Source organism: Cibotium barometz, chromosome 7 (genome assembly GCF_041138505.1).
Source record: "Cibotium barometz isolate CiBa-2024 chromosome 7, ASM4113850v1, whole genome shotgun sequence".
Taxonomy (NCBI): domain Eukaryota; kingdom Viridiplantae; phylum Streptophyta; class Polypodiopsida; order Cyatheales; family Cibotiaceae; genus Cibotium; species Cibotium barometz.
The window spans coordinates 4,469,072-4,541,160 of record NC_141052.1 but is presented as its reverse complement, the minus strand read 5'-3'; the positions used below and the strand labels follow the sequence as shown (position 1 = coordinate 4,541,160).

Below are 72,089 nucleotides of genomic sequence, written 5' to 3'. Positions count from 1 at the left end.
CCTCTAACTATGGTTACCCATGCCTACATCATGAAAGCTATGGAATTATAGGACTCGGTCATTAAGGGGGAAAAAATTCATGATAAAATTGTAAGACAAGCTGGGAAATGCTCTTGTGGACATGTATGCTAAGTGCAGTGTAATTTGGCAAAATCACATGTAGTTGAGGAGATCCCTTCTTGGAATGTTACCTCTTGGAATGCATTAATCACAAGATTAAAGAGTGAGAAAAGAGATAGGGGGCATGACTATAATGATCCACCCTAGCCCCCTTCATAGACTCTAAAGAGTTTGCACTTTGGTCCTTCTAAGGAGCTTGCATAGCAAAGTTCTTAGCCACCCTCCCTCACATCACCATAGCCACTAAGATTGATTAATAAAGAGACTCACTTGCTTGATGTATCCATTGCTAACACGGTTTGCAAAATGGTGCAAGCCAATTGTCGAGGTAACACAGGAGGAGATAATTTTGATAGATGCATATCAAGCCTGTTGTATATAAGTTATGGCACCAACACCTATAGTGTAGAACATAATGGATAATCCCATTATGGATATGCATTGAGAAACCATTAAAGTGTAGAGGGGTGAGGGAAGTAACGTGGTTGAGATAGAGAGGAAGAATCAGTTCAAAAAACTTGTACTGAGAAGGGGGAGAGGAACTTACATTGTTGCTCGGTCGGCAATGCCCCACTAACAATTCTTGTTTATTCCCATTGGGAAGCCCTTGCACCATAGAAAGAATGCAAGAATCAACCCAACATTGTGGGCTTTGCCCAACCACACTCGGGAGCATAAACGCTCAACCAAGAAACCAAATTACCATGGCATAGCACACAAATGCACAATCGGTGTGTGCCACTCACCTCGTGAAAGCTTGTTGCCTGGGATTCTAGTAGGAGATGATGTTGCTGCGCAACCGCACAACCCAAAAGCTCTAGTCCATCGCTACCCCCACTATTGTCATACTCCAAAGGAAGCTAGACCCTCATCACAACTTAATCTCTCACACTAACTCTCTCACACTAACTCTCTCACATGCAAACAAGAGCTTAAACAAGCAAGAAGAAATAGCATAAGATAGTAGATATAGAAGAAGAGCACTCTATTGAATTAGCATAAAAGAGTGAGTGGTGAGAGTTACAGTTTAGATTTTGTAGGTGACCGCTAGGATTCACACTAGGATTCACACTCTTGGGTGGTGAATTAGCATAAAAGAGTGAGTGGTGAGAGTTACAGTTTAGATTTTGTAGGTGACCGCTAGGATTCACACTCTTGGGTGGCCAAAGTTAGAAGTGTGGTCCTTGGGCTCATTGAGCCACTCTAAATAGTGTAAACACCTATTTTAAAACAATCACCTTGAACACTCCTGCAAGCAATGTACAATTGCTATACAGGAGAAAGAGACCTTAGAGGAGCTGGAAGTTCCAACATATCTTACGGAAAAGATTCTTATAATTCTGGTTAGATTGGAAATTTCAAATAAAATCACCACAAAGTCAATATTAGATAAAATGGGAAAATCCCTCAAAATGGGAATGTATTTAAAAAATTTGTTTTGGCCATAACTTGAACATGCAAACTCCAAATTTGTCGGACAAAGTAGATCTAGATTCTACTTTTCAAGCTCTTTCCAATGATATGTCACATGAATATGTTTTGATAAACTTTTGGATGAGTTTACCATACCCCCACTTTTTTCATGGGAATGGGATTTTTTCCACTTTATCTAATATTGACTTCACAGCTTAAGCACAACTTTATCCAACATGAGAACACAATCTCATGGCCCTCGAGCTATGGTATTTATTAGGTCAACCAACACTCATGGCATCCTGAAAGGATTACCTTTACACAAGACTTGAACATGCCATGTTTGGGATACTTTGAACATATAATGTATATTGAAACTAACCCCCTCACTTGTAAGTTTTTTGTGGTTGAGTATGTGTTGGAAGCAGATTTGATCTTGTGGTTGAGTATGTGTTGGAGAAGCAGACTTGATCTTGGGGCATAAATGGACTATTGCTGCCCAAGCACCACTGTGCTTTGCTAGCGATAGAGTCATCATGATGGTCAATGACAAAAAGTTAACAATGCCATACTACAATAAGGAAGAGGATCCAACTTTGATAGATTTCTATGATGCTGAACGCAAAAGGATATACAAGCCTCTTCCACAAAATCCCCTCTACACAATGACCTACCATCTGCGTCAACGACTGACTCCGTTAGGACATCTACTCCTTCAACCCCATCCTCACCAATGAAGTTCGATACCAAAACCTCGCAAATCAATGGCTATTCCTGAAAAGTTCCCACAACCCAACCATCTATCTCTAACAACGTACTCAAAGGGAAGACCCCTAGCACTCTCCACCTAGGATCCCGTGGTGCACCTTTAATAGGACAAGCGACGAGCACACATGTAAAATCTACAATACATGGTTTTCTAGTGAATTCTAGACATTCTGATGCCTGTGGCCGAAAGGAGTTGAAATTAATACGATGGCCAGACATCGACGCCATAGAGGTCTCTAGAAAGGGTTAACATGCCCCCCTTCTTGATGCAGATTCCGTCCTCAGAAGATGTTGATGAAGATGAATTGATGTCACATATAGGAAGGCATATTGTGATACCTACACAAAACACATAGAGATGTCTTGTAAAAAGAAACAACAAGTGGGAAGAAAAGGACGTGCATGCATAGAGTGTTTCTTTTTTGGTTATGAGACTGGTCTAATGTTAATCATGTGTCATAAAGAGGAAAGTTAAGGTTGATATATAACTGAGGTTGGTAATAAGTCTATCCATACTTGAACGGATCTTAGTCACATGCTTATGGTTATGGTTCAATCCCAAGGTACTTGAACTTTATGAAATTAGAAGGTATATGCTAAGCCTATTAGTAAGATGAAAGATGATTAGATTTTGTTAAGGTGTTTTTTTTAATCTAAATATATAAGGATTAGGCACCAACCCCCCATGGAGACCAAGGAAATGGCCCATAAACCTTCGCCAAGAGTATCAAAGGACCGTTAGGAATCTCTTGATTATGGTGCTGGCATAGCCTCAGTTTATTAGCTTATTTTTGACACAAGGTCCTGCCCCATGAGAACCAAGGCATCAGCCTCAAGGTACTGTGAGGAACCAAGAGTCCTACCAGGATCCTACATGGCGATAGTTATCATCTTGGTTACTCTTTTTTTTTGGGTCTTTCTTTCTTTCTTTTTTCTCGTTACTACTAACATGAATGATTAGAATATACCTAAAGATTTTACTAAAAGTTGAGTGGGAGTACATGGCATACTTCATTGGCACATTTCAAAGGTCAATCAAGAATAGATAGGTTTATTCTTTAATCTAAAAAATAATAGGCCTTAGGTTTCCTCTAAGTGACAAGCATAAGAGACTTTAGTCCAGTCATAATTCATTTAGTTAATGTGTGAATGCACAAAGGTGAAGTGAAGAGAAATTTGAAAGATTAAGTTAGTTTAGGATACACTTGAGCAATTCAAAAAGTCCAATCCATATCTATGTTACGAGTGTTATGGATTTGGTACATCATGATGGAATACTTTAGACCACAACTCGATAACCTACTCGATAACCTATAAAACAACTTTATCTAGCAAGCTCATTTAGATAACCATAGTTCATAAGCAAGCTCTGATTCAACATCACTAGGTGAGTCTTCCTCCTCACTTAGGCCTTCTTAGATATAACTTGATGTTGCATGAGTAGGCAATGCTGCATAGACACTACAAGTAAGGTGGTCAAGCATCTCACACCCTGAAAATCCATAATAAACTCCCTTATTAGTACACAAAATGGACATAATAATAGGTAGACAGTTTAATGGGTGTTCTTTATAGGCTAATATATGATTGTCCATGTTGTCGATTACCTCTTTAACATAAACTTGTGCAGTAGGTCTAAGGTTTTATTTTTGATGTTGTTGAAGTTTTGCCCATATTTCCCCTACCTCTTTGTTGGGCTTGGATCTTCTTTTGAGCAGCCCTTTCCATGGCAGTTTTCTTGTCGTTGAGAAGCACATAAGGATTCTTCAGTATAAGAGGTCTATTATAGTATTTTTAGACTTACTACCATTAAGGAAACTGATAGTTTCAACTCCATCAAGAGTTTCAACACATATAGTACCTTGTGGAGTAACTTCACAGACCCTAAATGGTCCCTTTCTAGTATATTTGAGTTATTTCTTTTCACTAGAGACCCCATACATAAGTATAAGATTTCCTACCTTGAGATTTTGTTCATCCACTTCTTTCTTTGGTCCTTTTCTCTTAGTATGTTTTGCGCTGCGATTTATCTTTCCTTTGTATGTTGTTCTAAAACAAATAACTAGTTAGCTAGTTCATTACATTAAAGCTTTTTAGTTACAGCTACCCTTAAGATAGGGATCATGAACTCCCAAGGCATTACTACCTTAAGTCCATACACCATCTTTGTATGATGTGTGTGATAGGCCCATAAGGCTACTGACTGTGAGATTAGACTCCTAGTCACTGAGCTGAGCCTCAATAGTCTTTTTCAATATCAAAATAAGAACTTTGTTAGTGCTCTCTGCTTGGCCATTTTCATGTGGGTATTATGGCATTCACTTGCGAGGTGCGATCATGAATGTGTTAGTGATATTTTTGATAACATTGTTGATGAAATGCTTACCTTGAATATTCACTAGCTCAAATGGATATCCAAAGTGGGTAATGATGTTCTCGTAGAGGAACTAAGTAGTCACCATGGCATCCCCTTTTTGTAAAGTTCTTGCTTCAGCCCATTTGGTTACATAATCTATGGCAACAATGATGAAGTGTACTTGTGTGCCACGTGCAATAGGACTAATAGGGCCAATGAAATCTAAGCCCCATTTTTCACAAAGCTGGTCGCCTTTGACACAATGCAGTGGTATCATGTCCTATTTCTTTGGCTTGGCACACAATGTTGGCACTCATCAAAATCTTTTACAAATAGTGCAAAGTCCTTAAAAAGCATTGGCCACTAGTATCTTGAGTGGAGTATTTTCTTGGCTGTGATTTCCATCGCAAAATGTCCACCTGCTACCCCTGGTGTGCTTGTTCCATGATTATGAGGTATTTGTCCTCCCATGGGTAACGTCTAATAATATCATCCTTACCTCTTCTATACAGAGTTTTGGTAATAAGTTGGTAAGGCTCACTCTCTTCTTGCAAATTTCTTGCTAAATCTTTCCTCGGTTCCTTTCCTTCAAACCATTAGCCAAAAAGAACAATTTTCTCGCTCCACCCTAAAATACCACTACCTTGAATAGTGTAGCATATGGTAACATCATCATCAACTCTGATTAGTGCTTCACCATTAGGTATGTGGGATGATCCACCATGACATGTTTCTTGCCAAGCCTCAAAACTACTATACAATTAAACTCCAGAAGAATCAACAAACCACCTTGTGATCCTTCCCGTGGAGCATGGTTTGTTCACTAGATACAACAAGGCTTGATGATCAACATAGAAAACAAGTTTGTTAGCAATAAGGTAATGCCAAAATTTCTTTACAGCATAAACCATTGCTAACCCTTCATGCTCAGTGGTGGTGTAATTGATTTTAGCCACATCTAGTTGTTGCTGACTTACAAAACTGATAGGATAGTCCAATTTATGTTCCCTTAGGTGTACTAAGACACATCTAATTGCAAAATTGGAGTCATCAGTGTGCACATGAAAGATGGCATCCCAGTTAGGTGCTTGAAAGATTGGAGCACTAGCTAAGGCTTGCTTGAGCATGTCATAAGCTTGTTGACTCTCCTCGGTCCATACAAATACAATCAATAGCTTCTACAAAGGATGAGCTATCTCTACAAAGGATGAGCTATCTCTTCTACAAAGGATGAGCTATCTCTTCATAGAAAAGAATAAAATGGCGGTATTAGCCGACATGGCCCATGAATCTCTAGACTCCCTTGTAGTTTGTTGGTGGGAGTAATTCCAAGATGATCCTGATTTTTCTCTCATTAGTGGGAATCCCATTTTTGGATACTATATTAATGAGATTGTGGGGCAGAGGGAGAGCTTGAGTTACTTGCAAGCAAACACACACACATAAGAGAGAGAGAAAGAGGGAGAGCTTGAGTTACTTGCAAGCAAACACACACACATAAGAGAGAGAAAGACACAAGAGAGAGATGGATGACTGAATTTTCTTCTATCTTCTTCTCTTCTTTACAGCCATCTAACTAAAAGATAAGAGTACATACTACAAGGAAAAGTACTCTCCTACAATAACATACAATGGTTGGTCCATAGTGTGAACTCGACTATATGAGTTAGTTCTATAACTATTCCATAACTCTAGTACTCCAAAGTGGTTGTCACATAGCCTATCATCCACCACTGGCCCCATATCAACCATAATCTCACCAACCATGCCAATAGCATGTGTGGAAGCTATCACCCAAGCGGGTCATCAATGTTTGTAGCACTAGTTGAGATTAGTATCTCAACACTCCCCCTCGAGCTCAACTCCACACACTCCACTCCAAGTAAGCTCCTAAACCTATGGATATTCTTTGTGCCCAATGCCTTCATGAAGATGTCAGCCCATCGGATCCTCTATGCTCACATATATCGAATCTACATCACCTGCTAGAACCTTCTCCCTCATAAAGTGATAATGCAGCTCAATGTGCTTCGCTCTAGCATGGTATAATGGGTTATTGGCCAACTATATGCTACTCATGTTGTCACAATAAATGTAAATTTCCCTATCCATGGGCTCACCTATATCACCAAGTAGCTTCTGAAACCAAGCTACCTCACAAGCTGTCATAGTAACACCCCTATACTCTACCTCTATATGGTAAAGCAATTGTTGGATGTTTATCATTTCTCCAACTCCTAGAAGCACTCGCAAATGAAAACATAAAGACACTGGTAGACCTCCTGTCTATGACACTACTAGCTCAACAGCATCTGTGTGCCCATGTCACTATAACTCTATACCAGCCTCATAGAAAAGTCCATAATCAATTGTGGACTTTATATATTTGAGAATTCATCTAGCCACATAAAAATGTGGCTTCCTAGGGTCCTGCATAATCCGACTCACAAGTCTAATAGCATAGCGGCCTAGTAATGGTCATGTAGCTCAAGCTACCTACTATGTGCCTATACATAGTGGGGTCCTCCAAAAGCTCACCTATATCTATGGAAAGCTTTGTGTTATGCTTCAATGGTATTAAAATAGACTTATAACCTGTTATACCATACTTGGACAGCATATCCAAGCCATACTACCTCTGTATAACAAATGCCATAAGGTGATCTCACCACCTCTATGCCCAAGAAATACTGCAGCTCACCCAAATCCTTCATCTCAAATTTCTACTTCAAAAACCTCCTAACATCATGTATGTTAGCATCACTATCACCATCAAATCATCCACATAAATGACTAATAGCATGATCCCTCTAGCTATCGTTTTCAAATAAAGTAAAAAATATGCATTGGATATCTAAAATCCAATGGTAACAAAATACTCCCCGATCTTGTTTGACCATGCTATGGGTGCCTACTTCAAGGCATACATGGATTTGCGTAACCTGCACACATTCTAATAGGAATCCATTCCTCCAATCAAATGGTACTCAATGTGCATGATCAAGGATGGAACAAGTTCACTCTTGGTTCATGGAAGCTAATGCATTTTCCCTCTTTTCTTTATGAGGCAAGGCCACTAGCTCGTTCTCCTAAAACGGACTTGTTTAGGCGCTATTCTATTACGAATCGTAAATAATAATTATGTTGGAAAGTCACCCAACTCATCGGGTCCACCCATCCATAGGATGGTGCCATCAGGGCATCCATCCACCCATGCACCTAATCATTTTTGTTATCTAATTAGGTCCGACCACACTGAAACATATAAAAACAAGTTCTTTAATTATTTCCCATTCACTGATTCATTAAGACAGTTCTTCCAAAGCAATTGAAAACAAATGGATCTTCAAACACAGTCATAACATTATCACTTGCTCATTACATTATTCTCGTGCTCCCAGCAGGCAACCCTCGCACCAACATGGGCGACATGGTTCCTACGATAGCAATTATTCCTGGAGGGGTCTAGAACTCCACACATCAAGTGGGTCCCCAGTTCCCTCATCCTCAGCGTGGCAGTGATGTTTAAAACTCAGAGCTTCCATTGAGTCCCACCTACCCCTTCAAGGGGTGTGCCGCTTAGCTGGCTTTTATTTGCACCACTTTCCCTTGCACCCAAAAGCAAGTAGCTCATCCACCTAGATGGGTCCAATTCCGAGCATCTAGTAGGTTGTTCCCCCAAAGCGGGAGGATAGCTTTAGGGTGGACTGGCGACAACCAATCAAACAAGAGAAAATACAATTCCATCATTTTCACAATAAACAAGAGAAAACAATCTTTTCAACTTGAGATTGTAATAAGATATTCTTTATTAAGGCATTTGCCGTTGTTTCATAGACGATACGTCCTTCTTGTTCTTTTTTAGGCAAGTTTTTATGTAGGACTTCCTAATCTTACTAGATCACATAATGCAATGGTTTATGCAAAACTTAAAGAGCATTTCTAACCTGGACGATATTGATGCGAGCGACAGTGCCTACATGACGACGCTACTTGGTTCGACAGAGACTGTAAGATTCCTCCCCAGCCCCTCAAGATGTCTTGTTTCTTCCCCTGTAATCAATCCCCTTTTCAGAATAATAAAAGATCTTGTTTCTACCTGTTTTGGACTAGAGAGAGAAAATGTTCTAGAGAGAGATGACTCAGTTTTTAGATATCTTTGGATGGAAAAATATCCTTTCTTATTAAACTAAATTCTCTGAAAACAAAAATTCAAAAAGAACTTTCCAATGTGCAATTGGAGTTAATTGAAAATAGGTCAAAAGGACCTTATCCTGAGGGTCCAGATTTTCTGAAAATTTTGGATTAAGGTTCCTATGGACCAATAAGATTAATCCAAATGTAGGGAGGAGATAAATTGAAGAATAAAAGAAAATCCCCTAAAAATGAGTAAATACTCACATAAGATGAAGAGTTGACTAAGGACAAGGTTTATTAGTTAAAAAAGAAGAGATATTTAGAGGAAATGATGCATTTTTGACACCTCAGTGTGGGAAATTCCCCTCATGAAGGAGGCACCTATTTCACATGTGTGGATGAGTTTTAAACTCACAAATAATGAGATATTTTCATCTCTCCTGTTTCAACTAGATCCAAAAAGTAAGCTAAACTAACCTAAAAATGGTAAAAAAGTGACCAAACTAATCTGGAAAATTCTAGAATCAGTTTGCTTGGTTAGAGGCTCACTTTTTCCTATGAATAGAAGCCTCCCCCTTTGTAAAATCTTAATGGTGTTTATGCACTGTTACTCTGCTTCTATCTTGAGCCATTTAACATTGAATTTCTTGATAATTCAATTGTTTTTTGGCCTAATCCTCTCCAAGTGAATTTGGTGGCCACTCTTGCTACAAACAAGAGTAGAACCCTCAATCCCTCAAGTGAAAGGAAAGCTTACAAGCTCCATGTAAGCTTAATTCTTACTTATTGTGAATTTTTAAATCTATGGTTTTCTCAATTTGATGCTATGCCTTAATGGAAAGGCCGCCCCCTTCTCTTCTTTACAATTCAGCCCTTCTCAATCCTAAAAAGTTTAATTAAAAGATTAATTAAACTCTTTTCATTGTTTACTCTCTTGATTTTTAGAAAATGGAGTAGATTAGAGATATTAGAATTCAAATTGGATTAATTCAAATCATAAATTGAATGATAAAATTGAGAAATGGTCAGCCATACAAAGGAGGTTATGGTAAAATTTTCTTAAATTTTATGGAACTAAAGTTTATCATTAGGTTATTCTAAAAGAGTAATTCCCTAAGTTTGTGCATTCTAAAAGATTTATTTTTATATCAAAAGTTCTATTTTCATTAAAATTGAATTTATGCATAGGAAGATGCATAAAAGATTTATTTTTATTTCAAAATTATCATTCTCATTAAAATTGAATTTATGCATAGAAAGATGCATAAAATATTTATTTTTATTTCAAAAGTGTCATTCTCATTGAAATTGAATTTATGCATAAGAAGATGCATAAAAGATTTATTTTTATTTCAAAAGTGTTATTTTTCTTAAAATTGAATTATGCATAAATACATGCGTAAAGAATCTTTATATCAAAAATTAGAATTCTCTTAAATTCTATGCTTAAATTCTGTGAATAGAAGTGATGAGAATATGAGGTGAATAGATGTGATGAGGTAAGATGTGAATCAGATTAAATGGATGGATGTGATGTGAATAGAGATGATGAGAATGTGATGTGAATTAGATAGATGCGAATGGATGGATGGATGTGATGTGAATAGAAGTGATGAGAATATGAGGTGAATAGATGTGATGAGATGTGATGGAAATTAGATAAATGAGACGAATTGATGGATGTGGTGTGAATAGAGGTGATGAGAATATGAGGTGAATAGATGTGATGAGATAAGATGTGAATCAGATAGATGATGATTGGATGGATGGATGTGATGTGAATTACATAGATGTGAATGAATGGATGGACGGGTGTGATGTGAATAGAGGTGATGAGAATATGAGGTGAATAGATGTGATGAGATAAGATGTGAATCAGATAGATGATGATTGGATGGATGGATGTGATGTGAATTAGATAGATGTGAATGAATGGATGGATGGGTGTGATGTGAATAGAGGTGATGAGATGAGAGGTAAATAGATGTGATGAGATGTGATGTGAATTAGATAATGTGAATGGATAGATGTGATGAGATGTGATGTGAATCAGATAGATGGGAATGAATGGATGGATGGATGTGATGTGAATAGAGGTGATGAGATGTGAGGTGAATAGATGTGATGTGAATCAGAGATAAATGTGAATGAATGGATGAGATGTCACGTCAAGGGAGTGAAATGCTATAACTGTCAAGGATTTGGACATCATAGTATGGATTGCCCAACACCTTTTGGATCAAGGTTTTCGGGGCAGGGAAATTAAGGATCAAGATTCCAGGCTCTAGCTCCTTCCTTCCAAAGTAATCAGATTTCTTTCCGCTGCCAAAATCAAGAAAATCCCAAAGGTAGACCCTCTAACCAACCCGTAGTCTCAATCCAAAGTAATGCAAGATCTCCACCTCAGAATAGGGGAAGGCAAACAGAGATATTTCCAAATCGACCATCCACTTCCAAGGCAGTAACGCTAGAAGTTATTGAAGAAGAAGAAGATGATGAAAGAGATCATACTCCACCTATGAGATGAGGACATCTCGCGTTTTTCAAGTGGGAGAGAATGTAAGATTCCTCCCCAACCCCTCAAGATGTCTTGTTTCTTCCCCTGTAATCAATCTCCTTTTCAGAATAATAAATTTCTACCTATTTTGGCCTAGAGAGAGAAAATATTCTAGAGAGAGATGACTCAGTTTTTAGATATCTTTGGATGGAAAAATATCCTTTCTTATTAAACTAAATTCTCCGGAAACAAAAATTCAAAAAGAACTTTCCAATGTGCAATTGGAGTTAAGTGAAAATAGGTCAAAAGGACCTTATCCTGAGGGTCCAGATTTTCTGAAAATTTTGGATTAAGGTTCCTATGGACCAATAAGATTAATCCAAATGTACGGAGGAGATAAATTGAAGAATAAAAGAAAATCCCCCAAAAATGAGTAAATACTCACATAAGATGAAGAGTTGACTAAGGACAAGGTTTATTAGTTAAAAAAGAAGAGGTATTTAGAGGAAATGATGCATTTTTGACACCTCAGTGTGGGGAATTCCCCTCATGAAGGAGGCACCTATTTCACATGTGTGGATGAGTTTTAAACTCACAAATAATGAGATATTTTCATCTCTCCTGTTTCAACTAGATCCAAAAAGTAAGCTAAACTAACCTAAAAATGGTAAAAAAGTGACCAAACTAATCTGGAAAATTCTAGAATTAGTTTGCTTGGTTAGAGGCTCACTTTTTCCTATGAATAGAAGCCTCCCCCTTTGTAAAATCTTAATGGTGTTTATGCACTGTTACTCTGCTTCTATCTTGAGCCATTTAACATTGAATTTCTTGATAATTCAATTGTTTTTTGGCCTAATCCTCTCCAAGTGAATTTGGTGGCCACTCTTGCTACAAAACAAGAGTAGAACCCTCAATCCCTCAGGCCAAAGGAAAGCTTACAAGCTCCATGTAAGCTTAATTCTTACTTATTGTGAATTTTTAAATCTATGGTTTTCTCAAATTTTATGCTTTGTAAATGTTGAATTAAAATCTGATGCTATGCCTTGATGGAAAGGCCACCCCCTTCTCTTCTTTACAATTCAGCCCTTCTCAATCCTAGAAAGTTTAATTAAAAGATTAATTAAACTCTTTTCATTGTTTACTCTCTTGATTTTTGGAAAATGGAGTAGATTAGAGATATTAGAATTCAAATTGGATTAATTCAAGTCATAAATTGAATGATAAAATTGATAAATGGTTAGCCATACAAAGGAGGTTATGGCTAAATTTTCTTAAATTTTGTGGAACTAAAGTTTATCATTAGGTTATTCTAAAAGAGTAATTCCCTCCGTTTGTGCATTCTAAAGTTTATCATTAGGTTATTCTAAAAGAGTAATTCCCTCCGTTTGTGCATTCTAAAAGATTTATTTTTACATCAAAATTTCTATTTTCATTAAAATTGAATTTATGCATAGGAAGATGCATAAAAGATTTATTTTTATTTCAAAAGTGTCATTCTCATTAAAATTGAATTTATGCATAGGAAGATGCATAAAAGATTTATTTTTATTTCAAAAGTGTCATTCTTATTAAAATTGAATTTATGCAGAGAAAGATACATAAAAGATTTACTTTTATTTCAAAAGTGTCATTCTCATTAAAATTAAATTTATGCATAGAAAGATGCATAAAGGATTTAATTTTATTTTAAAAGTGTTATTTTCCTTAAAATTGAATTATGCATAAATAGATACGTAAAGAATCTTTATATCAAAAATTAGAATCCTCTTAAATTCTATGTTTAAATTTTGTGAATAGAAGTGATGAGAATATGAGGCGAATAGATGTGATGAGATAAGATGTGAATCAGATGATGATTGAATGGATGGATGTGATGTGAATAGAGATGATGAGAATGTGATGTGAATTAGATAGATGCGAATGGATGGATGGATGTGATGTGAATAGAAGTGATGAGAATATGAGGTGAATAGATGTGATGAGATGTGATGGGAATTAGATAGATGAGAAGAATGGATGGATGGATGTGGTGTGAATAGAGGTGATGAGAATATGAGGTGAATAGATGTGATGAGATAAGATGTGAATCAGATAGATGATGATTGGATGGATGGATGTGATGTGAATTACATAGATGTGAATGAATGGATGGATGGGTGTGATGTGAATAGAGGTGATGAGAATATGAGGTGAATAGATGTGATGAGATAAGATGTGAATCAGATAGATGATGATTGGATGGATGGATGTGATGTGAATTAGATAGATGTGAATGAATGTATGGATGGGTGTGATGTGAATAGAGGTGATGAGATGATAGGTAAATAGATGTGATGAGATGTGATGTGAATTATATAGATGTGAATGGATGGATGGATGTGATGTGAATAGAGGTGATGAGATGTGAGGTGAATAGATGTGAGATGTGATGTGAATCAGATAGAAGGGAATTAATGAATGGATGGATGTGATGTGAATAGAGATGATGAGAATGTGAGGTGAATAGATGTGATGAGATGTGATGTGAATCAGATAGATAGGAATGAATGGATGGATGAATGTGATGTGAATAGAGGTGATGAGATGTGAGGTGAATAGATGTGATGTGAATCAGATAAATGTGAATGAATGGATGAGATGTGATGTCATGTGAAACAGAATGTAAATGAATGATATGCGATGTGAGTGAATGTGTATGTGAAGAATGGATGTGAATGAGTATGTGAAAGAATGGATGTGAATAAGTATGTGAAGAATGGATGTGAATGTGTATGAGAAGAATGGATGTGAATGAGTATGTGAAAGAATGGATGTGGATGTATGTGAAAGAATGGATATAAATGTGTATGTGAAACAATGTGATGTGATGTAAAGAGATGAGATGTGACATGAATATATGTGGATGTGAAGTGATAGATATGAATGTATGGATAGATGCGAGTAGTCGTACATGTGAACGATTGGATGGATGTGGATGAATGAGATGACATGTGTATGAATGAGATATGATGTGAATAGAAGTGATGTGATATAAGGGTCATGAGAATGAATGTGATGGATATGAATGAAAGTGAATGTGATAGATATGAATGTATGTGATGGATATGAATGAAAGTGAATGTGATAGATATGAATGTATGGATAGATGTGAGTAGTCATACATGTGAACGATTGGATGGATGTGGATGAATGAGATGACATGTGTATGAATGAGATATGATGTGGATAGAAGTGATGTGATATAAGGTTGATGAGAATGAATGTGATGGATATGAATGAAAGTGAATGTGATGGATATGAATGAATGAGATGTGATGTGAGTGAATGTGATGTGGTCTGAATGAATGAGATGTGAGTTAATGTGATGTGGTTTGAATGGATGAGATGTGAATGAATGTGAATGTGATGTGGTCTGAATGGATGAGATGTGAATGAATGTGATGTGATGAGATGTGGATATGGGTAGATTCGAGTGGATGAGATCTGATGAGGATATGGGTAGATGCAAGTGAATGAGATCTAATGAGGATATGGGTAGATGCGAGTGAATGAGATCTGATGAGGATAAATTGAGGAAAGATGTGATGAGATGAAAATGATGTGATTGGATGAGAATAGGAATACTTATGAAATGGTTATGGAATTAATTAATTGAGGAAAGATGTGATGAGATGAAAATGATGTGATTGGATGAGAATAGGAATACTTATGAAATGGTTGTGGAATTAATTAATGTGGTTTGATGTGAAGCAATGTGGAAAGACGTGGAGCAATGTGGAAAGACGAGAGTTCGTTATAGAAACTGTATTTCTGAACTGTTTTTAAATGACTGTTTTATGTCAAGAATGCTAGAGAAGCATTTTGACCGTCTTGTGAATGAGGTCCTGGAGACCTAATTTGATAAAGTTGCAACAGCTGACGGAGAGTCATTGGAGGATGTCTCACGTGGCAAGGTCCGCCGAGGTCTTGAGACCAACCTCGATTAAAATGATGAGCTTCCGGTATAGTGGATGAGGGACCAAGAAGCGGCCTATGAGTGAAGCGCTAGGTCACCTACCTCGGTTAAAATGGTGAGCTTCCGGTACAGTGGATGAGGGACCAAGAAGCGGCCTATGAGTGAAGCGCTAGGTCACCTACGAAGGATCCTAGAGGGTGCTGACCATATGGTGCTCGGGCTCTCGGTTGCCAACGATACCCGCACGTGCATCGTGGAAGATATTGGAACAAGGAGTAAGAGTTGTTTTCTGAATTCGGGCATGGATCTGGTTGATTGACCTTGCTGGTCCTCAACAGATGAGTCCATGGTTCTTTTATATGGATTTGTTGGTTGATCTTGCTGATCCTCAACAAAGATTCCATTTTGATATATGAATATTGACGAGTACTATGAGCTAGGAACCATCGAAAGACCCCTGAGTGGATAGGTGGTGACGTTCTAGTTGCCAATGATGCCATAGGTACACTGAGAAAGGAATGATTGGAAATTAGAATTCAACCGGAAATTTTTGGAGAATTATGATCACTGACTATGATTTCATTAAATGATTATTTTAAAGACAGCTGAATCTGTGAAAAAAGGCAATTTCATATTGGGTGTGTAAGTAGTGTGACTAGTTTTAAGTTTGCATGAATATCTGACTAGGGGGCCTGGGAACTCTTTGCCCTGGTACCCGGGACAAAACCTAACCAAATTTCTAATTGGATCCCATCACTAAAGTGGTTGGGCATTTGGCTAACCCATGGGATTGGATGGGGTTAGGCTAGACTGATGGATCCCTAAATTGAGACTCATTTCTGTTATGGTACGCTAGATGAAGTAAATCTCGGACAAACATTGTTCTATGGAAAAGAATCAACAGCTGTGCCTCTCAATGAGGAAAAAAATATTGGTCTCTATGATCCAAGTGCAATCTTTCCCTGATCTGACTATGGGACTTTTGGATTCAGTCAGATCAGTTCAGTTAGTTAAGGCTGTTGACTACATTAGAGAACAATTTATCTTGGAGGAATCGCCCGAGCTTTCCAAGCAAGGGAAGTTTTTTCGGGTTTTGATTTGGAAGAACCGATGGATTAGTCTCTTATCTGGATATCCGTGGGCGAGGCCCCGAGTGTGAGACCCTGCCCCGTGCAAGAAGTGCTACTTCCGTTGCTAGCACCCCTGAATTCATTGCGTGGTGGGGATAGGGATCTTACAGCTAGTATCAAAGCAAAATTAGCTAAAGTGGATCAACTGAGAAGCCAAGTTGCGTGGAGGAATCACTGCGAGATAAACCGTCTCGACCGAAATACCCAAACCTGGACGGATCTCAAGGCTTACCTCAGAAAGAGGTTTTGTCTCCCAGGCTTTCTTGAAACAAAGATGAATGAGTTCCTGGAACTAAAGCAGGAAAACCAGACAATTGAAGAGTACCATCAGGCTTTTGCCCTTCTCCTTAAATATTTCCCTCAATTGGATGAAGAGCAGCTGATGGCCAGGTTCATTCAGGAAATGAACGAGCCATTGGATACTTTAGTCAAGGCAGGGAAATCATGGGTCAATATTCTAGACTCCAGCCCCTTCCTTCCAGAGTAATCAGGGCTCTATCTGCCAAAATCAGGGAAATCCTAGAGGTTGACCCTCTATCCAACCTGCAGTATCAATCCAAAGTAATACAAGACCTCCACCTCAGAATAGGGGAAGTCAAAGAGAGTTGTTCCCAAATCGGCCGTCCACTTCCAAGGCAGTAACGCTGGAAGTGATTGAAGAAGAAGAAGAAGATGAAAAAGATCATACTCCACCTGCGAGATGAGGACATCTCGCATTTTTTAAGTGGGGTAGAATGTAAGATTCCTCCCCCAGTCCCTCATGATGTCCAGTATCTTCCCCTGTAATCAATTTCCTCTTCAGAAATATACAAGATCTTGTTTCTATCAGTTTTGGCCTAGAGAGAGAAAATCTTCTAGAGAGTGGTATTCAGATTTTAAATATTTTGGATAGAAAAATACCTCATCTTATTAAAATAAGCTCCCCTGAAACAGAAGTTCAAAAAGATTTTCATAAGGTGCATTAGAAATTAAGTATAATCTGTTCAAGAGGCATTATTCTGGAGATGAAGATTTTTTGAAATTTTAAATTAAGGTTCCTATGGACCAATAAGATTCATCCAAATGTAGGGAGGAGATAAATAGAAGAATAAAAGAAAAATCCCCCCAAAATGAGTAAATACTCACATAAGATGAAGAGTTGACTAAGGACAAGGTTAATAGTTAAAAAAGAGAGATATTTAGGTGAAATGATGCATTTTTGACACCTCTACATGGGGGAATTCCTCTTATGATGAAGAGGGCGCCTATTTCACATTCTTGAATGAGTTTTAAACTCCCAAATAATTAGATATTTTCATCTCTCCTGTTTCAACTAAATCCAAAAAGTGAGCAAAACTGACTTAAAAATGGTCAAAAATTGACCAAACTGATCTGGAAAATTCTAGAATCAGTTTGCTTGGTTAGAGGCTCACTTTTTCCTATAAATAGAATCCCTCCCCTTTGTTGAAACTCAATAGTGTTTTATGCACTATTACTCTGCTCCTCCCAAGCCAAGAACTGTGAATTTATTAATAATTCACTAGTTTTTGACATTTCCCTCTTCCAAAGATTGGTGGCCACTCTTGTTACAAACAAGAGTTGAACCCTCAAACCATCAAGCCAAAGGAAAGCTCCAAGAAATTATGTAAGTAGAGATTCTTGTAATTTTCTTTATTGATTCTATGTTTTTCTAATGTTTATGATTGTTTGAAGTCATAAATGGATGTTATGCCTTGATCGAAAGGCTTTTCCCCTCTCTCTTCTTAGAATCAACCCTTCTTTATCCTTTTTAAGTGAAAATTGTTGGAATTAAACTTTTTATAATGTTTTCTCTTTTATAAGTGAAATTTGATTAGTATAGATTACGGTAAATCAATTAGAGTTAATTTTTAAGACAAAATTAAGTAGGAAAATTTGAAAAATAGTCAGCCATACAAAGGAGGTTATGGCAAAATTTTTGGAAATAAGAATTATCTTTTATTATGCTAAAAGGGTAATTCATATCAATTCTATACTCTAAAAGTGTCATTTTTCTGCATAGAAGATGCATATTGATTATTTTTATTATTATGCAAAAAGGAATAATTTTCTTTTATTATGAAAGTGTTACTTTCATCAAAATAGATTTTCATGCATAAAGGAATAATTTTCTTTTATTATGAAAGTGTTACTTTCATCAAAATAGATTTTCATGCATAAAGAAATAATTTTCTTTTATTATGAAAGTGTTACTTTCATCAAAATAGATTTTTAGGCATAAAATATTATTTCTATCATATTTGATTTTTATGCATAAAAGATTATTTTTTTATTATAAAAGTGTTACTTTTATCATATTTGATTTTTATGCATAAAAGTATGCATAAAAGATTATTTTTTTTATTATAAAAGTGTTACTTTTATCATATTTGATTTTCATGCATAAAAGTATGCACAAAAGATTATTATTTTTTATTATAAAAGTGTTACTTTTATCATAGATGATTTTTATGCATAAATGGGTGCATAAAAGATATTTTTTTTATAAAGTGTGATTTTCATCATAAATGATTGTATGCATAAACATATGCATAAAAGATATTTTTTTATATTAAAAGTGTGATTTTCATCATAAATGATTTTATGCTTAAATTAGATGCATAAAAGAAATTCTTTTATATTAAAAGTGTGATTTTCATCATAAATGATTTTATGCATAAACAGGATGCATAAGAAAAATTCTTTTATTCTAAAAGTGTAATTCCTACTAAATTGATTTTATGCATAGAAAGATGCATAAGAAATCTATTTTTAGTTCAAAAGAGTTATTTTCATCCATTTTGATTTTATGCATAAGAAGAAGCATAAAAGATTGAATTTTGATTCAAAAGTGTCATTTTCATTTAAAATGAATTTATGCATAGGAAGATGCATAAAAGATTGATTTTTATTTCGAAAGTGCTATTCTCCTTAAAATGGAATTTATGAATAAATAGATGCGTAAAGAAATCTTATATCAAAAATACGAATTCTCTTGTATTCTATAAATAGATACGAGGATGTGAAACGAATCAGATAGATGATAATGAACGAGGAATAGATGGAGATATATGTATGTGAAAGAATGGACGTAGTTATATGTATGTGAAAGGAAAGATGGAGATATATGAATGTGAAAGGAATAGATGGAGATATATGTATGTGAAAGAATGGACGTAGTTATATGTATGTGAAAGGAAAGATGTATGTGGAATGTGGATATGGATGTATGAATGTGGAATGTGGATATGGATGTATGGATGTGAATGTGAATGGATGTATGTATGTGAATGTGGATGTGGATGTGAATGTGGATATGGATGTATATATGGAATGTGGATGTGGATGTATGAACGTGAATGTGGATGTGTGAATGTGGATATGGATATGGATATGGATGTATGTGAATGTGAATGTGGATATGGAATGTGGATGTGGATGTATGTGAATGTGAAATTGGCTTTTGCAAGTAAGTTTTTTATGGTGGATAAATTTGTAGATATATATTTGCTTAAGGGTCTTTTTATGTGGTTTCAAAGAGATCATAAGGTTTTCAATAAAAAGGGGTTATTTTATAGCTCCAAGGTTCACAAATACTGTAGCTTTTAAATATCAATCATAATAAGGATTTTTGCCATTTTGTTTTTTCCTTTCCCCTCTCTCCTTTTGCTTCCTTTTTTGTATTTGTGCATTCTATTGCTAACAAAAAAAAAGACATGGTTTTGTGTTCAGTATATTTTCGAAGTATAAAATTTGATATTCATTTTTTATTATAACATGCGCTGTATAGTTCATCAACTTTTGATCAACTTTGGCTTTGTTTTTAAGGCTATTTCATTTAATGTGATGGAAGATGTTCCATTAAATACCTTGGGTCTTCTTTTTAATATTTTCCTTTAAAGGATATTCAAAAAATTATCCTCCTACTTTGTGCAAAATCCCCTTTTGATATTGAGCCATGGATCACAAGATCCTTTGGATTGATTTTGAGGCGACTCCTATGTATTTTGAGTAAGAAAAACTATTCTAAGTCACCATCATGTTGCCGCCGTGATTTCCAACTTAGAAAAGAAAAACATAAAGGAAACAAAAGAAATGTTTTCCATGGTGCCTCTCTCTCTCTCTCTCTCTCTCTCTCTCTCTCTCTCTCTCTCTCTCTCTCTCTCTCTCTTACACACACATGCACAATAATTAATAATTATTGGAAATTCTCGACTTTAGCCTATAAAGTACTCCTCAAAGGTGGTAGTAAAGTGAAGCTCTTGTGCAAGTGCTTGTTGCTACAAAATCACAGAAGGTAATTGAAGTTCGTGTCATGTAGACAATCATGGAAGCTGAAGAAACGCATCTCAAAGTCAGCATCATGCAGCAGAAACCCATGTGAACCAATACCATCATCCACTATAGCATAGCTTGAATCATCTAAGGCATGATCTACTATATCGATGTGTATATAGGCATGATCCAAAAGATGTAACATGCCCTCATGTGTGAAACCCTTTGCATATATGAGGTCCCCCAAAAGCATGATCGATAGGATTACCATAAGCATCATCTCATCACACTAAATACTAATAGTGTATCTACACAAGATAAAAGTAGCATCATCCACCAAATAATTGACTATGTCATCCTCATTAGAAAGCCTTTGGACATCTTTTGGGCCCTTTGCTCTAATGACCCTCATTAGCAATGGACCAATGGGAAGAGAGAAGTGTGCACATTTGGTCTCCTCCAAAAGTACATGGCATAGTAGGCTTGTCTTCCTCATTAATATAAATGTGGGGTTCAAAAAGTAGGGGCTGGTCTTCATAAATTGGGGGGGGTAACTAAAAGTAGGGGGGGCTCCATCATTTTCAGCGCCCATCAATCTCGTGGGTCAAAAAACCTTAAAAATGGGTTTTTTCAAAAAAAAAAAAAAAAGTGATTCCCCCCCCCCCTAAAAACCCAAACCAAACCATATTGTATCAAAAAAGAGATTTTTTCGCTTCCATCTTCTCTCGCTACACTCCATTCTCCCCTCCAACATCACCTTACACTCCATTCCCCCCAAAACCAGCAACTCAAATCTCCATAGCTCTCTCTCTCTCTCTCTCTCTCTCTCTCTCTCTCTCTCTCTCTCTCTCTCTCTCTCTCTCTCTGTGTGTCTCTCTCTCTATTGTGCATAGTCCTGCAGCTTATTCATGCCTACAATAATCTCTCTCTCTCTCCCTCCCCCTCTGTCTCTCTCTCCCTTTCTCTCTCTATAGTGCTTAGACCTGCATCTTATTCATGCCTCTCTCTCTCTCTCTCTCTCTCTCTCTCTCTCTCTCTCTCTCTCTCTCTCTCTCTCTCTCTCTCTCTCTCTGTGCAGCATAAGAAACCATGGAGGGTAGTGCATCTTCATCGAGGAGAAGGCCAAGAGACATAATAGAGTCTATGCTCTTGTACAATGTGAGGGATGAGCACGATGCTTGGCTTGGGATGCAATTTCAGAAGGGAGATTGGGTCTATTTGCAACCTAGTGCCACTGGACCCCATCGACTTCGATGCACGTCGAGATGTGGTTGAGAACCATTGGAAGGGGCGTCTACTAGGTTTCAAGGACTCAAGGCGTGAACGGATATTTCATTGCGGTCCCAATGGCACACTCCTTTTTTTCCTTGTAACTGTATGGATTTCTCTCTAGTAGGTTGGTTTACATGGGCTCTTGTTTTCAACCTCATTTGATGGGTTTGTTTGTTTCCATATATTTTCTCTTCCAACTTCATTGAGGAGAAACATGTACGAAACATGGACATTCTATGCCGTTCACGCTCATATAGGGGATGGAATACAACATTGCCCCTTCTAACCTTGCTCATCGGAAAGTTTTCTTCTACACACACAACTATGTAGTGCCTACACAGGCCAACATGTTTGGTAAGCTTAAACAAATCCACTCCCCTCCTCTCTCTAGCACTGAATGGCCAACGCCTAATGTTCGGACTACGATTGCTCTTAAGGCAAAGATGGCTAGTGATATACAAGCTTCTTTGAAGTACACCGAGGCCTCAAGATTAAGGGGTCTTACTTGGGCATGCCCTATGCATGTGTTTGCCCACATGTTTCAGGCCTTTGAGTGCACACAAATGCCCACCATCATGTACATGTGCAAGGTTGTTGTTGTTGAAGAGATGGTCAATTTACTTGACCAAGGGTGGGACCTTGTGGAGGGGGAGCACAAAGGGGAGAATTTCAAGTGCAATGTGTAGTACAGTCCAATGTCTCCTTTCAATTCTTGCAAGCACGTGCCACTTTGTGTATTCAATTTTGCTATGAGCAGTGGATGAGGAAGCAGGGAGCATGGATTCCATTACAAGTTCAAGAGGCGGTTGCAGAGCCTATAGCTCTCTCGATATGCTTACCAAATGTGGGGGTAGAGATTGTCCAAGCAAGCAAGCATTGGAGCCTATTGAATGCTTGTGATCACCTATGCATCTTGGGGTATGAGGGAATCAGCAATGCTTACTTCAAATTGCACGGAAGGAAGGTAAGGGTTGTTTGCTCTTTAAACAAATGTATTTGCTCATAACTATCGTATTTCACTTACAATGAGGTGTGTTTGGATAGGTAAGGGTTGTTTGCTTTTTAAACAAATGTATTTGCTCATAACTATCGTATTTCACTTACAATGAGGTGTGTTTGGATAGGTTGGAAGGCGACTAGAAGCAAGCACCAAGGTGTCCTTGGATTGGGGGCAAGCCAAGATTGATTTGAAATGCAAAGCCAATGAAGATGAAGATGAAAAGCAGGAAGCTGTGGTGGAGGTCGACAGAGCTGGGCCGCGCGAGGTGGGGGGTCATGTAGTTCCACTGGCCCATACCCAGCCCTGAACCGTTATATTCCCCATCTCCATGTGGATGATTTTGTTATAATCCATAAAGACTTCACCCCGTCTGCCACTTTCTCACTTTTTGCATTGAAAGCATTGTCAAACAGTTGTGCATTGCCACTTTAGGCCAGTCAGTTAGCTATGTGATATTAGTTAAGAAGTATCTTGTAATGAATACATTTGGTACCAACTAGAGAGGCAAGGTGTTGGCCCAAATAGAAATTGCACAATAAAACTCGCCCAAGGACATAGTAGAAGCAGTCTTAACAAGGGAGATACCCATAGCTAAAAGCGTCAGACAGCCCTTGTAGGATGAATCCCACCATTTACTAATATACCTTAATTTTTAACTAATAAACCCTGTACTCAGTCAACTCTTCATCTTATGTGAGCATTTACTCATTTTTGGGCTATTTTATTTTATTCATTGTATTTTTCTCATCCCAACACTTGGATTAATCCTATTGGCTCTCTGGAACCTTATTTGGACCTTAATCCAAAATTTTTTCAAAATGTGGACCCTTAGGCTAAGGTCCCTTATACACATATTTAATTAATTCCTAATGCACATTAGAAAGTTCATTTTGAACTTCTGTTTCAGGGGAATTCATCTTAGACATTAGGAGAAATTTTGCATCCAAAAATATCTCAATTTTGAATTATCTCTCTCTAGACATTTTCTCTCTCTAGGCTAAAACAGGGTAAAACAAGATCTTTTCCCATTTCTAAGGGGGGAATGATTACAAGAGACAGAAGGGGAGGTTCTTGCACCTTTACATCTCAAAAGCTGGAGGGAGGAATCACTATGATAGATTCGGCTCTTTTGACATTCTTGTTTGGACATTCAGCGATTTGATGCGGTCCACCGCAACCAAAACATTGTAGCGGCCCTCATGTTTGAGTTTATGTCCTTACCCTTCCACTGTACTGTGGTTTGAAACACAAGTACTAGTATGTTATTCTGTAAGACATAGAAGTCTGGTGCAATCTCTGCAGCTTCCTCATATTACTCACCACCACTGAGTTTTACTTCACGCACCGTATCCATATCTTCTGATGGCTCTTCAATTAATACTTGGTTGATTTTAGCCTGTGGTGTTTGTGGTGGTAGAACAGATGGCGGCATAGGTGAAGTGTCATGTACCTGAAACATCCCCCTAGTTAAATAGGAAGAGTTTGGCTGTCCTACAAATGCAATGATTTGCACAAGTGGTGCGGGTAAGACCAATGGAGCTCTAGGTGCCGGCAACTGTGCTACTATTTGGAGCCTCCGATATCTCCACATGTAGGTGTCATGATTTCCTAATTTTACGCAGTGTGCACAATAGAGTAATGGCCTTACTCTTAACTATGGGCATTCGGTGGTAGTGTGATTCAATCTGCACATAGAGCACCACACCAATTCTCTACGAGGGTAAAGATGGGTATGCCCATGCCCAGATTTTTCTCTTTCATCCTTTACCTTAAATTTTTCCAGTATTGCATTCCTTAGTTCATCCACAGTCATGTTCCCCAACCTGTTTTCTCTGAGTTACAATCTCTTGGTGACTCGAAACCCACGAAGTCGTTGCTGCCGATTTTGACATATTTTTGTTGTGGCAATTCCAGCATATTATCTTTATATTCAATTGCCAGTTTACAACATGCAGCATCCAGAGAGTAGCCGGTCGAGCTAATACCAGATAATCATGCAGCATCCAGAGAGTAGCCGCCGATCGGGCTAATACCAGATAATCATGCATCTTGTGGTCTTGGACTCCTCTCTCCGGAAGCAAGGAAATAATTGATCATCAGTTAGCCTCTCCCATAGTTTGCACCTTGAATTCAAGTGCTTGAGCCGAGACACATAGTCTCATCGACTTCATTTCCTTTTGTTTGACGTTGTGCAACTGTGCCACATGACCCCATATGTCACCACTTCTGGCAAATCTTGCACAAACACATTCTTAAGCCGTGTGAAATTAACCTCATCTTTGGGTTTAAGGGTTTGAAACCATTGATGCGCTTTTCCTTCTAAGATCAGTGAGAAAGCATGAATCATTGTTTCATCACTTACTGGCACACGTAGGTTTCGCCTCAAAGATCTCTACATGTTGAATAGAATCCCCATCCCCAGAGAATTTTTGAATGAGCTTTGAAATGATATGTGGCTTCATTTGGGAGGGTCGGGATTCTAGAGCAGTGCCTAGTTTCTTGACCATTCCTCGGCCCATTTCCGCAGCCATATTCAACAAATCCGTCCTTATGGACACATTAAGATCTATGGTTGGATCTGCCCTTGGTCTTCCCTTGGTCTTTGAGGAGCTACTTCCCCCCAACCTAGACCTCATCCTCTTCCTACATTGGCTCTAGGCATTTCCGGTCTATAGGATGGTCCAGCCACTTTGTTCTGCAATGGCTCATCATTAGTCGCCTCTGTACGGCTTTGTAGAATTAAGAGCCCCATGTCTTGTAAGAACGTGGGTTGATTGATCATCTGCTCGATATCCTTCTTCGTGTATAGGCGGTCTCCCACTTCACCTACTTCTCTTGGTAGATTATCCCCTTCATCTAGGGTTACAAACCCTTCCTCACCCTTGGCTCTTCATTAATGGGTTCTAAGTTTGGAATTTCTCCCTCACTCCTATCCATGACCATTTTTGGCTCTTTGCCACGTGATTGAAGTAAGTTCACACTTCCCATCACCTTTTGTTCGCGGCTCTAGCCCTTCAAGTACCGAGCTCTTGTTTCCTAAAGCTCAATTCTCCCACTCTACTTCAATCCTTTTTAGATCTAATTCTATTTCCTTTGAGGTTGGAAAGAATACTTGACCTAACATGGCTGCGCTTTCCATGTCTCTTCTCATTCAGGGGGGGAGCCAGTGTTTGACAACCTCGAATTTGAAGGTTGGATAGGTACTTCTTGCCTTGGACCAAGTCCAATGCTGGTTGACGAACCCATGCCTGCAGATTGTGCCTCTTCATCGTTGCTAGTTTGGAGACCAAAAAATCCCCGGGCTATATCAATGATACCGTTGGATCTAGTAGGGGAGGGTGGTTTCTCCTCCTCTTCCCCAAACCCAAAGTATCGCAGCCCTTCTTCCATGGATTCTTCACTACTAGTCTCAACGGTGGTTAGATTCCTTAATACACTCAATTGAGTGCTTACGGAGTGGCATGAACCCACACTCTTTTGATAGGAAGATCTTGGGTGATTTGATGCACTATCATTGGAGTGAGGTCGTCTCCGATGAGCTTTCCAGACCTCAAGTGCATGTGAATATAATTTGATAAGCTATTTTGCTGCCCCAATTAAATTATGGCCAGATACTGTCGACCTGTTTTCTTAGGCCGTGAGATTGCAAAGAACAGTTTACAATGTGAAACGTCAGAAAACTGTTCACGTCGTGATGAATAATTTTTTGCACTTTCACGTGTTTAAAATTTTTTCTTTGGACTCAGAAATCCACATTACCTTGTTATAATTTTTACTGGTCTCAAGAACTTAATCTTAATCCGATAATACTAGGTCCGTAAGTTCGATTTGATTAAGGCGTGAAATTGTAGAAATAGTTCATGCCGTGAAGGAAAAATGTTTCACATCGTGAAATGAAAATGGTTCATGCCATGATGCAATTGGTTCACGCCGTGAAATGCAATTGGTTCATGCCATGAAATGCTCTGAACCATCGTGAATGTTTTCTGCTAATTCACGACCCATGGTATCAGAGGTGTTAGGATAAGGCTACTTATTTTTAGCAAGGTAATCTTGAGAATTACGAGACGATGATGCCAGGAGTGTTTCACGACGTGAAGTTGCAAAAAGCGTTTCACATCTCCTGCAATTTTACGTGGAAAATTCTTACGTCGACTAAGATAAATTTGGGTGCAAAATACCTATCCAAATGCTTCCAAAATGATTGTGCCATGCATAAAGAATGTAATACGAGTTCAAGACACAATCAATGGCTCCTTATTTTTATAATTTTTGTAAATTTTTGAAAGGAAAGAAAAATAAAACATCACCTTGCTCGTTCACGTTAACAATTCTGGTGACACAAACATCAAAATTAACTAGAAGAAATAGTGGAGCCTTCTTCCAAGGCCACTCCAGCACACTACACAACAAAAATAACCAATTTTTCACTTCCACTCAAATCTTATCCATTTATTCCATACACAATGCACTACCAAAATGCAAAGGCAATGATGAATCTTATGTAATGGGAGATGAAACTCAAAGAGGATGGAAGAAACAAAGGTGTTTCCCCTGCAGAGTGGCACCAAAAATGTTATAGGCTACCACACCTCCAAGAGGGAACTCAATGCATTCACCTTTAGGAAGAGCAATAGAACACAACTGTCGTAGGACACTTACCAATGCTTTGAACTTGTGTCCCTTGAGGTCTCCAAGCTCACTTGAGAAGCTCCAATCCTCCAAGCTCCACCTCCACGCTGTCACCGTAGAGTCGCTCACACCACCACCACAAGGAAATCACTCTCTCTCACTCCTCAATACAAGCATGCAGCATACAAGTATAGAGAAGGAACAAGTGCTGAAATGCTCTCTCTCAAGACAAAAGCAAGAGCTCTCATAGCACAAAGGGGGATTGTGTCCATTCATTATAAGAAAATGCCTTATATACAATTAGCCTTTATTCACACTTGGGTGTCCAAAACTTACTTAACTTAGGCCTTGGGTGGCCAATATCTCATAATGTACAACTTTTATAGTGCCTTTGCATGACACTTATTAATGTCCTAAAAGCATATTTGTTAATCCAAAATGGGATTAACATAGACCACCTTTCCATGAGGAGCACAAGGTCTTGTGTAGAAAGTGGAAGAATGCAAGCTCGGATATTGCAGCAACAAATTGTAAACAAACTTTACAGCAGTGGTGGAGAAATGGACATGTTATGGAGGGTGAGTTGCCATCTATGGAACCATGTCTTGCATGGTGGGAAGTGCATGCAATGCATTGGAGTTCTTGGTTTTTTACACAAGACAAAGATGGTCCTTTCTTGCTGGGACCATGAACCTTTTTTAGTACAAGCACTCTAGCATGCAAGCAGCTGTTGGTTATAAGAAGCAATTTTCTTTGTATGAGGCTACTGTAATTGATCTTTCACTGGCTGTGTTGCAAAGTGCACATATTACTGCATACTTGGTGGGTGTTTATACTAGGACTGGACTGGGACACAATAAATCAAGGAGCGCTTCCTTTCAAGGAATGTTGGGGCGTCAACGAGCAAAAGACTAATTGACTTGACACATAGTGCAATGGCAAAGGCTAATCTGGGTTGCCCAAAAGTGGACCAGGAACAGAAATCTGTGCGACGTAAAAACACTATGGGGGATAAGACGAACACAACCTAAGTATAAAGTTTCATGCTTTAGATTTTTGCAAGACACAAAGCAGCGTTGCGGTGCCCTGATTAATCCATAGGGTGGACCACAACAAGGTGGTGTGCCTGCACCTTGTTTTTGGGGACGATGTACTTACCCAGGTAATGATGGTTCCAGTGGCATTCGGGAGGGATTTGTATGGTTTTGTGCTAATGTGAATACACATTGCTGGCACATGGACACCAAGTGGGTGATTGCACCACCTGGACCCGCTCCAAGTGTGGCCAATTGTAGAAGGTACAAACCTTACAGCGGAGGAGGTGGCCGATCTCGAGAGAGTAGGGTTTCTATAGGATACAAGTAGCACCAACCCACATAATCCAAATTCGGTAGTAGGTTCAGGCGTACCACCAATACATGCAAGCTCACATAGTCCTAAGTACCGAGCCGATAAGGTTGTGCATTGGCACAAGAGGTTGACTAAATAATTCCAAGAAAATGTACAGAAAGGTCATTTGATTTCAGCTTGCATGGTTCGAGAAGACATTGTCGTCTGTAATGAATTGCACATGTTTTATGAGCATAGAGGGGTCACGTGCCACTGGAGTGAATTATGTGGTGAATGTGTATGAGTACCTAAGCTGCTCTTGTTCGTAATTTCCAAAAGAGAGAAGCAAAGCATGAGATGTACCTCCCTTGCAAACATATATATTATGCTTTTTTGCAAGTACTGAATCTTGATGCGGTTGTGCATGAGATTATGCACTAGCAAGCTTTGACAAAAGTGGACTATTTCAAGTATTGTCTGGTCATCGCTACCATGCACAACCATAGGGCATTGTCGGATGTCCGAATATGCATTGACAAATTTTGGGATGCTAAATACAAACGCATGGCAAATGTGAATGGTTGCCTGGTTTTTGGTCTTGGGAGGAGAATATCCGTAGCATTTACTATTGGTAATCTGTTTTTTGGGTTTCTTGGTTTAAGGTTTCTTGTTGTCTTCAGACTTTTTTCTCCAATAGAAGTTACAATTTATCGTTTGAGGTTTTGTATGGTCACGCTTTTTTTCCCTGTATATAAAAATTAAGTTTATTGTTGGACGATCCAACAATGATATATTCACGAAAAAAATACATCTGTCTTCATGTTCATTGCAAATCATTGCCCCACCGCTCGGAATGCACTCTCGCTCTCGTTCCCTCTTGCTCGTGATATGGCCATCCTCAGTTGGAACTAATTATTGGATTTAATGCTTATGTGTTGTCATGTAACTTAGGAATGTGTTGCTAATGTGAATGTGTTTGAATGGAAAACTTGTGTAGGTTGGTGAGATTGACGAGCTTTGTGCTCGTAAGCCGATATGGTTGGGATGTGATGGTGCGCAATATGGTGTGAGTAATTACTAGGAAGGTTTGGAGTTTGATTGTGAGTGAATCTGATCAACTCTAGGGCATGTGCGACACGTGTAAAGACATTGTGAGTGAATCAAATGTGGGAACAATTAGTGTGTTTAATCACCCGTGTGCGTTGCTATTTACAACCGAGGACGGCGGTTGTCTTCTCAACTGGGAGGACTATCATGGGAGTGAGATTTTTCAGATATTTTATTATCCAATTTTTATAAAAGAAAAGCTCTTAGAGAAAGCAAGGATTTTTCAGATATTTTTTATCTAATTTTGTAAAAGAAAAGTTTATGGAGAAAGAAAGGGCTAAAATAGCCATGTATCCTATTTTTGAAGTAATAAAATCTATAAATAATCCAACGGGGATGCTTTTGGCACACGCTTGGGATTGAATATGGTGTTCTTCTCTCACATCTTAAATTTCTATTTGGCACACTTCTCGAGGTCCGTGGCTTTTCCCATCTCAATGGTATTAGAGCCCTAGCTACGCTCTGTCCCGATGTCAAAAAGATGTGTCATGTGTGTGTTTTTGCAGATATTGCTGAAACCTTTTTCGAATCCCAATCTGATACCCTTTCCAGAACAACTAGCTCATTGTCCATGGACAATCTAGGGCCGTCAAATAGTCAGCATTGAGACAGCCTTGGAGCAATAGGTTCACTATGTGAAGGTGAGGAATGACTGCACAAAGCCCAGCACGACAGCGACACGACGTCAGAGCACTGGCGAATAGGATGGCTCCCAGTTGTGAATAGCGGCAAAGGAGCGAGCACTGCACTGTCATCGAGTATCGACCCACCGGCCGACAACAACAACACTGACACAGCACACGATAGCACAACAACGCAACGGCGATCGATGACGGTGTCGAACAATGAGCAGCGGCACAGGTGTCTCCTCAAGAGACAAATGCAAAGAAACCCTTCTTTCTCCCTTGTACCCTTTTCACCAAGCATCTAAACGTTATGTGGGATAAACAAGCTGCTCCGTGCAGCATATGATGAGCTACGGGAAAAGAAGTAGAAAATGAGAGAAGGAAAAGCAAAAGAGGAAGAAGAAGAAGAAGAAGAAGAAGAAGAAGAAGAAGAAGAAGAAGAAGAGAAGAAGGAGGAGAAGAAGAGGGAGAAAAAGAAGAGAAGAAAGAAGAGAGAAGAAGAAGGTGAAAAAGAAGGACAAGAGACTAAAGAAGGGAAAGAAGAAAGAAGAGCATTAGGAACTCAATGGAGTCTTTTTGGGCCCTTTAATTTGCCATTGCCTAATGGAGGTGATTAATAAATAGACAAATAGGGAGATTACATGTGGACTGAAACCAATGGTTTGTAAGAGCCTAGAAGGTAGTGGTCAAACTTAGAATAATAGGCTAAATAGGCTCTTTTTAAATTTTCAAAATCAACTAAAACTCAAAAATTTAAAACGTATATGCATTTTTCCCCTATTTTATATAGAAAAGGATAGCTACAGCCTGCCAGCAGCCTGCAGCCATCATTAACTAAGGCCTCCAAAGTGATAGAGGCCCAAAAACGAGTTCCCATGCATTCAATGCACATTCCCCTTCACTTTCCACTATCCCTCTCTCCCACGTTCCCTCCAAAACGCTCTCTCTTCCCCCTTTCTCATGGCAAGGCGTTTTTCACTCTCTAGACTACTTCTTTTAGCTATCTACCTCTTGATCTACCTCTCTCTTCACTCAGAAACCTAGATCTATAGCTATGGAAGCTTGATCTGCAACCTCCTCTTAGAAGCTATGGAAGCTTGATCCTCACTTACATTTCCTTCCTTCATCCTTCTTCCTTGTCCAACCTCCTTTTACAGAGTGTAACAGCAGAGCTTAGCTATGGAAGCTTGATCTGCAACCTCCTCTCAGAGGCTATAGAAGTTTGATCCTCACTTACATTTCCTTACTTCATCCATCTTCCTTGTCCAACCTCCTTTTACAGAGTGTAACAGCAGAGCTTAGCTATGGAAGCTTGATCTGCAACCTCCTCTCAGAAGCTAGGGAAGTTTGATCCTCACTTACATCCTTCTACCTTGTCCAACCTCCTTTTACAGAGTGTAACAGTGGAGCCAAGCTATGGAAGCTTGAGTTGCAAATGCTTTGGCTCTCATAATCTTACTCATTGTCTCCTCTCATCCCCTCCAATATCCTCTTTCAAAGTGCAGTAATAGCACAGCCAAGCCCTTGGAACTTGCTCTACAACTCCTTCTCTTTTTTACATCTCCCTAGTCTAAGTTTTTTTCTCACCATTCTATTTTTCTTTGCCATCAAGGTTTATAATCTCTCTAATATATACATCTGATGTCTTCTTCTAGAGCTCGAAGGCCTCCGATCAGTATTCAATCTCTCTCTTGTAGCAGTGGTCAAGATGAGGATGGGCACTGGAACATCAAACAGTACGAGAAGTGGAATTGGATTACGATGCAGCCTAGTACAAGAGGAAGCCACAAGGTGTCAAAGCGATACGTTGATATACAAAGTCACCATTGGAAAGGGCAGATATTGGAGCTCAAACAAGATCGTGATGGAAAAAAGCTAGCCAAGGTCCAACATGTTTACAAGGCAACAGAGCTAAAACTAGCAGACCATGACCAACGTCAACGATTTCCTGCAAATTGTAAGTTATTTCACCACTTTATATTCTTGTTTTTAAATCAATTGTGTGCTAATAATGGTATACTGAGCACTGCTTCGATTGTTCTTGGGTTCCTGTGCATAGATATTTTTCCCTCAGAATGGGAGCCTATGGAGGCAATTTCAGGAACCTTTGAAGCATACCATGTGGAGCTTGGTAGTTTAATCTTTGGAGGGTGTCCAGCTGCACAACTTCTTGCACGAAACATCTTCTTCTATGAGGATACATATGTGGTTCCCACGACAGCAAATGGTACTGGAAAATTAGTTCCAAAACCTACGCCAACTCTCACATCTATTGAATGGCCAATTCCAGACAATGCTTCAGTGGCCATGGCTTGTTTGCAGATCAAAAGCAAGGTGCAAAATGCTATGAAGTGCACATATGGATCTCACAAAGCAACCATAACCTGCTTCATACCTCTACACCTCTTTGTGTACCTGTTCCGTACAAGTGACACACATCGTACCCCAACTTTATGGATTGCAAAGGGGGAGAGAGCTCTGACTTGTTTCTTATCACCTGCATGGGATAAAAAAGTTGTTCAACACAATGGAGACACCATCATGCGGAGTAGATGCGGAGTAATTGTTGAGAAGGTTGTGATGCGCTATCATATTGCCAAGCAACAGTTGTCCATTGCGTTTCCTTACAGACGATGGAAGCTTACAAATGGAGAATGGGAGGCGTTAGACTCCGACACAACCTCTACAGAACAGGGTGTGCTACATATATCCATGCAAGGTGGGGATGTAGAAGATGTTACTGTGAATGATGACTGGTCCCTTGCCAACTTACGTGACTACTTAGTTCTTCGCAGTGGTGATTTTGCTTTGATAATCAATGGTAGAGTAGTGCGCAAAAGGCAGGAACGATCTTTTCTTTGTAGAGAAATTACTTTCCCTGGCTGTGTAGCTATCAGATAACCACTGGATATGTAATCTTGAATTGAAGTAAATACAATTTCAATTTTTTTGCCTCACTGTCTTATTAAGGTTTTTCAATTGTCTTGTGCAGTTTTATTTTTTTGTGATAGTGTAAGGTTGGTCACAGAAGCATCTGTGGCGTGAGCCACTAGTAAATTGGAAATGACCTTGCGATGGAAGGATACGTTCTTGCTTTCGCATACCATTTTTTAAAATTTTTTTGGTACTTACAAATTTTAAAAGTTTTTAAAAATTTTATAACAAGGTCGCCCATTTATAAACGATACTTTACTCATTTACATCAATTGACAATTATCGTTCTCTCCTAACACTTGCTCTCAATTTCGCACACCTTTCTGTATCACACACTCTCTATTTCCTCCAATCACTCATAGACATGGCACCTCTACTTGACGCACTTATTGCACAGCTAGGAAAGCTTGAGTTACTTCATAGGGTTGATGAGATCGTCCCTATGTTTGAGGGAGCAATTGATGTACGTGCAACAATGCATCTACACGCGGATGCTTTTACAGATGTCATTCAGAATATGGATGAACACATCAGCACGTACTCCATCATGTTTGAGGGTGATGAGGGCTTATGGGTTCCAGTTGACCTCATCAAGTACATATTCAGGGAAGAGAAGAATTTTAGATTTCGCCTATCCAGGTTTTTAAAATCCCTCACAGAAAAGGACTACAGAAATGAGGAGGAAGACTTACTCCTGGATCTACAAATGGGCAACATCGGCACTTCTTTCCTAAGCTGGGACATGGTTTTGGTCCTTCTGTTACAAGAGGGTGTGGCGAAAGAAAGTGGCAAGGAAAAAGAAAAGGGCAAAGTAAAGCTAATGGAGCAGGTCCAAGAGGCCCATGCTGAGGAAGAGAATGTTACAGAACAATGGGAGGCCTCAATGGCATTGGTGGCTCTACAAGATAATGTCCCCGAGGAGGTTCCGGACCTAGTTCTAGAGGGCGATGAAGTACTCGAGGAGGTCCCAGACCTTGTTATCATGTCTTTGCATCCAATCATTATTGATGGGAAAGAGTTTTTGTTTTTGGATGACATTGCCAAGACACTCGGGTTTCGTGAGGATGAGGCACTTTCTATTATTGCCGTGAATGCTGGGGGTCAAGACAAAGGAAAAGTGAAAATTTCTTTTGAAGATGACAACCTCACAAAAGCGCTTGCATATGATATTGGTAGCAGTACCTTGGAAGTTGTAGTGGCCAAAGCGCTCGTTGAAATAAAGCAAGAAGTGCAATTCTATGAGAGCGTAGTTGCCTTTGAACCACACATGCCCTTGGTTGCTGGCGATGCTCAAGACCAAGGAAGCATAAACCTGACGAATGAGCAACTAGTTGCAAGTGACGATGCAACTGAGGTATGTCCTTACTTCTTAGTTGTAAAGCAAATTATTTTTTGTATCATTTCACGCTTCCTAACTTCTATATTGACATGTTGACAGACTGCTTTTGAAGTGGACAAGTTTGCTATGCGCGTAGGAGGAACGCGGCCAAAGTCAGAGGGTCGAGATGCATCCCTTTGGCACTACATACCTGCCCTCAGGGCCGACATAGTGCGGGTTTTTCATTTAGAATATGCAGAGATCGCCTATGCCGAGCTCCTAAAATGTAAAGCACTTAGTGCAGTCTTGTCGGAGAACCCCTTAGCCTCGAACATAAATAAATGTATTTTGGTAGCTAGGGAAGCTGCCTTGTATTGCTTCACGGGCAACCATCCCAGCTCAGTTTTAGGCCATTGTGCCCTTTCTCAGGCTCAAGGAATCAATGAGCCGAGTGATGTATTCCAAAGCTTAGGCCAGAAACCAGCCTCTAGAACTCTCTCTCCTGAGCTCTTCCAAGAGCTTATTAAAAAGATGTAATGCAAACTTCTCTTCCAAGTTTAATAAAAAAATTTTGTTGTGCATTGTAAGTTGTGATTTTTCCTGGCGTACTTGTGATATACCATTTCAAGCCTCGCAATTTTAAGATTTTGTTCATGTGTTCATAGAAAAAATTGTTTAGGATTTATTTTAATTGAGATCGTGATTAAAAAAAGTAATCGAGATTGGGTTAGAGCGGTATGAAAAAATATTGTATTTATAGACGTAAACACACTCACATATATGTATATATATATGTACATATATGTATATATATACATATATATATATATGTGTGTGTGTGTACCTATATATATATATAAGATTCTGGGGCTATTGAATGATATATATATACATATATATACATATATATATATAAAAGATGTATAGGATATATATATATATATATATAAGACATAAGATATTATAAGATTTTAAGGCTATTATCAGATATATATACATATATATAATATTTTATATAAATATATAAGATTTTGGGGCTGTTAGGGCACCTAAAGGGTCTTATGAGCCTCACCAGACCAAAGATATAAAAAAAATAAAAAAATACCATGTGCGCTACGGCGCGTAAATCGACATTTTGACCTGGTCAAAGTGTCGATTAACGCGCCGTAGCGCACATGGCAAATTTTTTTATTTTTTTTTATTTTTTTGGCCTTGAGGCTCATAAGGCACTCTATAAGGGTCTCTAGGTGCATTTATAGGATCTACCTTTTTTGTATATATAAATAAACATATATATATATATATGTGTATATGTATATATATTTGCATATGTATATATATGTGTGTATATATGTTTGTGTGTGTATATATATATATGTGTGTGTGTGTGTGCACCTGTATATATATATATAAGATTCTGGGGCTTTTGAAAGATATATATATATAATATATATATATATATATAAAAGATATATAGGATATATATACATAAGACATAAGATATTATAAGATTTTAAGGCTATTATAAGATATATATATAAATATAAATAATATCTTATATAAATATGTAAGATTTGGGGCTGTTAGGGCACCTAAATGGTCTTATGAGCCTCACCAGACCAAAGATATCAAAAAAAATAAAAAAAATACCATGTGCGCTACAGCGCGTAAATCTCCATTTTGACCTGGTCAAACTAGAGATTAACGCGCCGTAGCGCACATGGCATTTATTTTTATTTTTTTTTATTTTTTTTGCCTTGAGGCTCATAAGGCACTCTATAAGTTTCTCTAGTTGACTTTATAGGATCTACATTTTTTGTATATATAAATATTCATATATATATGTGTGTGTGTGTGTGTACATATATATATATATATATATGTGCATATGTATATGTATATATATGTGTGTGTATATATGTTTGTGTGTGTATATATATATATATATGTGTGTGTGTGTGTGTGTGTTTGTGTGTGTTTTTTCCTGTGTGTATAGTGCTTTTATAATTTTTAAATGAAATGTTCATTGGCACTGAGCATACAAAAAAAATGGACTCAACAAAGAATGTAACACAACTCACAAAGTTTTCATTAATGTGTGAAAAAGCTACAAAGGAATTCGAAAAAATTACAAAATTTTGTAGGGAGAATTACAAAATGGGTTAGCCTATTGAGGTAGAAGGCTACGCTCTAAACGTAGACGTAGGGCTAGGGACATATCTACAGGCTTCAAAGTAACTCTCTTGGCATGTACCATAGCCAGCACTGAGTCTTCAAAAACAGAAACTACAATATCTTCAGCAGCTTCTTGAAGAGCTTCAAGAGCTGTGCTCTGTATGCGGTCAACCCTGTCTGAATATTTTTCCATTTTTTCTCTCACCAGTCGAGAGAATGGTGCCTTGGGGATGAGAAGATCTGTGCTTTTCTGATATTTCCTAATCTCTCGTAGCGCGACTGTCCCTGGCCTCCATTTTCTCTTCTTCTTTGTAACTGGTGGAGGCGGTGGTGGTCTTTGATTCTCCCACGGTGGTCGTTCAGACCTGAACTTCTTTTTCTTTTGTGCACGCTCTTCCTCTTCTTGTTGGTCCCGAAACTTGCCCTCCATTCTTTTACCACACTTCTTGACTGGCCGCCTGGATGTTGTGGCTGCCTGTGGTGGCTGTGCTTGGCTTGCCCTCCTTGCGTCCTCTTTGGGCTGTTGTCTCTTTTGCATTTCTGTCTCCCAAGCTGCCCTCACAAGAGCAAACTCTTTGTCAATGGTATCTTTCGTGATGCCGTAGGACAAGAGCTCGACCTCCCTGTTCTGTAAGATAACCTCTAGCTGTTCTAGGGTGTCGGCCTCAATAACAATCTCCGGTGGCTGCCCTTGACCTTCCTCGGCTTCTTTTCGACGCCGCTCTTCTTCTGCTTCTCTACTAGGCCCTGCTTCTTCAGCTTCCTTCCTGCGTTGTGCTTCTTCGGCCTCCTTCCTGCGCTCTTCTTCTCTCATCTCCTTTGCCTCTTGCTCTGTTACGATAGGTAGACTTGTCCTTTTTGCTGTAGCAGGTAGTGGGCCGAGTTGATCGAAAAACCGCAAGTCTTGCTCCTGTTCTTCTGGCATGGCCTAGGTATGTACGAGTGCAAGAGATAGTGGGAGGGCAAGAGAGAGTAGAGCACAAAGAAGAAATTGAAATGTGGTGGCTATAAATGAAAAATGACTTAAATATGTCTATAAATATAATTTTTTAAAACTTTTAGAAAATTTAAAAACACAAAAAGATTATAATCAGAGAGTTTAAGCCCATGAGGAACCACACCGACGCTTGCTTGCTACCCACTACCGTAGTCTCTCCCTAGCATTTGATCTGTTGTATCCTTCAGTTCTTCTTGCATTAACAGTTTTCATTATTTGACGCCTAAGAGACAAATTACCGTGATTTTTCTGCCTTTTTTTGCCAACCAGAACGCGATAGAACCAGTTGAACATTTCATGGAGTGCATTACTCTTGACTTTGCCACCACCATGGCGAGTGCCCTTAAAATACACGGCCTTTGCTTGGTAATGTGATTTCTCCATGCCTTGATTGCTCCAAAGTGCTAAAGAGCCATATCTATCGAGAAAGTATGGCCCATGTGCATACAATATATGCTGCATAGAAAATTACAAAAAGTCAACAAACAGTATGAAGAACATACTACAAGGACACAATAAATACAACATTACCATGTAGTGAGTAATGTGTGTTTCTCCCCATGCCTCGACCATTTCTTCTGTGAATCTACAAGTGGCTTGTTTAAGTGCCTCAATACCATGGTCATCCAGGTGAGGTCGCTCTAGAAGATCGACCATTTTATTACACACCTCCCATACATGTGCACGTTTTAGGCCAAGCCTGGCATCATTTCCTCGATATGTTGTGACATCACATATCTTCTTCCAAATTTCAAAGTCAGTGTGGCTATGAGAACCCAAGTGGTTTGATAGCAAGTGTCTTGCCTTTGATCCACCCATGCAAATTTTATTAGGGTTGTCTTGTGTAGGGTTTGATTTTCTGTCCTTTGTCAAGACCACTGCTCCAGCATGTAATCCCATAGAGGAAAGTACACCCTCTAGTGCACGTATTGACTCTTCTCGTCGATCTTCGGGCTCCATGTTCCAGACATAGTTTATGTGGAGCATCAATAGCTTATCCAAAATCCTCAGTCTTGCATGTAATGTGCACACATGCACTTGACATAGTGGAATTTCCAAGATTGGGTTCCAAGCATTGTCCTCCTGGTCACGACTAGGTGGCTTGCTCTGGTCACAACTTAATATGCCATTATGCCATACCTTTGATCCTTTCCTCTGTTCAGCATAAAAAACGATTGCTTTTTTTGCACCCACCTGTTTTTGACTTTTGCCTTTGCTAGGTTGTTTCCCTTTTACTCTTGAGTCTACTGCTGTCTTGGAATGACAACAGTAAACACATGAGAATATAGTATTCGCACCTGTTTTACAACCCAACATACACTTTAAGTTTTTTAGATCGCCACCCAAGTGCCATTCAACGTTAAAGCAGCCTATTCCGGGAACATCAAGCTTCTGACCATTGACCTGACAAGAGACGACATGTTGAATGCCAGACCGTTCAAAATACCACCTCAAGGTATCATGGTTCTCTTTTGGGAGGACCCATGCTGCTTGCCACTAGATGTTCTTCTCTGATTGAATGCCGTAGTAGTCTTGCGTATGCCCTTGACCCCTATTGTTGCTGTCTTCAGTTGCATCCAACTCTTGGGTCTCTAAAGGCCTTCCTCTAAGTGCTCGGCTCATCAAGGTTAAACTAACACGCTCCAGTCTTTGACCTTTAACCACTTGACATTCATCCAACTTCAAGACAAACACGGCATTTCCACCTGTCTCTTCAAGTGTGAGGCCATAGTACTGAATCATTGCTTTTTGTAGCACTTCCATGTCAATGTAGACATTGTTATATGCATTGTATTCAAAGGGTTTGATTGTTGGCATTGGCATAATATCCTCCACCCACTTGTACCCACCCTCGAACATGGATGCAATATCACCATTAGCACACTTCTTTGCCATCTGTAAGCTATAAAGTGTTGGAAGCAAGGATTGCATAACTCCCTTTGCTCGCAACCCTAAAGTGATTGACCTGTACATTGCTCTGTAACCTTTCTGGCTAATACCTGCTGAGTCACATATATCAAGCATCTCTTTGGGGGTGACAATTTCTTTGATTTCCTTCAAGAAATGTTGACGAAGGGTCTCCCGCAGCTTATCATTACCAGAACCTGTTATCATTTCCATAATATCCTTCTCCTGAAGGACATGCTGAAGAAGGGAGGCATTAACATTGTCCTCAGCGTTGTTACATCCTAGTATAGCTGTTGCACAAGCCCTACAATCACAATGGTCAACCATGAGAGATGCTTTATTCATTAATTGCTTCTCAAAGCTGCTATAATTCCTACAAAAAATTTTACATGGTTGTTTGTTTACGCCTCTTGCATGCGCCTGTTGTCTTTGAAAGCAACCCAACAGCTTTACGTTTTCTTTGCCTTGCGTGATATCCCATGGGAAGATGAGTGAAATGGTGAACACGACGCCGAAGATTACGAGTGGAGTGTTGAAGACGAACATAATTATCGGTAAATTGATTTATTGTACGCACACGATCCGCTAGATTATTCTTCTGCACCTCAAGCTCCTCTGAGAGCTCTTTAATCCTTTGCATCAAACCATTGATCTGCTTAGTCGATGCCGCTTGAAGCTGGTCGAAGACAAATTGTGTTTGCCTCTTTTCAGCTGCCTCATCTAGCCACAACATGTGTAATCTCCTACAATAGCCAAGAAGCCCATTGAAACCATCACCAACAAACATAAGAAAACTTGTAATGCTTTTGAATGGTGGAGGGGCACCAGATATTGGATCTGGTGGATAAAGATTTCCATCAATCCAAAGATCAATGGCCTTTGCTCCTTGCATTCGAAGCTGATCGTATGAAATATTGGGTGCAACATGCCTACTGCGTAGGGTTGCGTATTCTGTCTCCAAATCAACCTGAAGGCGGATCTTAGAAGGCTTATTGGTGATGTCTTGTAGTGCCATCTACAAGAAAGTAGGCTTGTAAGCTTGGGTTGAATAGGAGTGGAAGGAGCAGGATATGGTATCAAAAAATAATGGGAAGAATGGAGATGAGGGTTGCTTCTCTAGAGCTGCATTGTGGATAGAGAAAGAAGCCAGAAAGGGAGCCAAAGAAACATAGAGAGGGTTGGCAATGGTGAGACAAAAATGCAAAGGAGACAATGCATCATGGGAAGCTTCTTTAGTGCAAGCTATGGCTGCTAAGCAATATAGAGAGAGAATACTTCATGAAAAGGTTCTTCTGTGCTACTACTGTGGGTTTGGAGAGAGAACCAAGTATTTTAGAAAGAATGCTCCTGGTAAGCTTCTTCCTTGCAAGCCATGGCTACTACTGTGGGTTTGGAGAGAGAAGGCTCATTTAGGAGTACAGACCTGCTAGCTATGGAGAGAGGACCAAGTACTGTAGAGAGAATGCTCATGGTAAGCTTCTTCCCTGCAAGCCATGGCTACTACTGTGGGTTTGGAGAGAGAAGGCTCATTTAGGAGTACAGATCTGTTAGCTATGGCTTTTGGAGTGGAGAAAGACGCTTTTTTCCATGGAGAAGAAGTGCAGGGCATTTTAGAGAGAAGATTTAGAGAGAGAAAGAGATCTGGTGTACACACAAAAAAGGAGAGAAGAAAGTGACGAATTTTTGGAATGTTTGGAGTTCGAAAAGGTTGCTGCAGGCTATGATTACTGACTGACAGCCCATTACAAAGCTTTAAAGTCACCTAGGTGGCCAGATCTAGGAATATCTCCTTTTTTTAATTTTTTTTTTGTTTTTGTGAAAAATCAAATATATGCTTTTAGGACTAGGCCTCTAGGCTTGGTCAAAGATGGATTAGCATTTTAAGCATTTCACTAAACGTCCAAATTAAAGGGCCCAAGAAGACTCCATTGAGTTCCTAATGAGAAGAAGAAGATGAAAGAGAAGGAGAAGAGAGCGAAGAAGAGAAAGAAGAGAGAGAAGAAGAAGAAGAAAAGACAGAAGGAGAAGGAGGAGGAGTGATGAAAAACAGGTAGAGGGAGAGGAGACACACACACAGGAGCAAACCCTAATGTATTATCAAACCCTAACCATAGAGGGAAGCCATCTCCCTTCTCACACAATGCATAAAGCCATAATCCATAATCTACAACACACTACATGTGTTGTGTCCACACACTGCTAACCCTAGCTAATGTCCACACACTATGACCAGCTGGACGCGATCATTTATGTCTCACACATGTTACTACCTAACATGCCAGCACATAGTGCAACTGACACAAGCTGACATCAAGCTTGAATCTCAACAGCCCCTCTCAAGCTCATGATGTACTGCCATAGATGATGTAGATGAGCTTGGGCTATCAAAGCTCTCAACACTCCTCCTCAAGCTCATCCCATGTACTCCCAACATAGTACGGAAGTACTCAAACTTCTCCCTGTTAAGTGGCTTTGTAAAGATGTCGGCCACTTGCTCTTCAGTCTTCACATATTGCAAATCCACTGTAAATCCACTGTACCATCCAACACTTTCTCTCTGACAAAATGATAGTGGACCTCTATATGTTTGGTCCACGCATAAAAAATTGGATTCTTGGCCAATTGTATGCTGCTCATGTTGTCACAATGAATGACAACCTTGCCATCAATAGGCTCACCCAAACCAGCTAAGAGACTCTTTAACCATACTCTTTCACATGTAGCAATGGTTGCACCCCTGTATTCAGCCTCTGTACTAGATAAAGCAACAGTAGGTTGCTTCTTGCTGCTCCAACTCACCACTGCACTTCCAAATGTAAAGGCATAACCACTAGTAGACCTCTTGTCATACGAGCTACCTGTCCAATGTGTGTCTGTGTAGCCATGTACATCCAAGCCTTTACCATGCTCATAAACAAGACCATAATGTGCAGTGGTCTTTATATAGCGCATAATGCATCTCACTGCATCCAAATGAGGTTTTCTGGGGCTTTGCATAAACTGGCTTACTAGCCCCATAGCATAACTGAGATCCGGGCGTCTGATAGTCATGTAAATAAGACTGCCAACCATCTTTCTATACATAGATGGATCATCCAACTCTTCACCAAAATCAGCCCCCCGCAGCTTCACATTTCGCTCCAAAGGTGTACTCATTGGCTTACACCCTGTCATCCCATATTTTGCCAACATATCCAATGCATATTGGCGTTGCACTAACCATGTCCCTACATGGTCTTTGATCACTTCAATCCCAAGAAAATATCTCAATTCACCCAAGTCTTTCATATCAAACTGCCCACTCAATGCCTTCTTGACATGCATAACATCTGATCTCCTGTGACAATCAAGTCATCCACATAGATGACAAGTAAGACAATCCTATGATCTGTTTTCTTCACATAGAGTGAAGAATCTGCTGAAGAAACCTGAAATCCAAGGGAGATAAGATATCGGCTTATCTTATCACTCCAAGCACGAGGTGCTTGCTTCAAACCATATAATGCTTTCTTTAGTCTGCATACATGAGGGGTACCTCGGGTGTACATATCCTTCTGGCTGTGCCATATAAACTTCCTCTTGTAAATCACCATTTAGAAATGCATTTTTTACATCCATTTGATGCATTTCCCAACCATTTGCTGCAGCCAAGCAATGACTACTCTCACTGTTCCCATGTTTGCAACTGGACTAAATGTTTTATCATAGTCCAAGCCTTGGGTTTGTGCATAACCCTTAGCTACCAACCACGCTTTATGGTGCTCAATGGAACCATCTGATTTGCATTTCACCTTATAAACCCATTTGCAAAACCAATGACATTTTTGCCTTGTGGTAAGGCAACAAAATCCCAAGTTTCATTATGAACCAATGCGTCCATCTCAACATCCATTGCCTTCTCCCATACATACTTCCCAATAGCTTCTGTATAGCATATGTAGGTTCCACATGCTTCACCAAAGAGGTCATATATGCGTAATGCATAGCAAAGTCACGATATGTCAACCTGTCAACTGGATACCTGACCCTTTGGGATCTCCGCAATGCATGCGGATCACTCTGAACACCTATCACTCTAGCATGTGGAGGCACATATCTATCCTGCCTTGCACCTGGTGTGCGTAAAACTGGTATGCCAAGTTCCTCATCCAAACTTTTTGAACTTAACATCTCATAACCTGTAATGCCAATTCCTTCAACCTTCTTTTTCCCTTTATCCAAGCACTACTCCCAGTGCTCACACTCTCATGTCTTAAGCATCTTGACCATGGACGTATAGTGCTACTCTCAGACTTTGCTAGCCCAGACATAGAAATAGAACTTACTTGTGGCAAGTTCACATGAACATCAGCATCAACGGAATCAATGACACCCTCATCCTTTGCCTTGTACCAACTAGCAAGTTCATCAAACACCACATCTCGTGAGATAACCACTTGCCTAGTTTGTGGATTGTAACATTTATATGCCTTGCGATCCTGTGCATACCCAACAAAAATGCACTTTTCTATCTTAGGATCCAGCTTCCTCCTTCTCTCGTCTGGCACATGCACATAAGCTATGCTACTAAACACTTTGAGGTGTCCAATGTCTGGCCTAAAACCTGTAAATAGCATCTCTGGCATACTTCCATGTAGCTGTTGTGGGTGTCTTATTAAGTACATACACCACTGTGGCACACGCTTCTGCCCAATAATAATCTGGCATGCTCTTTTCATTGAGCAGCGCCCTGGCCACATCACAAATGACTCTATTTTTTCTCTCAGCAACACCATTTTGCTGAGGTGTATACGTGCAAGTTAACTGCCTTCTTATGCCATGCTTTCTCAAGAAATTTTCAAAAGCATGTGAGGTGTATTCACCACCTCCATCTGTCCTCAAACATTTTATCCAAGAGCCATATTGCTTCTCTACAAAAGCTTTGAAGTCCGTAAACTTTCCCAACACTTCACTTTTCTCTCTAAGAAAGTAAATCCAAGTCATTCTACTGAAATCATCAATGAATGTCACATAATACAAGCTGCCTTTAATGGATGGGTTTTGTGCAGGACCCCATACATCACTATGAACTATCTCAAGTCGCCTGCTACTCATGTTGCCTTCTTTAGGAAATGGCAACCTTGCTTGCTTTCCAAACTGGCAAGCATCACAGACATGCATATTCCCATCATACTTGAATCTAGGAAGCCCACTAACAATGCCTCTTGCCTGCATGTTCTTTAACCTTTGTATGTTCACATGTCCAATCCTTTTATGCCACATGTCAATGTCCTGTACCACATTTTGGCTTTTAGAGAACATGGCTGATTTCAACTCAGGAATCCTAGCATCCAACTTAAATAACCTACCTTCTTTCTTGCCTTTGGCAATGACTCTACATCCATTTTTGAAATCCTCAATGAAGCAACTATGCTCGTTGAAACGAACCTGTAAATCGTGTTCCACCATTTGACCAACTGAGGCCAAACTTTTTGTGATAGAAGGCACATACAAGACATTTGCCATAGACTTTGTTTCACCATTGTGCATCACCAATGGTACACTTCCAACATGAGTGATAGCATGTTAGGAATCATCACCTGTTTTCACATAGCCTTTCATATCCATTGGCTTCATATGTTCAAACCATTTGCCATGACAAGTCATATGGTTTGATGCTCTAGAGTCCATATACCATGTCATCACTGTCACCATTTGTCACGTCATCATAGATCCCACGACATGTTTCATGGAAAACTAGTGATTTGCATTGCCATCATTACTTCTTGATGTAAAATTTTCACCACCTTGTGCATAATGTCCACCATGTTGTGCTCTACCCCCTCTCAAATCATTTTATTTGCGGTAACAATCACGTGCCATATGACCAAACTTCCCACAGTAATGGCATTCCACATTTTGCATAGATGTTTGTTGGCCTTGCCAACGTCCTCTACCATGAGGATTACCTCTACCTCTTTGAGGTGTATATCCACGACCACCTCTGGCACCATATGTAGACTGAAAATTCTATTGTGGTGACCTATCCTGCCATCCACAACCATTATCACGACCTCGTGATGCAAATCTCCCTCTGCCTCTAAATCCCCTTTGTGAATAGAAAGCCTGATTCCTGCTATTATCATCATGGCTATTAGATGCATCATGAAAAGAGTCACTCAGTTTGATTTCCTCAACAAGCAAGAGTGAAACTAACTCATCAAAATCTGGTAAACCTATACTCCAAACAGAGATAGATGTATCAAAAGACTTGTACTCCTTGCCAAGACCACGCAAGGTAATGTCTACCAAATCATCATCAGGCATGGGGGCATTGATGGTTGCCAATGCATCTGCATACTTCTTTATCTCTTGTACATAATCACGAATACTCCTTCCTTTCCGTTTCACATTATGTATCTATTATCGCAACTGAGACTTATGAGCACTAGTATCTGAAGTTGGGTCCTCTGGGTTTTAGTTGGTATATCGGGCATAAAGCTCACCTAGAGGCCGGTTCGACCATTGGTCCATGTTGTGCACATGATATCATATCTGTTTCTTCTGAGCACTGTGTGAATAGGGAGGGGTAGGGTGACGGCGACTACGAGTTACAACCAGTGTTCGAAAAAAACTATTTTCCCAAAAAGTAAAAAACCTTCATCTAAAAATTGTGAAATTATTTATAAAGAAAATTTTCAAATTTTGAAGGTTTTTGTTCTACAACCCCTCAAAATATGCAGGTTTTTGTACCCTTGAGTTTCAAATTTGAAGGTAATTTTAAAAATCTGCAAGTGCAAATTACTCTATACTCGGGTTTTTTTCGAACACTGGTTACAACTTTGAAAGAGAGAGTACCATTATTAACATATACAGTCAGTGTATGTGTCGTTCTTGCTAGGAGTCAGAGTGAGTCTAGACTCCTAGAGTCTGGACCGTAGGCGATAGGTGCCAGGTGGTGCACCACGGACGAGGTCCACAGCCCACGGGATGGATCTTACAGAGAACGGGCTGCAGGTCCCACGGTAGTGCCGTGGTGCGCAGTGGGCCTAGGCTCCAGCGTCCACCCCGCAACGGGCGGCGCCATCAGGATTGCGAAAGTGTGTGGAGTCATGTATGATGTGACTGACTCTGGAGGTTTTGAAGTTCTGAAAATTCTGAGTCTCTGTTGATCGTAAGAGACAGAATGTGACAGGCGACAGTAAAAAGAGTGAAACTGGAAGTCGGGTAATCGGATTCCGACGGTACGGCAGTTGGTACTACGACAGGGCCGGGTCGATGGGGCTGGGTCCCATTATCGCATACTTAAAACTCGTCCCGTCACTCCCGAGGGCCGACGCCCCCCCCCCAAGTGTCCGGTGGGCCAGCACTGGAACTGAAAAACCCCTTCCATTCGCTCAATGCTGACCGTACTCAGGACTCAGGAGCCAGGAGGAGGTTTCCGCCTGGTCGCCCGGTGGGAACTGCTGGCCGCTGGCGGGGCCCGTTGCCGGCTCCGTTTGCAACTTTGTATATTTTCGCTTCCAAGTTCCCCTGTTTGCGAGAGAGGGAGCCATTGAAGGCTGAAGCAGAAGCACGTTCGATCTTGATGGCAGTGGCACTATTTAAATTTGGGGCCGCCCTCCCTCCCTGGACTCTGGTCCCCGTCTCAGGCCTCTGCTCGCCTCTGCACGCTGTTATTTAGGTACACCACCCTTCTCAGTAAAAGGCTACATTGTTTGGCGTGTCCGAGTTTGCATCTTGTAGTTGTGTCGCCCTTTCCCCATAATATGTTCTTAAATCTAGTTCGATTGGCAATCGTGCTGGGCCCTTCGGGGCTCACGAGAGGAGCCCCGAAACAAGTCCCACGGCCACTGGTGACTGCAACTTACAAGACCCGTCCCCAAATTCCAATTTCCAAGTCCCAAATTCCAATCTCAATGGTATCAACTCTCGCCATCAAGTGCCATTCAAGGAGTCAGTGGGACTCGAGGGAGGTGACGAAAAACAAAGGGCCCAGTGCGCAGCCTGCAGGCTGCATTGCAAGTTGCAACCAAGGCCAGACTCCAGAGATGCGGCTCTTTCATGGTGGGATAACGGGAATTATGGGATTGCCCATGAGAGGCTGTAGGTAGCTCTCAATTCAAGGCTCAAGCTGCAACCTGAGTTACCTCATGCCATCATGTGATTTTCATTTACCTGGTTTTTCAAAGGGGTTGGTTCCATTGGGGGCAGGCCTTAAATTTGATGCCTAATGTAAGGCTTCATGGAAAAAAAAAATGAAGCTTTGGAGTCCACAAATGGGCTTCAAATTGCAACCTTACTAGTATTGCACCCGCGCGTTGCTGCGGCCGACCAAGGTTCCAGAAAAGAACTATTCCCTCTCTACAACCATCTCTCTCTCTCTCTCTCTCTCTCACACACACACACATGCCCTCTCCCTCTCTCTGTCACGTACACACACTCTCAAATGTTGAAACTCTCTCTCTCTCTCTCTCACATGCACACACATATACACACCTGCTCTCTCTCTCTCTCTCTCTCTCTCACACACACACACACACACACACACATGCACACACTCCCTCTCTCTTCTTACACTCTCCCACACATAGAAGCGCTCTCTCTCTCTCTCTCTCTCTCTCTCTCTCTCTTTCAATCTCTCTCTCTCTCTCTCTTTCTCACGCACACTTACACATATGTAAATATATAGTATATACAATATTATGTTTGAGATACATAAACCTATACATAGACACATATACTTATACATATATACATGTATTTAAAAATATAAATACAAACATCGACATAATTTAATTAATTTTGATTAAATTTTAATGTGCGGAGATGGGTGATAAGTTGTGCTCTCTCTCTCTCTCTCTCTCTCTCTCACACACACACACACATGCACATGCACATGACCCTCTCCCTCTCTCTGCCACGTACACACACTCTCAAATGTTGAAACTCTCTCTCTCTCTCTCTTCTCACATGCACACACATATACACACCTGCTCTCTCTCTCTCTCTCTCACACACACACACACACACACACATGCACACACTCCCTCTCTCTTCTTACACTCTCCCACACATAGAAGCGCTCTCTCTCTCTCTCTCTCTCTCTCTCTCTCTCTCTTTCAATCTCTCTCTCTCTCTCTCTCTCTCTCTCTCTCTCTCTCGCACACATACACATATGTAAATATATAGTATATACAATATTATGTTTTAGATACATAAGCCTATACATAGACACATATACTTATACATATATACATGTATTTAAAAATATAAATATAAACATCGACATAATTTAATTAATTTTGATTAAATTTTAATGTGCGGAGATGGGTGATAAGTTGTGCTCTCTCTCTCTCTCTCTCTCACACACACACACACATGCACATGCACATGACCCTCTCCCTCTCTCTGCCACGTACACACACTCTCAAATGTTGAAACTCTCTCTCTCTCTTCTCACATGCACACACATATACACACCTGCTCTCTCTCTCTCTCTCTCTCTCTCACACACACACACACACATGCACACACTCCCTCTCTCTTCTTACACTCTCCCACACATAGAAGCGCTCTCTCTCTCTCTCTCTCTCTCTCTTTCAATCTCTCTCTCTCTCTCTCTCTCTCTCTCTCGCACACATACACATATGTAAATATATAGTATATACAATATTATGTTTTAGATACATAAGCCTATACATAGACACATATACTTATACATATATACATGTATTTAAAAATATAAATATAAACATCAACATAATTTAATTAATTTTGATGAAATTTTAATGTGCGGAGATGGGTGATACTTTTAAATATATAGATAGATATATCATACACACATCTAAACACACACACACACACACACACAAACATAAATATCTATATATATATACATACATATGTATGTATGTATATATAAATGTAAATAAAAACACACACACATGTATACACACATATACATATATGTTTTCTATTTAATTTATATTTTATTAAAAGATACTTTTTATTCTCTTTCTCTCTCTTTTCACCCTCCCTCGTTACATCTCTCTCTCTCTCTCTCTCTCTCAAGCACATTCTACACAGATGCAGATGTACGCACATGCATGCATATACGCTCTCTCTCTCTCTCTCTCACACACACACACACACACACACACACATGTACACACCGCACATACACTAATCTAAATGCACACTCTCTCCTCCCACTCTCTCTCTCTCTCTCTCTCACACACACACACACATGTACACACTGCACATACACTAATCTAAACGCACACTCTCTCCTCCCACACAAACTATCTCCTACATAGAAATTATCTGTCGCCTCTATCTCTCTCTCTCTCACACACACACACACACACATGTACACACCGCACATACACTAATGAAAACACACACTATCTCCTCCCACACACACTCTCTCCTACATAGAAATTCTCAGCCTCTCTCTCTCTCTCTCTCTCTCTCTCTCTCATGCACACACACACACACACACTCTCTCTCTCTCTCTCTCTCTTCGCGCACACTCTCTCACATAGAAACTCTCTCTCTCTCTCTCTCTCTCTCTCTCACACACACACACACACACACACACACACACACTTAAATAGATTTACACACATATATATAATTTTAATTAATTAAATTTTAGATTAAATTTTAATGGTAGGGATGAGTGGTAAGGTGTGCTCACTCTCAAATAAATGCATCTTTCATGTAATCTCTCTCTCTCTCTCTCTCTCTCTCACACACACACACACACACACACTCAATTCATACATCCACCTATAATCGTAATAGACCACCTATAATCATAATAGACCATACAATTATCTTGTCAACTCAACTCATACATCCACCTATAATCGTAATAGACCATAAAGTTATCTATACTCCACCATTGTGGAGTAGCAAACCATTCAACGGCTAGTGCAACCTTTTTTATTTTGTGCTCTTACAAAATGACTACCAAAACGACTCACATCTATGGTCCTCACAAACGACTACCATCAAAGACTTTACTTTAACATTTGTACACTTGGACATTGTCTCTTATAAATGGTGTGCACCAAGGATGATCCTTCTTAGCCCCATGATGCCATCCTTAAACAACTATTTTTTATCCCTTGTGATTAGGTTAGGGTGGGTGACTGACTACAACCATAAACATATGACTCAATGTCCATTTTGTTAATTATCTCATGTAAATAGTTGATGTTATGAGATTTTTATCGTTAGACAACTCTTTTTAATAAGTCTTTTTACATGCATAACCATATAGGTAAAGACATAAATCAAAAAGTCATATGGCCAATACTTATAGGTGAAAATGTATAAAACATATAGGTGTAGAAATAAATAAAAATTCATTTAGCTAATCATTATATTAGGGTTTTCATACCTAATGTCCATGGTTAAGATATAAAACCCTAATGGCCTAATGCTTGCCTATAAATTTGAACACTCAAAAACCCTAATGGCTACTACTGCCTATATGCACATGCACATGCACACTATTTATATATGCATGTTTTTTCTTTAAATGCCTTAAAAAAAAGAGAGTCTTTCGTCGTAATTAACTATTTTCGATCCTGTTGAGGCATAATTGTTAAAAGAAAAACAGCGTTTCATTTTCTAGGAAAATTTTTAAATGATCAAATATTTTGTTTTTTTCTCAAAAGCACGCGCATTTTATCTCTAAAAATACTATTTTTCCCTACAATATTATGTTTTAGATACATAAACCTATATATAGACACATATACTTATACATATATACATGTATTTAAAAATATAAATACAAACATCGACATAATTTAATTAATTTTGAATAAATTTTAATGTGCGGAGATGGATGATAAGTTGTGGTCACTTTTAAATATATAGATAGATCATACACACATCTAAACACACACACACACACACACAAACATATATATGTATATATATATACATACATATGTATGTATGTATATATAAATGTAAATAAAAACACACACACATACACACATATACATATATGTTTTCTATTTAATTTATATTTTATTAAAAGATGCTTTTTATTCTCTTTCTCTCTCTTTTCACCCTCCCTCATTACATCTCTCTCTCTCTCTCTCTAGGTCTGCCCCATCTCACTCTCTCTCTCAAGCACATTCTACACATAGATGCAGATGTACACACATGCATGCATATACTCTCTCTCTCTCTCTCTCTCACACACACACACACACACACACACACACACATGTACATACTGCACATACACTAATCTAAACGCACACTCTTCCTCCCACACAAACTATCTCCTACGTAGAAATTATCTGTCGTCTCTCTCTCTCTCTCTCTCTCACACACACACACACACACACACACATGTACACACCGCACATACACTAATGAAAACACACACTATCTCCTCCCACACAAACTATCTCCTACATAGAAATTCTCAGCCTCTCTCTCTCTCTCTCTCTCACACACACACACACACACACACACTCTCTCTCTCTCTCTCTTCACGCACACTCTCTCACATAGAAACTCTCATGCACACACACACACACTCTCTCTCTCTTCACGCACTCTCTCTCTCATGCACACACACACATACACTCTCTCTCTTCACGCACACTCTCTCACATAGAAACTCTCTCTCTCTCTCTCTCTCACACACACACACACACTTAAATAGATTTACACATATATATAATTTTAATTAATTAAATTTTAGATTAAATTTTAATGGTAGGGAGGAGTGGTGAAGTGTACTCACTCTCAAATAAATGCATCTTTCATGTAATCTCTCTCTCTCTCTCTCTCTCACACACACACACACACACACATGTACACTATTTATATATACATGCTTACATACCTATAGATACACATACATACATAATATATATAAGTGTGTGTATCTATAGGTATGTAAGCATGTATACAAAGATTTCATTGAAAGATGTGAGATGAGATCTTCTTAGATTCAAATTCAAAATTGCTTTGGAAGATGTGAGATTTCCTCACGCTTTAAGGAGGAGTGGCCATTTTGAAATAGGCCCCCCTCCTTTGCCCACGTGGAGGGAAGGCCACTCTCCCTTAATCCTGTATAGATACAAAATTTTGGGATTCATAATCTCTCTCTCTCTCTAAAAACTATAACACTATAATATATATACTATAATACAGTATATAATACTATAATACTATATATATATATATATGTATGTAAAGATATATATTTACACTGTATTATATATATATACTATATAGTATATATATTATAATTTATATACTATATTTTTTTGAAGCCTTGGTGATTTAGGAGGGCTTCAATTTGAAGCCTTGCATGAAAAATTGGGCTTCATGGTTGAAGCCTTTAGAATATTGCAGGGCTTCATTTGAAGCCCTGCACAGCCATTGAAGCCCAAAACGGGCTTCAAATTTAAGCACTGATTGGGGGCCGTTGCGGTTCCAAAACACACACAGCGCGCGCAGTGCGCACACACACACGTGACATTCAACGGCGACACCCCCAAGTAGGCCTGCAGGCTGCGTTAGGGAAAAACTTCTCCCGAGTCCCTCTTTCTCAGTGCAAATCTTCACATCAGTTACGTCCTGGACTTGACGTTCACGCCCTCTGCAGACTCCCATCACCTCCTCCTTTCCCTTCTCAAGGATATAGAAAGCTTCTGCTGCATACCTTGCACACACACAGCTTCTTCTGCATAGCTAGTTCTCTCCCGTTGAACTTCTTCCTCCCTTGCACAGGTTCACTCACAAAATGGCTTATTTTCAAATCCTCTGATCCAGCTCTTTACTTGCTGCAGAGAGGCGGAAGGATATCTGAGGGGTAAGGTGGATCTCCGAACAATACTTCCCATCTTATGTAGATCAGAAGCCTTCATCTTTTTTGGGCCTGTGAAGAGCCAGAGTTTTTGCATACATATGCATGATGCCTTCATGATAGGCATGCACGAGACCTTCGTCATGGCCATAGGAAGGTGATCTCCAAGCATACGCTTGGGTCTAACCACTCTATGACTGTGAATCTAACTAAGCTTTTGTAAATTTGCTTAGGCGATCCTTGTATTTGGAGAACGTATTTGCTCAGTAAACAGCCTAATGGTTATTATATTAGTCCTAATCTAGTCCTGTAAAAATGATTTCCTTGGTAAAAAACCGAATGTCTTTTAGATTTATCCTAATCTAGTCCTTAAACAATTGTAGACATGCATATCTATGTTCAGGCAGTGTTAGAAGCATATAGCATGTCTGATTAGAGACACTTAGTCCTTCTAGATTTTTAGATGAGATAATGTGGTGTCCATCTTTGTTTTTCAGTTATATTCGTCTCTAAACTTTCCTTACATTGCCTTTTTGCAGAAAACAGCAAGATGCAAGCTCCTGCAGAAACAGGACCACCTTCAGGGCAGCAAGTCCCAGGGTCTGCTACATCTCAACAGCTGAGGTCTGGTGGGGACCCTTCACACAATGCACGCATACCGTCAGGCAGGTCGAAGAAAAGAGAACGAAGGGAACTAGCCTCTGATCCAGTGAAGCAACAACGTCCAGATAACTGCTGCCGAAGCACTGTTGAGAGGGGCCATGCGTGGAAGCCAGACGCGTCCAGCCTGGTTGGAAAAGATGGGGGCTTAAGCAGTGCTGCCTCTGTTGATAGGCTTGTGTACATAATGCAACATGATTGGAACGATTGTATGCGAAAGCCAGTGGATCTGACAGTGAGCAGAACAATGCTTGCTAGAGTTGTCACTGCTACAACAGAGCTTGATTGCTTGACCAAATTTGTCAAGCTTGGGGGATTGCCTTTGTTAGATCGATGGCTTCAAGAGGCATGCAGGGGTAAACCGCCTACAGACAATGATAGCTCTGGGGAAGGCGAGAAAGCTTGTGAAGATTTGCTTCTTGCTCTTCTCGGGGCCCTTGAGAGGCTGCCTGTGGATCTGGTGGCTTTGAAGAGCTGTACTGTGGGCAAATCAGTGAACAATTTGCGCAGTCACAGGCATCCAGACATTCAGAGGAGAGCCAGGAAGCTGGTTGACATGTGGAAGAAACGAGTGGATGCAGAGATGAAGCAGTCTGTCGGAAATAACGCCCGACATAATTCATTGGACCAGAGCCTTTGTTTGCAGCAGCAAGATTCAGAGACGGGTACTGTGAAAGCACACAAGGCGAGTTCTTTTGAGCTTGCAGCACAAGGAGAATCCTCGTGCACAGGAAGAGGGAAGTATGCCTCTGTTGCTTCACTCTGCTCATCTCCTGACAGCCATAGCAAAGCATCCTCTTTTGCCATACCCTCCTCTTCTCCTTCACTCTGTTCTGTAGATAACCAAACTAGAGCTCCCTCCACTGCTGATTTTCCTGCTAAGTCATGCAATGCTGGCTTTCGACAGGCAACAGGCCCTGGTCTGCAGCGGCCAAGTGCAACGCATGCTTACACTCTGGGCAATGAAGAAGGGAAAGTCAATTGTTCTGTAGATTTTCCTTATAATGATGGAAGTGTGTCAGGATCTCGCTCCTATTTGAGAGCTAATAAGGGTGCTGGAGCAATCAGCCACGGGAAAAACACCCACAAAAAGAACACGAGTGTTTCTTCCATTACTTTGTCTGGCTCAGTTGTGGGCATAAAGGATCATGTGGAAGGTGGAGCCATTTCGTGTGGAAGAAACCCTCTACTTGCCGTCAGTGGACCCTCTGCGGTTGATGCCTGTACCCCACCGAGCTGTAGCTCATCTCCAGAAAGCTCAGATAATTATGTTGCTGCAAGTAGAACAAAATTGAATGCAACATCTGTAGAAAATATTAAAGAGGGATTAAGATGTGGCAAGAACCATAATCACCCAGAGACTCTGGGTGGCTACACCTCGTATCCTGAACTTGCCAATGTTGGCATCAATTTGCTGGCCAACATTGCAGCTAGTGAGAGTTCCATGAATGACGTGAAAGCCCTGGAATCTCTGTCTGATAAGAGCTCTTCAGTATACAGAGCGACTACCATCACTCAAGATAACAATGTACCACCAGAAATCAGCACAATACATCAGGGCAAGGCTTCTGACCATATGCAGCTTTCCTTGCAAGCAGTAGTCGCTGGAATGCCTACAGACAGGGAGCAGTTTGATCGCAACTCCAGCACTGTATCGTCTCCTTCTGAGACTAGCATACAGCAGGACATTCTTATGGGTGAGAGTATAAAAACTCGGCCTGTTTGTGTAGATGCACTTAGTCCTGTAGATACTACTTCTGATACCAGTCTACTCTCGACTTTTGTCAGTACAGATGCAAGCAGAAAGAGAGCGTCTACAACAAATGGCTCTAATGATGAACATGGTAAGCTGCAGGCCTCAGGTGAAGAAGAGAAGATTTTGTTTTCACAACTTGCAGCAGTAGCTGAAGCAGTTGGGGAAAGCAGTGTTATTGGGTTGGTGGAGAGAGTTGAAAGAAAGTTCACGACTGTGGCTATGGATGAGCGTAAACAGGGAAATGCGGCTCTAAAGATAGCCGTGAAGGAGTCAACATCGCCATCAAGGTCTTTTGGAGATGATCCTTTGGAAGTAGCCAGACAAGTTGCAATGGAGGTTGAACAAGAAATGGTGAATTGCCATGGGGACTCGTTAGAAAGGGAATCCTCTGATAGAACTTCAGCTCAAAGTGGTGGTGCTGTAGGTGCAAATAAGCCTGCAAACGCACCAGCATTAGAGGAAGGTAAGAAGGCTTGCTCAAGGCAGCTTCCTTCAATGGCACATGGAACCGTCTCTTCCCCATACCATGATGTGAAACAAGTACTCTGCAGTGCAGATGTGGTAGTCACGATCAATGAACAAATACCAAAGGCCCCCGGATTTGAAATGGTTGCTACTAAAATAAGAGTAGAGACAGAAAGGCTGGTTTTTGACTTGAATGAAAGGCTTAGTTGTGAAGAGGGGCCTGTGCAAGATTGCATAATGTCCATGCCTGTCTCTACTAGCGCCAAGCCCACTTTGGCTTCCAGTGTTGCTGGGCCTACAGCTCCCATCGCCGTTGTCTCAGTCACAAAAGGACCCTTTACCCCACCAGCAATCTCGTGCCGGCCAACAGGAGAGCTTGGTTGGAAGGGTTCTGCAGCCACGAGTGCATTCCGCCCTACGCAGCCTCGCCGCAGCCTTGAGAGATCTAACATTAATGGGCCAGAGCATCACCCGCTTGCCAACAAGCCAGTGCTAGATTTTGACTTGAATATTGCAGCTGACTCAAACTTCGAAGATGATTACAAGATGGGAAATGGAGATATGGCTTTGAAACCAGGCTTGCGGGGTATAACAGTGGTAGGAAAGCAGACGCCAATTTCAGCATCTGTTAGTTCAGGCACATTAGATAGTGCTTGTAAGCCTCTTATGAGACCAGTTTGGGATCTGAACCGGGCTGATGAAGGGGGGCAACTCTCAGCTCTAGAGAGCAAAGTGGTGCAGAGTAGAAGCAGTAGACTAGATTTTGATCTGAATAACGGACCGACATCACAAGACAAAGATGAGGCAGTATTACCAGTTGGGTTAGGCAACACGGAGTTTGGAATGCAGAGTCCCTTGACTGCTGGGACCAACAAAATCACAGGTGTGGGAAATGGAATGCCTTCACAACCTATCGTCTCTCTCACACCCGTAACCCTGTCAGCTTTTGCATCGTCAGACTCTGATGTGGCTTATCCCTTGGGTGGTGCTGATCCCTGGGTAAACCCAGGGTTTCGTGACTGTCCCTTTCAGTACAACATCTACATGCAAGGCCCAGGTGGTATTCTATCTTCTGGGATGGCATACACCCCCCTACCATCAACTGCAGCATGTTCTTATGGAGGGTTTCCTTTCAGCATCTCTCCTGCATCAATTCAGGGTTTCTCTGCATCCTTTGAAGATACGCCTCTAGTGTCGTCACTAACAGATTCTCCTCCTCCTCCATTGCCAAGTACTGTCGAAGCTCTGATGCCATCGCATATCAAGACCCCATACATGATGGGCATTTCGGCAGATGCCATACAGCAAGGTAGTGGTAGCATTTGGCGTCCAAATTTGGACTTAAACGCTGGTCCAGAAGTAGGTGATGCCACTGCCAAGGATGAAAGGAGGCAGATGTCCATATCAGCTGGTCTGAATGAGCAGACAAAAGCAAGGCATCAAGATGTGGATGTGGCTGCCGTGTTGAAACGCAGAGAGCAAGAGGGATGCTGGGGTATGCAAGGAGCCGAGTTAAAGCAACCAGTATGGCGGTAGACACCACCTCAATGTGCTGTTTCGCGCGGCAATTCAGAATGATGGCTATTTTTAACAACATGTACGTACATGTTTTCATGGCTGTCGTCTGTGTATGCATTTTGTACATTTCTCTTCTAAGGATATTATCAGATCAGCAGGTTAAATCCTGTGTCTGATCCACGATGTTTATAAAGAGTAATCTTCTCCTTGAAACATGATATGTATAGAAAAGAATGCAGGCAACAGTGTCTGATTGTCCTGTATTTGAACCTCTCTCTCTCTGTCGCTCTTATGGCAAACTAATTGTGAAGAGACAGTATCCGAAAGCGGAATGATAACAGGCTTTCCTCTATTAGGAGAACACAAGCATCTTTAATTAGTGAGAAAGCACGTTGTTCTCATGGTAGGAACATGATCTTGAAGTTTGTTAATCTACTTGCGATTATAAATCATCTTTAAATGGTTCCCTTGCTGCGTTATAAGATGCCTTCCTTAAGATTTTGGCAACTATCCATTTAGGCAACTATCCCTTGCTATGAGATCGAGACAGGAAAAGCGCAGACCTTGAGAAGCATGTCGAACAAAAATTTAAGACGCGAGAGAGGAACACCAGATTGGATCCCAACTGCCTCCCCAAGTGTGCCAAAAGCATCTTTGCTTGAGTATTTATAGATTTTATAGCTTCAAAAATAGGTTACATGGCTATTTTAGCCTTGGCTTGCTCCACAAACTTTTCTTTTACATAAATTGGACAACAAAATATTTGAAAAATCCTTGCTTGCTCTACGTGCCTTTCTTTTACAAAAATTAGATAGTAAAATATCTGAAAAAATCTCACTCTTACGATGAGAAGACAATCGTCCTTGATTGTAAATATCAGCGCACGAGTAATTGAACACATTAATTGTTCTTACATTGGATTCACTCACAATGTCTTTATATGCGTCGCACATGTCTTAGAGTTGTTCGGATTCACTTACAATCAAACTCCAAACTTTTTCGATAATTACTCACGTCATATCACCAATTATATCGGTTTACGAGCACAAAGTCTGTCAATCTCACCAACCTATATAGATTGTCCATTCAAACACATCCACATTAGCAACACATGCTTAAGTTACACAACATATAAGCATTAAATCGAACACTTAGTTCCAGTCATCCTTAATTTCATATGTCTTACACATGGAATATTTGGAATCACCCAAGTGCCATGTTATGAATAGTGATAATTAGGTATCTCCAATTAATCACAGAAGGACGGACGGACAAACCGTGATATCCCTCCTGTCCGAGATAGTAACTGTCCTTAGTTGCGTTATATCAATTGACTCGTGTTTGAAAGTAAGATTAGATGAGGTGGGGATAGCAACGCATGCCTAAGTTACACGACAACACATAAGCATTAAATCGAACACTTAGTTTCAGCAATCCCTAATTTCATATGTCCTACACATAGAATATTTGGAATCACCTAAGTATCATGCTATGAATATAGTGGTAATTAGGTATCTCCAATTAACTACAAAAGGATAGACGGACAAACCGTGACACCCTCATGTCCGAGATAGCAATTGTCCTTAGTTACGCCATATCAACTGGCCCGTGTTTGAAAGTAAGATTAGATGAAGATATAGGTGCGAAAAGTTCGCTCAAGTATCCATCTAAGAACTTATAAATAGAGTAAATCTTCATGGTTATAGTATGGTTGAAATTATCTGTCAAAAGCAATTTTAACACTCCAAAGAGATGTGAATCGTTATGCTTTCTATGGATCGAAAATAAAAACTTCTTAAAAATAATTCATGAGAAACTTGACATAAAAGATACATTGATTATGGATATAAAGATAGGAGAAACTTACCTTGAGTTGAGAATTGACTTTCAATACATTCAAAATTTAAGCACAATATAAACATGAAAATAATGAATGACTAGCAACAATTTTAACAATCGTGATTGATTAAAAAATGAAAACATGAATTTAACTATTTCATGATCTCTCTCTCTTAGGAATCAAAATAAAAGATTCAAGTCATAAATGAGTTAATGTCAAAAGACATTACTAGGGATAGGTCATAAAGGTCTCTAAAGTAAAGAGAACTTAGAGAGTGTACCATCTTCAAGTAAAGAATTGTAATCATATGCTTGGGTTAATGAAGCTCCGTGCGAACTCACATGTTCACAAGGAGGGCATGATAAGAATTTCAAAGACATGTTCTATAGTCTCTAATTGCAATTAGGCTGAACAAAATAAACTTGTATAAAATGTAAGACATAATTTCATTGAAGCTTACATAAATACCTTTAGAAGATATGTATAGCAAGTGTTCCTAAAATTTGAGGAAAGCAACCCTTTTGGCTATATTTTTTCAATTATCGTATAAATTAGTCTCTAATAATATTTGCTCTTAATGTCTCATGATGGAAAATTCTGCTAATGGTTACACCATCTCTTGATTTTAGAAGGTCATGGCTCATGCTTTTGTAAGGGAAATAAAGATATACATGTTTAACAGCCTCGTATAAAAAAATATGGGTAAGGTTTTGGGCAACTTAGATGTTACATCGCACGCTTTAAATTCGAACAAGACTAATAGGTTTTGAAACGGTTTAAATAAACAAGTCTAAATCTATACAGTTAGCTTAATGTCAAACGAGATGATGATGAAAAGGTTAATTTGCACTTGATGTTAAAATTAACTTGAATAATAAATATGAAACTTGGCCATCATGAGATTGAGTCAAGAGTAAGAAGGTCGCACCTTACATAGATTCGATTACAATGATATTCTATATTGAGAATACCTCATTGGGAATTAGAGAGGAAAATGAGAAGGCAACGTTTGATTGAAATATATTTTTTCAAAATAAAAAGTTGCTACAAAAAATAAACAAATATTAAATAAACTTGATGATGTAAAATAGAATGCAAAAGTAAGGTCTTACCGTGATGTATTGTTGACTACAAAAATAAAAAAGTTAAGAAACATAGAGAATTTAAAATAATTCGTAAATAATTGCAAATATAATCATTCGATAAAGATGACTTATTGAGTGTAAGTCGAGCTGATAATTGTTGGAAGCTCAACACGGCTCTATGATAGAAATCATTAGAATAACTTGCACATCATGCTTACACCACACATAACAACATGCCTACCCTCATGCACAAACTCAAGTCTATAAACTAGTTAAGCGAAATAACCATACGGCCTAGAATATTATTGGCCTTGAGTTAGGTGCATAATCTGAAAATTTATCCTAGTCATGAATCCATGCATATCTATTGGCACATCTAAAGTCATTAAGTCCAAATTCTAAACCATTTTGGTCATGAGAGTAACAGTAATCGCTTAAATTTTTTTTTCTTTTTTTTTTCTTGTTTTTCTTCTTCTCTTTCTACTTTCTCTTCTTCTTCTCCCTCTTCTTTCTCTTCTTCTTCTCCTTCTTTTTCCCTTTCTTCTTCTTCTCCTCCTCCTTGTTGAGATTCAAGCTCGATGTTAGCTTGTGTGTGCCAGTTGCACTATGTGCTAGCATGTTAGGTAGTAACATGTGAGACATAAATGACCGCGTCCAGCTGGTCATAGTGTGTGGACATTAGCTAGGGTTAGCAGTGTGTGGACACAACACATGTAGTGTGTTGTAGATTATAGATTATGGCTTTATCCATTGTGTGAGAAGGGAGATGGCTTCCCTCTATGGTTAGGGTTTTGATAATACATTAGGGTTTGCTCCTGTGTGTCTCCTCTCCCTCTACCTATTTTTCATCATGGTATCATAGCCTGGTGCTCTCTATTAGGGTTTATGAGTGAGTGAGTGAGAGAAGAGGGAGAAGAAGCTGTGAAGCTTGCCATTGGAGATGTGAAGCTTGGAGCACACCGATTTTTCATCAAATCTGAGAGCTTGGCCTACCGGGTAAGGACTACTAAACATCCTTGAGCAGATTGCAGGTGCAAAAACACAAACAACACCAGATTTGAGGTACCCAAAGCAAAGAAAAATTCTGTTTTGCAAGCTCTCCATTGAAGCTTGAGTGTGGTGAATGTATGAGGCAAATAGTTGCAAATCTGAAAAAGAATCATGTATCTGGCAAATGGGAATGTATTGGCAACTCATGTGCAAGCCCTACATTGTGTTTGGAGCAAAGTTGACGCATATTAGTGAGTGAAAATTCACTGTTTTGAAGCCCTCACAAAACAGAAAAGAGATGTCCATTGTGGATGAAATTGGAGCTCGTTTTTTGCAAAAATCACTACATTGATTGATTGGGTACATGCTTAGGAGTGTTGGGCATCTACTTATGCTTTCAATAGCCATTATAAACTTGTCAAATCACCCCTAGAGCAGGTGGCGCAGACAGAAGTGAAGAAACAGAGCATAATTTTCAATACCATGCTAGGTGGAGGCCAAATTCTACTTTTGTGTGATTGATTAAACCCAGACTTTGCTTAGCAATTTTGTGATACACATACTTGAGAAGGTTGCTATGTGGTTGGTTGATTAAACCCAAACTTTGCTTAGCAATTTTGTGATACACATACTTGAGAAGGTTGCTATGTGGTTGGTTGGAGCAATTATGCATTATGGAGTTGATTAAATAGGCTGTCTACAGTGATTAGTAAAAAAGGGGGTCATTAATCGGCTAATTACTCTCTCGACTTTTACAATTGGTCACCTTTTACATGGAGTTAGTAGACATCATTGCTAAGCTAATGAATGCATGGTCTCTCAATTTGGACAAGAATCAAAGGAATTAGAGCACTTTTACTACTGGTTTTTACTAGTTTTTCTCAAAATAGAGAAGGGGATTTGATATTTTTGGTATGTACGTACCTTGGTTGGTGTTGATATGCAACATTGAGCTTGTTTAGGTGTCAATGCAAGTTATTCAAACTTGATTGAACCACTACATTGCAATTTTAAGCCTTGGAAAGCGCGACAAAATAGGGTACTTTGGACTGTGTATGCCCGTTCAATTTGAATGCAATCAGAGTGAATTTGTACATCAACAGTGAAGTTCGTTGAGTACTTTGGAGTATCTGAAACACTTATTAGAGTGTGGTTGAGGTGAGAAAGGCTCATTTACAGAATTGGACATGTGCGGAAGGTGCATTTGCATTGAGCAAATATGTCAGACAACCCAGTACAGATTGTGAGAAGTTGGATAGAAAGAACTTCCAGGCATGGAAGTACAGGATTAAAAGCTTTCTGAAGGGAAAAGGATTCTGGAACCTTGTTACAGGTGTGGAGCTAGAGCTGGAACTACCCCGACAACCTACACAACAACAGGTTGTAGCTCAATGGTCAGAGAGAGCATACAAAGTTTTGCATTACTTGTCTATATGTATCTCGGATGTCATACTCATACATATACGTGTCTCTAGTTGATATGTAATCAATCACTCCACAATCTCTCAACATGATGCTTACTTTTTGCCAGATGGGGTGGACATCCACACATTCCCATAGTGCATGATAAATTGATTCTTTTTTACATCTGCACATAGGGCACCAGGGGTTGCCATCCCCCCATTTTGTTGTAACTTTCCTTACTGGGAGCTTCAGATGAGGGAATCTCCAAAGCACTAGATCCAGTCTTATGGAGCTTGAAGATTTCCACACCTTGGTAGTCCTCTTCCTACAGTATTGTGGGGTAAGGTGAATGTCATGTTTGTTCCAGCTCCTTACTAGTTTCTCAATCCACCTACTATCAGACCTGACATTATTCTTGATCTTCTTATCAAGTCTTGTATCCTTAACTTTCCATTTTGTGATGCATTGCTCGAGAGAAACAGAACTTGCAAAATGGGCCAAGAGTCTCTGTTCCTACTAATTAAGTCCACCAAGAACAATTGCTCATCTCTGCTCAACTTCTCCCAAACATCAGTTTTGGCAATTCCCATTGTTGGGAGCTACTACTCCACAAGTCCTTAAAGATTTCCAGCCCTTTATTGTGAAGTCTCTTGGCAAGCCTTTTATTTCTGAGACACCATCTTTAAATGCAACCTTGCATAGCCAGATACTTTGCAGTAAGGAGGAGTCTCCTCTTGTAGAACCATTCCACTCAACATTCAAGAGAGATTCCTTCCAGCTCTAAATGTGTTCATAGCCTTTGATTTTGATGCTACCTAGGAAGATCAATTTGTCTAGCTAGTGGGTGCCAGTCCACTTTTGCCCCAATACTTCAGCTTCACATAGTTTCATCCTTGTGATGATTGCCCATGGCTAATCTGACACCACTCTTGTGATCCACTTGTGGCTAGGAGATCACATGCCTACTTGATGATATATTGGATTCCCATCCCCCATCTTCTTTCTTCCTAGAGCACATCTATTCCCATGAGACAAAGCTCCAAGTCTTAGTGTCTACAAAGGGCCACAAGAACTCCTTGAAGCTTTTGCAGAGTCTGTCCCAGCCAGCTTTTTGTTGAAATATACAAGTGAATAGAGTGTGTGCGGGAACAAGCCCTTGGCTAGAGGGTGTAAAAGAGAATGTGTAAATGTGAGAGAACCTGTGAAAAGGTGAGAAGAATCTACTGGGAGAGAATAAAGGGTAGCATGAGGAGATTTAGGAGGTGTGGAGATATTCTGGGAGAGGTGGAAAGAATCAAGAAGAAATCAAGCAAAAGAGGTGGAGTGAATCAAGGAGAAATCAGTGGGATTAGATGCTTGGATGTAAACTCTATAAATTGAGGCATTGGCCTAATGAGAACTTGCTGGTTTTTGATTATCCATGCCTACACTAAGTTATCAGTTAATTGCTCACTAATCACATCTTAATTATCATCTAATCTCTTTGTTAATGATGTTGATTCTAGCATTTGATCCACCATAGCTCATCACATTGCTATAATTTTAACATGGTATCAGAGCCTAACCTAGAATCCATCAATTTGTGAGCCCATTATCTTGCTAATCACTTGGCTAATTAGGATTATTAGAAAATTAATATTTTCACCTCTTTTTCAACTACCCTCTGCACCCCCAGCCAGTGGAGGGGCTTGATCTCCCTCCATGAGAAACATTAGGGGAAATGCTTCTAGCCCAACATAGCTTGAACTCTAAGGCCTCAAATCTGGGCTCCCCGCATACTCTGTTTTTTGCACACAAAATAGAGGATTAATTTGCTAATCAGTGATTAATCAATGCTAATCACTATATTTTGGTACAATTGAGGGTTCAAATTATCCATTAGATATCTAATACAAATCCCTATAACTTCAGATTGCAATTCGGAGATGGTTTGATACTCCAACCATTCCGTACAAATTGGTTACCCTTGATTTAATGTAATTTCTGGTGATTTTATGCTGATAAATCTGTTGTAATCATCTCCTAAACACCAAATTGAGTTGTAAAAGGGTAGACACTACCCTTGAATCTTGAAATTTGATCAAGAGGTAAGACCCCCTTCACATCATCATGAGTATAGCGCAAGAGATAGCCAAATTTAATGGAGAGCAGTTTTACACATGGAAGACAAAAACCATGTATCTGCTGATGAGGAAAAATCTGTGGAGGCTAGTTGAGGGAAGAGATGAATGTCCAGAGGTGAGAGGAGAAAATGAGTGGAAGAGCATGAATGAAAAAGCATTGGGACTTATCGCACTCAGTTTAAATGATGAAATCATTCATCACATCACAAGGATACAATGGGCAAAAGATGCATGGGATGAAAATAAATTATTTGGCACACAAGCTAAAAATTCAAAGATAAATCTGTTAATGCAATTCTACAAATTGGATATGAAAAAAAGTGAACCTTTAATCACACACTTGAACAAATATAAAAGCATTAAGCAACAACTGGCAATTACTGACAAAAAGGTAGAAGATGACGAGGTACTAGCAGTGCTTCTGAAGAGTGTGCACAAAGGTGAATATGAAAATATTGTAGCAACACTAAAGAATGTACCTGAATTGAAGCTACGCGAGATAGAAGGAGCTCTACTAGAGCAAGAGAGCAGAGGCAAAAAGAAGAAATGGCTCAACTCAACAGCAGGAGAAGAAAAAGCATTCTTCACCCGAGGAGGATTCTCTCGAGGACAAGGACGAGGACGAGGAAGAGACAGAGTAGGAGGAAGGACCTTCACTTGCCACAACTGTGGAAAGCCAGGACACATGATGGCAAGAGACTGCTACACCAAACCCAGTGGAGAAGGACATCGGCAAACTTCATGGAGGCTCCTAAAGAAGTGGAGTCAGATCATCTTTTCTGAGAGAGAGAGAGAGAGAGAGAGAGAGAGAGAGAGAGAGAGAAACCCCATAACCCAATGTAACCTGCCCCAACAAAGTAAAACCACCTCTGAGCCACCGATGATATAGGCCATGTGGTAGATGTATGTGTGAGCACTTTAGTCAAGGTCACGGACACTTATAGTAGCCTTGGACACATAGAGAGAGAGAGTGTCAAGGACTATGAGTTCAGGGACTTGAGGCACTGGTTGTGGACTATCAAGTAAGAGGGAAACTTGGTATAGGATCCAGGTGTACTAGGAGTATTCACTTGAGGGGAGGTGTTGAAATATACAAGTGAATAGGGTGTGCGGGAACAAGCCCTTGGCTAGAGACTGTAAAAGAGAATCTGTAAATGTGAAAAGGTGAGAAGAATCTACTAGGAGAGAATAAAGGGTAGCATGAGAAGATTTAGGAGGTGTGGAGATATTTTGGGAGAGGTGGAGAGAATCAAGCAAAAGAGGTGGAGTGAATCAAGGAGACAGTGGGATTAGATGCTTAGATGTAAACTCTATAAATTGAGACATTGGCCTAATGAGAACTTGCTGGTTTTTGATTATCCATGCGTACACTAAGCTATCAGTTAATTGCTCACTAATCACGTCTTAATTATCATCTAATCTCTTTGTTAATGATGTTGTTTCTAGCATTTGATCCACCATAGCTCATCACATTGCTGTAATTTTAACACTTTTGAGAACTTCACTAAAGTGGCCACATAGACTGGTAAGGCCAACAGGAAGTGCTTCAGAGCTTGCCAAGCTCAATTTCAGCTTTGCTCTTGCCTTGACCTTCTGGACAATTCTTTGTTTTGCAGCCAGTCAAAGTATTGATGGGTTGTAAGGCCCATACCAATTGGGCACCCAAGGTATCTAATAACCTTACCATGTCCAATGTCCTTTAGCTGAAATTCTTCTAGTACATGTTATCTTTGTCTATGGCTCTCAACACCAGACATTCAGTCTTGCTTGGTGCCAACTTTGAGCTAGATACTTCACAAAAATGGTTATACACACTCATAAGGTTTCCAATACTTTGCCTGTCACATTTGATGGCATTGCGGTTGTCGTCAGCAAGAATTTGGCATACAAAAGGCCTACCTTGTGGGAGCAGTAAGGGTCTGACTGAGCCTTTCTGGACCAGCAGATCTAGGTTCCTCAAAGAAGGGGGTCAGTGGTGATGGCAAACAGGAGGGGTGTGAGGGGGCACCCTTGCCTCACTAATATTTTCATCTGAAACTTGCCAGTGGCATACCCATTAATTTGAATTGTAGCATAAGCATTGGAGAAGAGTGTCTTGACCATTCTACGAAACATCTCACCAAATCCCATCTTCTCTATAACTGCCAGTATGAACTCCTAGCTTACCTTGTCATATGCCTTTTCAAAATTCATATTAATCATCACATAGTCATCCTCTTGTTCTGCAACCCAGTCTATAATTCAGATAGCATTCAAAATGGCTTCATGGATGCTTCTGCCATGCACAATGCCATATTGCTTGGGGTGTACTTTATGGCTGACTAGGGATCTGATTCTTAGGGCAAGTGCTTTAGCCATGATTTTGTATTCTGTGTTCAACATTGTCAGGGGTCTGTAGTTCCTTACATCTGTTTTGCCCCCACCTTTATGGATGAGCTTAATAACACCTGTATTGATTGATTCATGCATGGCCATGTCTCTTCTATAGGCATTGAGTAGATTACATAGATCTTGAGCAACATAGCTACTCATTGTTTGTAGAACTTCAGATTGGATACCATTAGCTCTTGTCTCTTTTGAGGGACCTAATCACATATTCTATCTCATTGGCTGAGACGGGTCTACCAAGCAGCAGTCTCTTCTCTTTTGATAAGGAGTTGTCCACAAGCTCCAGAAACTTTTGAAGCTTACTCTCATACTCAGCCCCACAACTGCAAGAGGGTTGCCCACAATGCTTGATAGATTGCTCACAAAAGAGTTCCTAACTCTTCTTCAGAGGTTGTTACCCTACCCTCAGGGGTTTTAATAGCTGCTATGAATTCTAGGTCCTTCTTGGTCCTTAGAGCTCTGAAAAAGATCTTGCTAGGAGTATCCCCCACCTTAAGCCAGTACAAACCAGTTTGTACCCTAACTGCTTCAGCTTTCTAAAATTCTGTTCTTCTTATGTATTCATCCAGTTCCTTCATAGTCTACATCATAATGCAATCTTGCTTGTTTTCAGAACACAGCTGTCTGACACACTTCAGAGCATATTCTGCCCTGCTCTTTGCATACCTTTTGGCCCTATCCCTCCTCTTACCTTCTTGCTTAGCTAATGCAGTTATTGCTTCTAGGCCTGACTGCCAAACCACATATGGGTCAGAAGAGGAGTCCTTGGCATAGAGCCAAGCCTCCTTCATCTTCTCCACACAAAAAGCCTTGTCTTGCAAAAAAGAAACATTGAACTTGAAGGGTGGGGGTCTTTTGCAGGTTCTTCTCATTACCTGACATCTGAAGCTTACAAAGATTGGAAAATGGTCCGAGACTACATGCCCATACATTACTCTCCCTTCAGTTTCATGTCCTAACCAAGAGCCTTGGTTTGACACATACATTCTGTCCAGCTTCCTGGATACAAAGTCTGCATTGAGTTTCTTATTACTCCATGTATGATTCTGAAGTTCATTACAACCATCACATTCCCCCAAATCCACAGCATCCCACTTGTTCCTCCACTCATCCCATTGAGATGCTCTAGTGCAGAGATATCTTCTCACAATAGTCTCCTTTCAACCTCTGTGTTTGGAGCATATACACATACCAAACCCAACTGGGTGTTATCACAATACTGATATGGCATTTCAATAGTCTACCTGAGTCATTTCTGCAGATGTCCTGCACTCTGAATTTGCTCCTTACCAATAGCATACAACCACCAGAGCCCCTAATAGCATTGCTAGTGATGCAATCATAGCCTCTAATGTTTAGAGGTTCTTCCCCCAACTTGATGTCCTGGAGCATGAGGATGTCCAAGAATTCTCTTTTGATGTTCATTACATAGCTTTGCCTACTAGAAGAGCATAGGCCTCTTATATTCCTTGAGGCCACCCTGATGATCTGTGAGAAGGCATCAGTTGTTCCCATCTAGTTCTTTGACAATGTCTTGATTCCCTCCCTCCAATAGGACAGCAAACTCTTTGGCCCTGTTCTTAGCTTTCTTTTGATGTTGCTCTTTGTTCCCACTTTGTTAGTGATTTCATGTAAAGGGTTTCTTTGGGGCATAATCTTGCCTTTCTCACTCCTCTTTTGAGTGGATGTCTTCCAGTCATCCAATTCTTTTTTTTTTTGTTTGGCAGATTTGTTGAAGTCCTTTGCAAAATGTCCAAGAGCTCTACACTTGCGCAACAGGAGACAGGGAATGGATGGAAGTGAACTTCAATGACCATGGGGCATCCATGCAAATTAAATTCCAAGACTTCTAGTATTACTTGTCTCGTGTCCCAAAGGATCCATGCTTTCCTAGAGGCTTTGACTTCATGGGGATACCGTGTTTGGGAACATGAAGAACCCTACCCAAAGCTGTTGCAATATCCTTAGTTGTTTGATCCCAGAAGAAGTATGGCAAGCCTGGTAAGTCCACCCACATAGGGTATTGATATTGGAGGACATCATTAGGTTTAAATCCTGGGGACCAAAGAAGGGAAAAGACAACATTACCCTTGAAAGCAGCCATAGTATTAAGGATATAATCTCTTTGCTGCTCTCTTTCCACCATGGCTTGAAAGAATCCTTTGCTTGGCAAAATAGAATCTAGGCAGTCTAGCCTTGGTGCCATACACCTCTTGGAACCACTTGATGAAGACCTCTTCTGTTGGAGGCTTCCCCATAAAATAGAAAAAGAGCCCACATGTAAGGGCTTTGTGCATATCAAAGAGAGTTTTCCCCAAGGAGAGTTCTTTGCCAGTTTTGAATATTTTCTTACCTTCTGTGATCTTGGTGGCTATCCTCCCCACCTCCTGGAAGGCCTCCTTTTGAAGCAAGGCTTTGACATGCTCTGGAATACTCCCCTGTGCTACTATGTCAGCATTTGTTTATTTCTTCCCGCCTTCTATTTGTACTGTGAGGATGCAATCACCATCAATTGGGGTGCACCTTTTCAGGGGCCTCACCCTACCATGCTCACTCATGGTGTCCTCCACTGTAGGAGGGTACCAGCTAACCCTAAAAAACTCCAGAGTTTTTCCACGCCAAAGTTTTTGAAGTACGCAGTTCACCCACGCAGTCATCCGTTGGTTTCATTCAACCCGTATGTTCTTTCTAAACAATTTGCTTCTAGAATCACTACCATGCAATAGAATTCTTATAAACTCGCGTGGTTCCAATAACACATGCTCGACTTTACATTAATGGTTTCCCTCAACTAAACGTAGAGCTATTTAAGTCTCATGTTTCCACAATTAGCCATGGTAAAAATTATAAAAATGATTAACAAATCTCAATGAGTGAAGAGTAGTACAAAACACCAATGGATACATAGTTGGGTGTCCTATATCCTCTAATGAAAATTGATAAATAATAGAGAGGGATACCCCTCTACTTATCATTGCATGCCTGGTACTTAAAATGGGTTCTCTTGTCTCTTTCAGCTAAATGGTGAGAAGCCCTGGTTACGTCCAACTAAACCCTTTTACTTCCAATTAGAGTTTTTATTACATTACTTCCAATTAGAGTATTTATTACATTCCTTTCTCCAGAAGTATCTCATAGTCATTACATTCTTGTGTATATGATATTGCTCCCTCGAATGACTGATTTGTGTGCTAACAAATTACCCTAAGTGCTTCTATATTTATAATTGGCTATTTTTAAATATTATTTTTTGTATAGGAATATTACGTCGCGCTTTGCTTGTTAAATTTAACTGTCTTCTCCGATCAAGACATGCTAAATGTGAAACATTACCCGATTTCAATAGTTTATTTCTGGTTTATTCATCCATATTCACCCAAGGGTGCAAAAACACAAAGACAAGAAGTGCAAATGAAGAAAGAGGGCTTACCGTATGAGAGGCTATGCCCAAAACCTTGCTCACTTTAATAATCCTATAAAAAAGAAACATAATAAATAAAAAAGTTAGTCCTCATTAACACATTAGTAAGCAAGAAGAACAAGAGAAAAAAGAGGTGAGTGCCATAAACCCTACTCTTAATGCATAAGTGAATGGAAAAACTAGTTTATGTTAAGCCTAAACCCTAGCATAATGCATAGAATGCTTAATAGAAAGCTTTGATGGGAGAGCTCTCCATCAATTCTCTCTATTAGAGCTCTATGCATTAGGCTAGGGTTAGGGAAAGGAAGAGGAAAGACAGGGGAAGAGAGAAAAGGAGAGAGGGGAAGGGAGAAAAGAAGAGAGGAGAGAGGAGAAGGGAGAGAAGCTCACATATAACTATTTCCAAGCTTTCCAATGAAAGCTTGGAAGAAGACATGAAACTATGAAAGAGGAAAGAAAGCAAGAAGTGCTTACCTTGAAGAGGGAGACTTGATTGATCCAACACCTTGAGGGATGAGTTGAGGTGGAAGGAAAACTCGGGCTGCTGGCATAGCTATACATGCAGTAGCAATAGGGAAGTACCTTGAGGGATGAGTTGAGGTGGGAGGAAAACTCGGGTTGCAGGCATAGCTATACATGCAGCAGCAATAGGGAAGTAGGTA

At 39.8% G+C, this 72,089-nt stretch overlaps 1 protein-coding gene across 5 annotated transcripts; it reads left to right on the top strand.

The window, feature by feature from the left end:
• The first annotated feature begins 47,427 nt into the window (after positions 1–47,427).
• On the top strand, positions 47,428–58,436 carry LOC147636602 (uncharacterized). 5 transcript variants are annotated; one of them, XM_086800044.1, is made up of 3 exons: positions 47,428–47,609; positions 54,317–56,134; positions 56,231–58,436. In XM_086800044.1, the coding sequence occupies exons 2-3, from the start codon at positions 54,328–54,330 to the stop codon at positions 58,192–58,194; spliced, it is 3,771 nt and encodes a 1,256-aa protein (XP_086656170.1). In that variant the 5' UTR covers positions 47,428–47,609; positions 54,317–54,327; the 3' UTR covers positions 58,195–58,436. The 5 variants fall into 5 exon arrangements, with proteins under 5 accessions (XP_086656170.1, XP_086656166.1, XP_086656168.1 ...); XM_086800040.1 differs by having other exon boundaries at positions 54,317–58,436; XM_086800042.1 differs by lacking the exon at positions 47,428–47,609 and adding an exon at positions 53,386–53,783 and having other exon boundaries at positions 54,317–58,436.
• Positions 58,437–72,089: the final 13,653 nt, after the last annotated feature.

What these genes read in the sequence shown, in the direction of transcription:
- LOC147636602 (XM_086800040.1), top strand. Translation starts at nt 54,328, where the DNA reads ATGCAAGCTCCTGCAGAAACAGGACCACCTTCAGGGCAGCAAGTCCCA.